Source organism: Vigna unguiculata, chromosome 2, assembly GCF_004118075.2.
Source record: "Vigna unguiculata cultivar IT97K-499-35 chromosome 2, ASM411807v1, whole genome shotgun sequence".
Taxonomy (NCBI): Eukaryota; Viridiplantae; Streptophyta; class Magnoliopsida; order Fabales; family Fabaceae; genus Vigna; species Vigna unguiculata.
Window position 1 is genome coordinate 4,454,466 of NC_040280.1, and position 72,089 is coordinate 4,526,554.

The following is a 72,089-nucleotide window of genomic DNA, read 5'->3' on the forward strand; positions in this document are numbered from 1 at the left end:
TTTAAAACTATAAACTTTGTCCGTTCAGGAAAAAAATTTGGTTTGTAATATAAATATAGAGATTAATTTTTCTTATTTAGGAGTAAATGAAGAAAAATGTTACTTTTTTTTTATAAGAATAATCCTATTGCAAATCATGAAATTATAAATGTATTAGATTTGAACTGGTGTTTTGTAAAAATTATTAAATGAGAAATTAAAAATGTGTGCATGACTACTGGTAACAGTTACTTTCTTCTTTTTTATGCTACTAACAGTTACAATTATATATTGATTGGTTGTTAATTACGAATAATGAAATTTTAAATTGACAAAAATAAATATTGAAAAGTTTTTTTTATATATATATTTTTATAGTTTAGGCACATTTCATGTCTACCTAAACATGTTTCTTTTACTTGTATACTTCATATTTTTTAATACTTTTTTTCAGTTGTTATTATTTATAGATAGTTTAGTGTTAAAATTAAAACAAATTTTGTAATTAAAATATCCTCAATAGAGTATTTATATTACTTTTTATTCTAAATTTAATCACTAATTATTTAATTTGTACCAATCTATTTATAACTATATATATGTAAAGAGATACATCTTTTTATTTTTCAATTTTACACTATTAATTAATATACTTTAAATTTAAATAATTATTTATAATAAAAAAATAACAATTTTTTAATTCAAATAATTACATAATAATTTAAAATATTTATAAGAAACTTATTTACTTTTTATTATTTTAGTAATTAGTTTTTTAAATTTAAATAATTACTCATAATATTATTTATAATATATTTAATTTTAATAACTAAAATTTAGTTTATCTATGTATAATTATGTATACACTTTTCTGTTTTTTTTTAACTTTACACTTCTAATTACAAATTTTAAAATTTAAACAAATTATAGATATTTAAAAAATGGGTACACTTGTGTATGTGTTTATGCTAATATATAATAAAGAAGACTTTTTGTGTCTATATTTAATTTTTAATTTAGTCTTTTCAATAAATATATTTTCTTAAATTTATATCTATAATTCTTCTTTTTGGTGTTTACATGTGACATCCCATTTAAATAGAATAATCTACTAAATAAAGCATCACATAATTAATGAAATAAAAGAGTCATCAGATGAAACAGTACACATAAGGATTTACCATTACAGTCATTCAAGAAGTACTAAAGGAAATTGAGGCATATCAATCATACATGCCTCTAACAAAACATACACCACACGGGTTCAGCAGTTATACAAAAAACAAGACTTATAGAGCTAGGAATGACAAAAGGCACTGATACCATAAAAACTGCTTCTAAGAGCCAAAGGTAACAGGGCCCTCTACACCGCACCACTGTTACCATCAGGTCCACCTTCAACGTGTTTCCCATCTGCTCCCACCAATAGGGTGATCATCGCAAAAGAGAAAAAAAAAAGAACATACACAAAATGAAAGGGTAAGCTAGTGTGAAAATATTCTTTAACAATTTGTAGGGCATGTACAAGGCAAGGCAAGTTATTAACATTTAACTAGAAAACACTCAGATCATGTGAGAACAATCAAATGCAGTTACTACGACTCGATATCCGGATCATACACTTGATATAGGATTCTAAAGGAAGTATGCACCTGTGCTGGTTTCTGAACTCTACAGAGTCTAGACGCAAGGGGTTATCACCCAACCACACACAAGGTTAATCCTCTATTGTCTTGGGCCCAAACTGCCCCAAGAATAGGACCTCCTGCCACTCTCACCACATAAACCATTTTGCTCTATGTGAGCGTGAATGCTTATTAGAGTTCAGGATACATTCCTTTATCTAGACATCTCCTATATCAAGGTATACACTAGGCATGCACATATATATACATATATATCACTAGGAGTTTCCCATGAAACTCCCTCACCAACACATTTCACATGTAACATCCCTAAGGATTATTACATTGAAAATAACTTAAACAAATAAATAAAATGAAATAAACGCGATAATATTGGAATTCCTCATTTATAAACACATGTTCCCAAAACGCGGGAAAATTAAAATGGCGAATTCAAGACATTGTAACTATTCACAATTCAAAATCATTACAACTTATAAAAGCCCAAAATGGCTAATGTTCAAAACATAAAAACATTAAAAACTCAAGTCTTAAGAAGCCCCATATGATCCCGCACTCCAGTCTCAAGGGTCGCCTGGTTCACCTGTCAAATCCTCTGCTCCCGGATAATAAATCATCTGATCATCGCCACACACACACAAATAGGGTGATCTATGCATATAAAAACAAATTAAATATGATACCCATCCCAATAAAAATTTACTGATATATGATAATTACAAATTATCCACCCCTGATATCATATTCCTTCATGAGTCATATGCATGAAACTAGGTCCTGGGACTTTTACTGTGCTTCCACGAAACTATCCCTTTCGTGGTTTGACCCTACGAGCCAATCCTGCTCATAGTCCATCACCACAGACTCCTCGCCTATAGTACAACATCCATACTAAGGACTCCTCGCCCAATAGTAGCCGACGAGAACATCACAGCTCCTTGCCCATCGTGCGCCCAACGCATGCAATCACCATACTAAGGACTCCTCGCCCAATAGTAGCCGACGGGAACACAACTAGTTACATGCCCATCATGCGTTCAACCACTCAAGCACATTCCAGACCCCTATTGGACTTAGTCCATCAAGCCCAAGCACAAAAGGAGTGAACTTAATCCTTCAAGTTCACTAATCAAAGCAAAAATCAATTATACAGCCACATAAACTGCCTATCATCGCCTAGGCGGACACTGTCAGAATATCGCTCGGCGGTCACACCCCCACCGCCAGGCGCCATTGAAGAAAACAGAACCTCACCGCTCCGTCGCCGCCTGGCGGACACCTTCTTGCCGCCAGGCGCCTAGCGCTGATAGTGGCCACTGCCACTGTTTTACTCCCTACCGCCTGGCGGTTCGCCCCACGCCGCCAGGCGCCATACCAGTAGCGCACCGTTACTGGTTTTGGCACATTTTACAGGTTTTAAGAACCCCAACTTGCAATGCATTACTCATACAGCTATCAAAGCACTTGAACATAATATGGCAACCATCACTACATATATATGGACAATTATTTCACGCCCAAGCCAAATAATTTCTTCCCTTAGCATTTCTTTACTTTACGCACCAATTTAGACAATTCACACAATATCAATGTTATATCTCATCCCATCTGCTCCCTACACAATTTTTCAGTTTTACAGTACCCTTCTCCACTTATTAACTATACCCAATTATACCACCAAACGACCTTTGGTGCACACACACGCTAAAGCGTCCACCACCCCCAATCCTACAAAGGAAACCATTGTCCACTAATCCAAATTCGCGCAGAAAATTACCCGCGGCATCCCAAGGGCACAACTCGCAGAAAACACCAAAGTTTTACTCTCTGCCCTGATGCGCCGCCTGGCAGTGTTCTTGGTGCCGCCGGGCGGTTCATACACATTTTGGGTTCTGCCACATTTCCCACATCAATAATGAATCACAAACACTGCCAATCCAATCCACACACAACTACAAGCTTTAATGTGCACACAACTTCCATATTTCCTAATCTAATCATGTAAATGTCAATTCTACGGAAAACATTGCACCAATCTCAAACGTATCTATGTTTTTCAACCTCAATCTCACATGAACCCTAAACCCCTAATTCCAGCGAGGGTTCACCCAACTTTCTACCACTTAAGCATTTTCAGATAAAAATTTTAGCATACAAATTATTCTCACATCTTAAAATTACTCCAGACATTCAAACATCACCACGGAATCCAAAAATCCGCAGAAATTGAACAAAAAAGTGTGCTGCCTGGCGGGCAGAGCCTAGCCGCCAGGCGGTGCATAAACGAACCCAGAATTTGGCTCTGGAGGCATGAGTCGCCTGGCGGGCCTTCAACACCGCCAGGCGGTTTCTGGGAATTTCCAGAAAATGCAAAAAAGACCGACAATCTCCAACTTACACATTTCAAACACATCCAGAACAGCACGAAAATATATACATGATATATAACACGCAAATTAAACTCCCCTAACCTGATATCTTTGCCCCAATTCCGAATTGAAGAGATGTCCTTCAACCAAACTCTCCTCTCCTTTGGTCCTTCAGCAAAAATGGCTTTCACTCCCAATTTTTTCTTGTAGTTCTCGCCTATATCAGTACTTCTCTGCCCAGATGTTTTCCCTAACAATTCTAGGTCCTTCTCCCTCTCAAATTCTTCTCTCCCTCACCAATTTAACTCTCTTAATTACTCCTTTAACCTACCAAAACGAAAACTAAATAAAATGGGTTAATGGTAATGTTAATTACCATTCAATTGTTGGATTTCTCTTGTCTTTTCAGCCATCCTTGACTGCTAAGTTTACTAGGGTTCCTTTAACCCTTCAAATTCAAGACAAGACTAAAAATAGCCAAAAATAGAGTTTCATTTGGGTCCTCCAAGGTTTGAACTCACCCTCATGTACATACCAAATCAATACCAAACCATCATATCATATTTCATGCTAACTTCCATGATTTACGCATTATCACATTCTACACATAATCAATATATCTTAAAAATAATACCAAATTAATAACACACAAAATGGCACACATATTTACGCATTATCACATTCTACACATAATCAATATATCTTAAAAATAATACCAAATTAATAACACACAAAATGGCACACATAGGACTCGAACCTAAGTCCTATCACACAAATCAAGTACTCTCAACAATTTGAGCTAGTACTTTTCCACAACATAACATTCTGCATTTATTACCTTAAAGGTTCTCTTTACCCACATTTATCCAATAATTATTTAATTAATTAATTTTTCCCGGGTCTTACATCACATGCCTATCCATCACCCAATTCTCATGCAATTCCACCAACAAATATATCATGTTTCTCATTTCATGCTTATCACATGCATACCAATGTTCAATCCAATGAAATCATAGCTTATTACATAACAACACTTTCATTCCAGTCCCATTCAAGCACACATACTAAGCATGGCCACATACTATGAGCAAAGAAAATAATTAACACAAGCATAGAGTCACATAAGCCAACACAACAGCCCCTGTCACGAATTCTCGCCCAAGCTAAAGGTCCTTGCCTAGGCAAAAGGGTTCCTTTCGCTCAGGCGACCCCTTCTCGCCTAGGCGAGAGCTCAATAGTGGCCATTGTAGGATTCCAGCGAGTTCCCGCTCAGGCGACAGCGTCTCGCCTAAGCGAGACTACACCTCGCTCAAAATTAAAAACCAGTCGCCTAGGCGACAACATGAGCTAGAGATCCAGGGGTGAGTCCCTGCTACTCTCGCTTAGGCGAGGGCACTCGCTTGGGCGAGATTAGCAGGTTCCGCACCTGTTAGCACATGCACTACCATTTTCAACCAAGCATACACACAAATTAATATAGATTCATACCCCCCATCGATATCAGTCAAACGCCAGACCCACAAAACAGACCATAAATGAGCAAAAATAACCTAAAAGCACAAAGTTTCTAGCTTCCCTTACATTTTTGGGATACTAACACAGAGAGCGGTAACCCAAGCAAGAGCAAAAGATTTCTAGAGCAACCTACAGAACTGAAAACGAACACTCACGAAGTTGAGAATGGGATATTAGGGAGAACCTAAGACGAAACCAGAGATTTTAACTGGAAAAGAGGGAGGATGAAGTTGAAGTTCAACTTACCTGAGAGTATTAAGCAGAGTAGCTTGCTGGAAAGAAAGGGAACTTATGCCCTAGCAGAGCTCTAACTGGAGTTCAAGGGTGTTTGAGGGAGGGAGATAGTCTTCTGAAAGGAAACCAGTGAGAGTGAGTGAGCTACAAAGGTACAGGGGTTCCCTACAAGGCTGGCTTTGGGCCTACGAAAAGGCCATGCCCAAAACTCACAAGCTGAAAGAAATGGGGCTTACATTTACATTTATTTTCTAATTTACCCTTTAAATAAATGATTTTTTTTTAAATTAAAATAAATACTTTACATTTTTACTTTTAAAGTGATTGTTTCTTTAAATTTAACAATTTTTTATTTGACCGTTTTTTAAATTTAACTATTTTTTTAATTATAAAAATACATACAAATAAATAAAAACTATTTATAATAAATTTACAAAAATTATTTTAATTTAATAATTATAATAATAATTATAATGATTTTAATATTTTTTATTATCATAAAAAGAAAACACACATGGATCGCACATATTTTATAATATGATCATTAAATATAATATTTTACAATTTATTTTTTATTTTAATATATTTTCAACTACATTGTCATGGTTATTAATTTTTTTTTATTTCTTCATTCAATATTTATTTTTATAAATAATAATTTACTTAGAAATTCATAATTTACTTTGCTTTTTTTATATTATAATAAAAAAATTAAGTGATTATAATATAACTTATATTTTTATCACAATTTTCTTTTTTAAGATATTTTAATAGTTTAAGAGATAAGAATGTTTATAAACAACTATTATTCTTTACTCATTAAGTATTAAAAGTTTTATAAAATGTCAAAGTGGCTTTGTTCTTCTCGAATTGCCGAGAACGATTACGAAGCCTTCAACCTCAAGTTGGTGGTAGTCCTACTATAGCCTATATCAACTCCCAGCAATGCATATCAAAACAAATAATTGTATACCATCAAATCTATAACCATAAGTTCCATATATAGTTAAAGATCTTGTTTGATATAAGATTTCAGACTTCTCTTTGTAGAATAGTAACATAGGTCAAGGTCAAATTGAATGTTGTGATCAAGATCGAAGACAACATGAATTTTACCAAGTTTGAGGATAAGAAAATCAACAATAATAGAGGCCTAAGAGAGTAACAACCATACCAATAAGGATAATGGTCATTCGACTACCAAATTTTGACTCCAAAATACTTCTTGATGTGGTCAGCATACGTGGATTTTTTTTTTTAATTGAACTCCATGCGTTGACAAGCTGACGTGGCAGCAAAATTCGTGAGTGCAGCTTCATTATTTTTTAAATATATCTCTCGCAGATAGTAGTTTCTGGTTGAGCATTTCCTCTGTTGCAGACAAAGTATTGAGCTATTCTCTCACCCACGAAAGGTCGTATGCTTCTTTTGTAATGCAGAGAGGGAGAAAGTGTTAGGGAGAAAGGGTTAGGGAGAAGAGGTGAATCTGTTGATGCGATTCTCTCTCGCGCAGTGTAGGAAGTGTTAGGGAGAAGAGGTTCTTCTCTCGCGTAGAGCATGTAAAAGGTGTTTGGGAGAAAAGGTGAAGCGCGCCCATTTTAGTGAACCTCTCATTGAAATTAAATCCAGGATAAGGTAAGAGAGAAGACCATGTTTCATCGTTCCCTTTTCCGAAGGTTCTATGTTGTTGTTGAACCCTTACGGAAACCCAAACCCAATTGGTTGAAGGTGTAACAGGCATGCAAAATAATGCTGAGATGGATAATGGGACAAAGTTAGTTATGCCAAAAAGCCACGTGGAAGGTGAAGGTGAAAGGAATAATGAGGGCAGCAGAAAAAGTGTTAGACAAAGAAAAAAGAATTCTATATTCAAAGATTTTGTACTGGAAGGAGGTTAGAGCGTGGTATGTGATTTCCCTCTGAAATTCTCTCTTCTGGTTTTTCCCAAACTTCTTCTACTCTGTCTTTTCTAAATCATGCTTCTGTCATTCCAGGTTATATGTTGCAGAATCAGGGATTGCGATTCTTTTCCTTAATTTCTATTTCTATTATGTGTATCAACCTATTGTTGTAAGATAGAGATTGAGTTTTAGAGCCTTTTTTGGAATGTGAGAAAGTTGACTAATAATCAAACTTTAGAAAAAATTGCCTTTTTTAAGTATATGGAGTTGCGAGTATAGAATGATTTTCATTAAGTAAATCATTAATTTACTTTTAACCATCAAACTTTTTATTTTATTTTTGAATAATAGGTACTGTAAGGCCCTATTCTTTTTTAACCTTTAATAAAAAGGGTTGCCCCAAATCTGATGTTTAATAAAAAGGGTTGCCCCAAATCTGATGGGCCAAAGAGCTGGCCCAAAGGATAAAGCTGACCCTAAGTTGCCTTAACGTTTCCACTCTCACTCTTTCACAGAACCAGCCATCATCTTCTCCTTTACTCTCATAGGACGCTCTGCTAGGGTTTGCCCCAAGCCGTCTTTGAGCTAACTCGAAACCAGCTCTTACTCCACGTAAGTGCCTCTTTCTAGCTTGTATGGTTTTCCATTGATCTTTCTTCGTATTTCACAGTTAGGGTTTCATAATAATCCGTCCCTGGCTCTGTTTACCTTCTGTTTTCAGCTCGTCAGTTCATTCTTAGAGTTGCAATGCTCGTTGTCGTGCCGTCAAGGCCTCTGTTAACCCTTTTCCAGGTACGAGAAGCTAGGGTTTCGAGTTTAAGTTGTTATTGGCCTGTTCTTGAGCTTGTTTGATGTTTGTATGGGTTAATCGTTATTTTTGATGCATGGAATACTTTGCTTGATTGCTTGGATTTGAAAATACATCTGTTGCAGTTGAGACTAGGGCGAGAACTGGTAATCTCGCCCGGGCGAGTCAGACTCGCCTAAGCGAGTCTGGCGGAGGCTCGCCCAGACCTTCTGCGCGAGTTGTCGCCCAAGCGAGTGGTCCTGGTTTTGAGCGAGAGACTGCCTCGCTCAGGCGAGGTGAGCTCACCTAAGCGAGCTGGCGCGTTTGTTTCTGCATAGTTTTATCGAGCTCTCGCCTAGGCGAATGGGAGCTCGCCTGAGCGAGAGTCCTTCTCGCCTGAGCGAGACCCCTTCAGCCTGAGCGACGAGCTGGGCGAGGGTACGCGCTGGATTGGTGTTTACTTTTCTGCTGTTTTATGTTTGGAATGAAATTGAGGGTGTTATTGTATAATGGCATGAAGGGTATAATATGTATGTGTGAGAGGGTGTATGAATTATGAATGACAAACTTGAATAAATCCTTGGCATGAAATAAGCATGAAATGGTTGGTTGTGAAAGTGGCATGGTTATGAGATGGATTTAGATTCTAATTCACGGATGGAGCATGTGCTGGTATTGGTTTGATCTAGAATATGAACGAGGTTGGTTGCGAGAGTTGACATATATGTATGTATGTATGCGCGATAATTATTAATTGGTTGCTTGATTATATTTAGTTGTAGTCAGTGCGTAATTCCTTGAAATCTCTAGGTGAGATTCCAGGATCGTGCTTCAGTGGTCGGGACGTAATTCCATGGCCCCCGTTAGTGGGTGTCTATCGTGGTGCCCCATTTGTATAACTTGGTAAGGATTCAAGCTAAGGTTGTATCCTGACACTTTAAGGAGTCAGTTAGTCTCACCTAGAGCGGACTGACTCCTATGGTGAGAGTAGTAGGAGGCCTGAAATTCATTAAGGGCTAACCTTGTGCTGAGAGAAATTGATTCATTGTAACATTTATAACACATAGCTTGGGGGTGAGCAGTTCGGGGATGAGCAGCTCAAGGGTGAGCAAAGGTATCCACCACAAGTGCAAGCATCCGCTGAATCCGACCAGGTTATATGTATCCAGATGAGTCGAGTTGTGTCTTAGTGTAATGTCTGTGAAGTCTTAACATGCTTGGCTGATACGTGTATATGGAATTGTGAAAATATATTTGATTGCATGAATGAAATCCTTTGTGCTCTAGCTTACCCTACTTTATTGTTGTGTGTTCTGATGTGTGGTACTCTCCTTTGCGATGATCATCAACTTGTTGGTGTGAGTAGATGCGAGGAACACCCGTGGGCAACAGGGAGGTGAAGGTTCCACTGCGTAGTCCGCGTGGACTGGGTTTAATTTCCTTTATGGGCTTTTCTTTAGGGTTGTGGCCCATGTATTTGTTTGTCCTTGGATTTATATACACTTTGTAAACTTTTTATCCAATTTTCTTTTGGGCATCGTGGTGTGCCTTAGGTTGTAAGGAGTTGAGTTTTAAACTCTCGAACGACGCTAGTATGTTATCTTTATGTGACACGTCCTTTAATTCCGCATATTAAATTAAATGTGGTTTTACATTTATGGTATCAGAGCGGTCATTCCTTAGGTTTGTGGACTTGGATGTCTGCTTAGCTTTCTCTATGTCTTCTGAGTGTTCTTAGTTAAATTCTGTCCTTTATCGAGCCTAACCAAGTGATTTTCTGTGTGCTAGTGAATTATGGCACCTCCTTGTAGGACTCCGCAATCATCCCAGGGTGACGTACCCGATATCGCCATGAAAATAGAGGCGATGGTAGCTGCTATGATGCAGCAAAGCACGACCATGATGCAGCAGCATGAGGCATCAATGCAGCGACAGGCGGCATCACTTGAGCTACAATAGATAGTGATGCAACAAATGGAGGTTGCATGAGTGGCTGCCGAGGATGCACATAGGTAGCATATGGAGGCCCTCCACTAGCTGAAGGATAACAGGGCAGCTGCCCCTGTGTTTGGTCTTGAGCCACGACCTGTACTCAGGGAGTGGAGCCTGAAGGACTTCCTAAAACACCACTCAGTGAAGTTTAATGGAAAGGTTAGCCTTGACGCAGCAGACCAGTGGCTGAAGGATCTGGAGAAGATCTTTGATGCAAAAACATGCCCAACGAAGAACATGTTAGCTTTCACGGTATACATGCTCACTGGAGAGGCTGAGCACTGGTGGATCAGTACAAAATCCATCATGGAGGAGAGAGGCGAGCCGGTGACGTGGGAGGCCTTTAGGGGGAAATTCCTCTCGGAATATTTCCCAGACAGCGTTTGATATGCCAAGGAGGTGGAATTCCTCCAGCTGACCCAAGGAGGGAAGATAGTGACAGACTATGCTGAGAAGTTCAAGCACCCCAGCCGCTTTTATACTTTGCCGCTCGATGAGGAGTGAAGATGCCAGAAATTTGAGAACGGCCTCAGGGGAGATATTCGCTTGATGGTAGCACCCTTGTCCATCAAGGATTTTGCTGCCTTGGTAGAGAAGGCCAGGGTAATGAAGAAGATGAAGAATGAGGTAGAGGGTCAACGGCCTCAGCAACCTTAGAGGATTGGTGGACCATCTGGGTCCAAGCCTAGACATGATGAGCGGAGGAGACCATATGACAAACCTCCCCATCAGCCCCAGGGGTCTAGGGGTCTTCCTCCCCAACAGGGTCGCGTGCAGTGCTACATATGTGGGGGCCCTCATCTGAGGAGCGCCTACCCACGCATGGAGGGTTATCGCAGATGCAACAGTTGTGGCAAGGAGGGCCACTTTGGGAAGGATTGTCCCACCCTTGCTAGGGCAGCGACATGCCCTCTAGTTCAGGCTTCTCACCAGCATCAGCGGAGAGACAGAGGCAATAGGCCTCAGGCGACAGGCCGAGTTTATGCCATGACAGGAGTAGAAGCTACAGGTTCAGGTAACCTCGTGATGGGTTTTTGTTTGATAGCTGGGATGAAATATTGTGTGTTATATGATTCTGGAGCGACACACTCCTTTGTGTTAGATGCTTGTGTGAAAAAGTTAGGTCTGTCGGTGTGTGAGCTGCAGTGTGAACTTGTGGTATCTACTCCGGCATCGGGTTTGGTCAGGACGTCGTCCTTGTGTGCTAGGTGTCTTGTGGAGGTGGAAGGACACAAATACAAGGTGAATCTGATATGTCTGCCTCTCCAAGAGTTGGAAGTGATCCTAGGAATGGATTGGCTCTCTGCCAATCTCATCCTTATAGACTGTCGGGAGAAGAGGTTGTTGTTTCCCGACTTAGAGGAGCTCGAGTTGGTGTCTCCTTAGGGAGTGGTGAGGGAGATTCAGAGTGGCGCGCAGTGCTTCACAATCTTCGGCCGTATGGAGATGGGAGAGAGAGAACACCAGTTATACTTGTGGTACGTGAGTTTGAAGACGTGTTCCCAGATGAAGTACCAGGGTTGCCTCCCAGTAGAGAGGTGGAGTTCTCTATTGATCTGGTACCAGGAACAAGCCCGGTGTCGATGACCCCATATCGCATGGCTCCGGCAGAGTTAGTGGTACTCAAGAAATAGATAGAGGAGCTGATGGAGAAGCAGTTTATCCGACCCAGCACTTCGCCTTGGGGAGCACCAGTGCTGTTAGTGAAGAAGAAGGATGGGAGTTCACGCCTGTGTGTGGACTAGAGGCAGTTAAACAAGATGACGATCAAGAATAAGTACCCTCTCCCGAGAATTGACGACTTGATGGATCAACTACATAGGTCATCTGTGTTCTCGAAGATAGATATACGGTCGGGATACCATCAGATTTTGTAAAGGCTGATGATGTACAGAAGACGACCTTCAGGTCTAGATATGGCCATTACGAGTATGTGGTTATGCCTTTTGGTGTGACCAACGCTCTGGCGGTGTTTATGGACTACATGAATAGGATCTTCCGGCCCTTCCTAGATAAGTTTGTCGTAGTCTTCATAGACTACATTCTCATCTATTCTAAGACTCGTGAGGAACATGCCGAACACCTAAGGTTTGTTCTTGGTGTTCTAAGGGAAAAGCAACTGTATGCCAAGTTATCCAAGTGTGAATTCTGGATGGGTGATGTTCAGTTTTTGGGGCATGTGATATCCACCCAGGGGATTGCAGTGGACCCAGCAAAGGTTGAGGCAGTGGTAAAGTGGGAAAGTCCTAAGTCGGCCACAAAGATCAGGAGCTTTGTGGAGTTAGTAGGCTACTATAGGAGATTCATAGAGGGATTCTCCAAGATAGTGGCACCTCTGACACTGCTTACTCGGAAGGACCAACCCTTCACTTGGACGGACAAGTGTGAGGAGAGTTTTCAGGAGCTTAAACGGAGGTTGACTAGTGCCCCCATATTGGTAATTCCGGATGTTGGGAAACCGTTTGAAGTCTACTGCGACGCATCTCATCTTGGGCTCGGTTGTGTTCTAATGCAAGAGAAGAAGGTTGTAGCGTATGCTTCGAGACAACTTAAGGTGCATAAGCGTAACTATCCCACTCATGACCTGGAGTTGGCAGCTATAGTATTTGCCTTGAAGATCTGGAGGCACTATCTCTGTGGTGCTCAGTTCCGTGTGTTCAACGATCATAAGAGCCTCAAGTATTTGTTTGACCAGAAGGATCTGAACATGAGACAGAGAAGATGGATGGAATTCCTAAAGGATTATGACTTCAAGCTCCTATATCACCCAGGGAAGGCGAATGTAGTGGCAGATCCTTTGAGTAGGAAGACAGTGCATACTCCACACCTTATGATTAAGGAGGTAGAGCTACTAGAGAAATTCTGAGATATGAAGCTATAGGTGGAGTTGGGGTCCGAGTCCATTAAGTGTAGTACCCTTACTATATCTAGTGACTTTTTGGACTCGGTCAGAGAAAGACAGTTATTGGATGTCGGTCTGAAAAGAGTCAGAGAGCAGCTTGGGTCAGATGAGACTAGAGATTTTGCCTTGGGTAATGATGGTATCTTGAGATTTCAGGGTAGGATTTGTGTACCGAATGATGCCGAGGTGAAGAAGTTAATACTTGAGGAAGGACATAAGAGTCGCCTTAGTCTACACCCCGGCATGACTAAGATGTACCAGGATCTCAAGGAAACCTTCTGGTGGTAGAGGATGAAGAAAGATGTGGCTCTATTCGTATCAGCATGTTTAACGTGTCAGAAGGTGAATGTGGAGCATCAGAGACCCGGTGGGAATCTACAGCCCTTGGAGATACCAATGTGGAAATGGGATAGCATCTCAATGGATTTTGTGACCCATTTGCCACGAACTTTTAGAGGGCATGACACCATCTGGGTGATAGTGGATCGATTGACCAAGAGTGCTCACTTCTTGGCGATGAACTTGAGGATGTCCATGGCCAAGTTGGCCCTAGTTGTACATTAAGGAGATAGTAAGGCTTCATGGGGTTCCTTCGAGCATAGTTTCCGACAGAGACCCGCGGTTCACGTATCGGTTTTGGCAGACGCTACAGAGTGCTATGGGTAGCAAACTCACCATGAGTTCAGCTTATCACCCTCAGACCGATGGCCAGTCTGAGAGGACAATTCAATCATTAGAAGATTTGTTGAGAACATGCATATTGGACCACCTAGGTGTTTGGGACAAGGTCTTGCCTTTGATAGAATTTACCTACAACAACAGTTTTCATGCGAGCATTGGCATGGCGCCACATGAGGCTCTTTATGGCAGGAGGTGTAGGACTCCTCTCTGTTGGTATCAGGATGGAGAAGTGGTGTTGGTTGGACCAAAATTGTTAGAGCAGACCAGTGAGAAAGTGAGGATGGTGAGGAATAGAATGCAGGCTTCTCAGAGTAGGCAGAAGGCCTATGTAGACCGTAGGAGGAGGCCCTTGGAGTTTGCAACTGGCGATCATGTGTTCTTGAGGGTGACCCGAACCACTGGTGTGGGAAGGGCTCTCTGCTCAAAGAAGCTTTCTCCTAAATTCCTTGGTCTATATCAGATCACGAGGAGGATTGGACCAGTGGCCTAAGAGATAGCTTTACCCTCGTAGTTGGCAAACCTTCACCCTGTGTTTCACGTCTCACAGCTGAGGAAGTATGTGTTTGACCCGACTCATGTGTTGGAAGCCGAGGATATACAGATCAGGGAAGACCTCACAATGGAAGTACCACCCATCGCTCTAGAGGATAACAAAGTTGAGGAACGCCGAGGAAAGGCGGTCAGCCTGGTTAAAGTCATCTAGGATCAGAGGACAGGTGACTGGACTTGGGAGTTAGAGGAGGATATGAGGAAATCACACCCACATCTTTTTACCTGGTAAGCTTTCATTTTTGAGGTCGAAAATTTTGTTGTTGGGGAGAATGTAAGGCCCTATTCTTTTTGTAACCTTTAACAAAAAGGGCTGCCCCAAATCTGATGGGCCAAAGAGCTGGCCCAAAGGATAAAGCTGACCCCAAGTTGCCCTAACGTTTGCACTCTCACTCTTTCACAAAACCAGCCGTCACCTTCTCCTTTACTCTCATAGGACGCTCTGCTAGGGTTTTCCCCAAGCCTTCTTCGAGCTAACTCGAAACCAGCTCCTACTCCACGTAAGTGCCTCTTTCTAGCTTGTATGGTTTTCCATTGATCTTTCTTCGTATTTCACAGTTAGGGTTTCATAATAATCCGCCCCTGATTCCGTTTACCTACTGTTTTTAGCTCGTCAGTTCATTCCTAGAGCTGCAGTGCTCGTTGTCGTGCCATCAAGGCTTCTATTAACCCTTTTCCAGGTACGAGAAGCTAGGGTTTCGAGTTTAAGTTGTTCTTGGCCTGTTCTTGAGCTTGTTTGATGTTTGTATGGGTTAATCGTTATTTTTGATGCGTGGAATACTTTGCTTGATTGCTTGGACTTAAAAATACATCTGTTACAGTTGAGACCAGGGCGAGAACTGGTAATCTCGCCCGGGCGAGTCAGACTCGCCTAAGCGAGTCTCGTGGAGGCTCGCCCAGACCTTCTGCACGAGTTGTCGCCCAGGCGAATGGTCCTGGTTTTGAGCGAGAGACTGCCTCGCTCAGGCGAGGTGAGCTCGCCTAAGCGAGTTGGCGCGTTTGTTTCTGCCTAGTTTTATCGAGCTCTCGCCTAGGCGAAGGGGAGCTTGCCTGAGCGAGAGTCCTTCTCGCCTGAGCGAGACCCCTTCGGCCTGAGCGACGAGCTAGGCGAGGGTACGCGCTGGATTGGTGTTTACTTCTCTGCTCTTTTATGTTTGGAATGAAATTGAGGGGTTATTGTATAATGGCATGAAGGGTATAATATGCATGTGTGAGAGGGTGTATGAATTATGAATGACAAACTTGAATAAATCCTTGGCATGAAATAAGCATGAAATGGTTGGTTGCGAAAGTGGCATGGTTATGAGATGGATTTAGATTCTAATTCACGAATGGAACATGATGTGCTGATATTGGTTTGATCTAGAATATGAACGAGGTTGGTTGCGAGAGTTGACATATATGTATGTATGTATGCACGATAATTATTAATTGGTTGCTTGATTATGTTTAGTTGTAGTTAGTGCGTAATTCCTTGAAATCTCTAGGTGAGATTCTAGGGTCGTGCTTTAGTGGTCGAGACGTAATTCCATCGCCCTTATTAGTGGGTGTCTATGGTGGTGCCCCATTTGTATAATTTGGTAAGGATTCAAGGTAAGGTTGCATCCTGACACTCTAAGGAGTCAATTAGTCTCACCTAGAGCGGACTGACTCCTGTGGTGAGAGTAGCAGGAGGCCTGAAATTCATTAAGGGCTAACCTTGTGGTGAGAGAAATTGATTCATTGTAACATTTATAACACATAGCTCGGGAGTGAGCAGCTTGGGGGTGAGTAGAGGTATCCACCACAAGTGCAAGCATCCGCTGAATCCGACCAGGTTATATGTATCCGGATGAGTCGAGTCGTGTCTTAGTGTAATGTCTGTGAAGTCATAACATGCTTGGCTGATACGTGTATATGGAATTGTGAAAATATATTTGATTGCATGAATGAAATCCTTTGTGCTCTAGCTTACCCTACTTTATTGTTGTGTGTTCTACTGTGTGGTACTCTCATTTGCGATGATCATCAACTTGTTGGTGTGAGTAGATGCGAGGAACACCCGTGGGCAATAGGGAGGTGAAGGTTCCGCTGCATAGTCCGCGTGGACTGGGTTTAATTTCCTTTATGGGCTTTTCTTTAGGGCTGTGGCCCATGTATTTGTTTGTCCTTGGATTTATATACACTTTGTAAACTTTTTATCCAGTTTTCTTTTGGGCATCGTGGTGTGCCTTGGAATGTAAGTTGAGTTTTAAACTCCCGGATGACGCTAATATGTTATGTGACGCATCCTTTAATTTCGCATATTAAATTAAATGAGGTGTTACATGTATTTGTTTTTACTTATATGTACAGTATAATTTAATCATAAAGTTTTGGTATGATCCTATTTTTTTCCGTTTCTTTTTTCTTTTTCTTTTTTATTTTCTTAATAGAATCTTCATACAATGACAATGACAGTAATATTAATTATATAATAAATTTTAACTAGTGTCAAATCTGAATTTATTTAATTTTTTTAAATTTTATTAAAGATTAATTAAACAAATCTTCATTTATTAGTTTAAAAAAATACCTATAATTCCTAAAATTCTAATTTTATAATTTGATTCCTTAGTGTTAATAGAGGTAACATACCGTGTAAGATGAACTCCTATTTGATGTTTTATGTCTATGAATAATATATTTAATCACTTTTAACCCATTCTAACACTTTATCTTAGCATATAAATAATATATTTATTTTACTTATATATAAAGTAATAAAATATTTCAAAATATATTTAAAAATTTCACGGTTAACTAGTTCATTATTTAATTATAATCTATATTTAACTTGATAAAAATTAACATCAAATTATTTTGTTATTTGGTATATCATTCGTAAAATATTTCTATATATAATAATATTATTTTAGTCTAAATTTTTATTACGTCTCTCTCTATATCTATATCTATATCTATATCTATATCTATCTCTCTCTCTCTCTCTATATATATATATTTACATATTTGAAAAAATTAAAATTTCACTCATAAAAAATCTAAATTAATTTGTTTAGTCTCTTAATTATAAAAAAATTCATTATAAGGGAAACCTCTATCAAAATAATTTTATACTAATTAAAACAATAATTTAAGAGACAAAAAAGAGAAAAAAATATTAACTAGAAGATGGATAAAGAAACGATGAACTTCATTCAATAAAATACTAGTTTCATATTATGACAAAAACACAACAAATAAAATTAATGAAAACAAATAAAATAAAATAATGGTGGTCTTATTATGTACCTATTTTGTATCTTTTTAACATAAAAAAACCAGCATGGAATGATTTGATCTGCTCTACTATATTTCATGAGTCTGTCACATACAAAATCCATGTGGAATGAGTAATGCACTGAGAAAGCATAGTGAGTTTTCCACAAAAAATAAATGCTTTTGTACACACTATGTTTACAAAAATATTCCCTAAGCTACCAAGCTACCAAGTGGGAAGAAAAATCCAGCAATTATGATTCTTGTTCATGCTTTTAAAATTACTCCTAGCCATGACAGTCTCATGAACAGACCTTGAACATAAGTTGGTGGCTGTTAAGGAACTCTATACAGGTTGTTCTCATGAATACTAATGACAACATTCCGCAACTCAGGAAAGATGGATATAAGTAGAAGTTCAAGTATTGCATAAGCAAGTTGCTTCACACATATAGAAGACTACAATGAAATAGGATGAAACAATTGTCAGTTCAGAAGAAACATAAATTGTGAGTAGAAAAAATGAGACTAACAGAAGAAAGAGTAAATACATCAATGGAAAAGATCTTTAACCTGAGTAAAGTAATATATATCACTGGCACAACGTTTGTACTGCTTCTGACCAATTAAGCCAACTAAAGCTGCTGGAGCTCCATCTGACAAAAAAGGAGACAGTTATATATATCAAAGTCTAGGAATGAAAATGTTTGCTTCAAATTTCACAAGGTTACAAGGACCACACTGATAGAAAATAGATGCATTGCCAATAAAAGAGTAGAGAATAGATGAAAAGATGGATATTTATATGATGGTAGAAGTCCCTCTTATAGTCAGTGAGTATACAAACAGATTAATTAGAAATCACCATTAAAATGTTTGCCAACATTCGGTTTAAAGGCTTCACTGAATTTAGCATTTAGCAGGCAGACCCAAGGGACTATGTATTTTATGAATGATTCTATCTTGAGTGCCTTGGTGATGCACTGTCAAGGATTGTTTAACCAATAAAGAGTCTTTTCTAATTTGTAAACTTTGTACTCATTCCCCATTGTCACTGTTTTCACATAGCCAGGGGTTGATCAATAAATACATATGTTGGGAATCCAAGTGAGTCTAAATCCCACATCGAGTAAAAATGAGAAAGTTGAACACCATATGTGATCATTCCCTACTGTTGTGTGTAATCCTTAGCTTGTATGCTCTTCACCATTTTCCTTCAGTTTTATTTGGAAAACCCACTTCACTCCTATGGTATTGTACCCATAGAGAAGATCACAGCTCCCAAGTATCATTTCTTTCACCATCTCATCATTCATAATTTTTCTCCATTTTTCTTCTTTAACATTGCAAGGTTGTTGGATCAAATTCTAAAAACAAAGCAAAATGAGTAATAGGATCTTCAATTCCCGTTACCTCATAATCAGACATTCATGCAGCCCTTCTTCTTGCAAGTTGAGGTCGCTCCTCTTCAAATTGGCTGTTGGAAGTCTTCATATTAATTATCCCCATCAAAATTTGCAAGAATTTTCTTGGTTGCATATGTTATTTTTCTAGAATTTATCTTCATTGAAACCAACATCACCACTACTAATAATGGTAAGATTATAAAGCTTATACACTCTTCTCTTGACTGATCACTTAACACCACAAAATATATATTTTTCACCTTTGTCATCAAACTTTGGTCTTTTTTGATCCGGCATAAGCAATACACAAAAAAAACCCAAAAATCCTGAAATGACCTACATTTGGTTTTCTTTTGCTCCATGTCTCCTCTAGTGTCATATTCTTCACAACAAATTTGAGACTTCTATTTAGAATGTGAATGCTCCAATTAACAATTTCTAAAATCTTTTTGAAACACTACTCTTAGTTAAGAACGATTCTAGATTTCTTTTCTCTAAGACACCATTTTGTTGTGGTGTATATACACTATTGTCAACTCCTTTTAGATTCCGTGTTTTTCACAAAAGATAGAAAATTCATGTGAACAATACTCTTCACCATGGTTTATTTGAATTGAAGAGACTTAATAGTCCTTTTAGATCCAGTTCCAACCCAATCGTTGAAGCTTTTAAATGAAGAGAAAGCTTCTAATTCTTCCTATAGAAAATAGACCCAAATTGGCTAGAAAAATCATTAGTGAAAGTAATTTTTTACCTTCATTAGAAGTCAAATTTATTGGACCACAAATATGTGAATGCAACAATTACGTAACACTTTTTTCTCTCCATGATTTGCCACTAGGGAATGAAGAACAATGTTGTTTGCAAGTAACACATTTTTTACAAACTTGAGAAGGAGTAGTACTTCGTGGAAGACTTGTCACCATGTCTTTTTGTTCAAGGATCTTCAATCCACTGAAGTTTAAATGGCCAAAACAATATTGCCACAACCAACATAAAAAATAACTTTGACCATCAAAACAGATTGAGTGCTTCCAATTTTCAGAAAGAATAGCCTGTTTGAACACATTTTCACAACTGCAGTGACACTTGGAATAGGCTAAAAATTTTCACAAGCACCTTTGCTAATAAAAATTTCATAACATTTTTCTGCTCATCATTTCTTCATTGGCCAACAAAGAACTTCGAAATTCATCAAGGAAGAGATCATCAATATTGCTGGATTCTTCATTTGAGCACATAACCAAACTGGTGTTAATGAGCATAGAACTTTTTCAACAATGGTTGTGTCATCCATCTTCTGACCGGCAAATCGCACATCAATACCCAAGGTCCTTGTACAATAACTGGTTAAAAATTCACCTTCCTTCATCTAAAGGACTTCAAAGTCTCTTCTCAAAGCTTGAGTTGAGCATGTTTAACTCTTGAGGAGCCTTGATACTTTTTCTTCATTGAATCCCAAATATCCTTAAAAGCATCTTTGCAAAGAATAGTTCCAAGGATAGAACATTCAATGAGTTGAAACAAATAATTCTTGGCTTTTAAGTCTTAATTTCATGGCATCATGCTGCTTTTGTTATGCATTTGTGAGAGCCACACTATCTACTGGTGTTGCCATTACATCTACACCAACCTGGCAACACTCCCTGTGTCTCAAGATATTCTCCATCAGAATGCTTCAATGGTCATAATGACCATCAAATCACGGAATTGGTTGCACAAGATTTTCGGAAGCCATCAGCAGGATGGTCCTTTCCCACTCTCAGACTACTATCTTTCACTCTCTCCTTTTAACACTTTGAATTTGCTATATTGTTATTCAAGCTTTGATTCTGATAGAAAATAGAAACAGAAACACATAAAAGTGTAGGGAATAGAAAAAGAGATATGAATGAAAAGATGAGTATTTTTATTCAAAATGGGAGTCCTTTCTATTGGCAACAAGTACACAACCAGGGTAATAAAAAATCACACAAAAAAAGAGGCATAAAAGTTATTAACTTAGAACTCTTTAAAAACAGTAACCGATAACATAAAAAGTAGGACACTCATTAACCAATAAAAACAGAATAAAACATTACAAAAACAAAAATTGTCGACACACACAAACAAGAAAATACCATAACGTTCAATCATGTTCATCAGCAACAAAGCTATCATGTTCAAAAGAAAATCTCTTAGAATTTGGACTTAGAACCTAAGTTAATTCCACAAAATCAGTTTGTAAAGAGAGAATTGTCCAGCCAACAAAGGTGACTTCACAACACCTCTCATGCAAAAAAAAAAAAATGCATAAGATAGACTCTGATCACACCAAAGATTATGGTCCTAGAGCATGGCAATACAAGTGGCCAAAGTAAGGAAATCTGAATAGATTCTAATGCAATTAGAATTTGGACTTAAGGCTAACTTAACCTTGAATATTTGACTGGTGTGATGATGACTTCCCAAACATAATAAAAGCTACATTGGTTATATCCCTAATCAATTGGGGACTAAGCACACCTCTGAAGCATAAAATTAATGCAGCCCTGAAGAATCCTCAATTATGTTATGGCATCTTTCCTACAACCTTTCCTCCAACACAGGTTCTTAAAGTGTGAATACTGCACTAGATAATGAATTTCAACTAATTTGTAATGCTCCCCCATTACATTTTTCCTCTTACATATTTGATGGTTGGAGAAACGGTACTTGTCATTCATCAATTGCAATTTCAAATGACAAAAAACTATACTAGTGGCCTGAAAACTCTTTTACTATATAAATAAAATGATATATATATATATATAAATATATATATATATATATATATATATATAATTTTCATTTATTTTGGTCATACCAAGAGGAGCTAACAAACCATAACAGAGAAAGAAAATTAACAAATAAATAAAAGATTAAATAAAACCAAAATCACCAAAAAGTAGAAAATAAAAACTAAAAGAAAGGATAAAATAATTTTTTGTTTAGAGAAGAGTTCCTAGAATGCTAATATTAGGATTCCAAGTGTGAATTGGTGTCCTTCCTTAAAGAAGACCCTCAAACTCATTATCTTAAGGTTTTTAGTTAGAAGTAATGTCTTGGTCTCTCTTATATGTAATGCTCAGGACAGAAATTTTTGTTCAAAGACACAACAAAGTTAATCTCAAATTAACGAAAATGGAATCATAATTTTTGGAAGTTGGTACCTTTTGAGTACTACATCACCAAAGCTTCTAAATTCCTTTAATAAAGATATAAAAGAGATAAACTTAAATAAAGTTCAAAATAAAGTTCAAAAGAGTAAGAAATTTCACCAATCGATTTAAATGCACTACTTTAGGATGCCACAGAAAATACAACTAACCAAAGAGAAATTTCTTCAAGTCACTTGCTCTACGAATAGCCTCAAGCTGTAGCTCAAAAGATCCTGACTGTGATTTGGTCATCTTGCTTCCACCAGATTCACTTATGCTTGGTAAAGGCTTTTGATCATATGCACTGCCACCACCAATGAACACCTGAGGGGTCTGTATTCTTAAAAAAAATGTACCACCAGGCCAGAGGATCTGCAAACATTTTGCAAACAACTAGAAACATTAGCACAACCTATTGACTACTATTTTATTATGTTCCCTTTTAGCCGGTAAACAAAATAATGGGCCTAGGATACTAAGCTAATATGCTGGAAAGATTTACAGAACTAATCCCCCCTTTTTTTTTTTGACTTTTATATCAGAAATTATTGAAATAAAACTATAAAAGGAGGATAAGATTTCACAAAAGTCAAAATTAAAAGAGCACAAAACAAAAACTGCAAAAAACAAGAACAAACAATGACTTCAATCCAAAAAAAGCTTTCCAATCTTGCATGTCTACTAGAAACCACCTATATTCGAAGTTGGAAATTCAAGTGTTTGATTAGTTTTTAGAACTTTAGTTGGAGTAAATAAAGTACAGCCAGCAGTACATATCTTAATGCCTTGCTCTGGTTTCTTTAGCCAGGTCCAAATTTCAGAATTTTAAAGGCAACTGTTGTACTTTTTCTGTATGGTACAAGATTATCTCTATGGCTTGTCGGCTGAGTTGAAGACAAATTTTGTACTGTCAACTATCTATTAACAAACAGCCACTAAAACAATCCAGTACTTTAGATGTGCAGATCGAATTGAGGATTGCTGTGGTTGGGTGTTATCTAATTATTTGGCATAGAAACACTCTAGGTAAGCATACAATGTCCCAGCAAAATGTTTAAAACTTTGGTTCAATTCTTACATCTTGGACCCACCGAATCCCTTGGGCAATGGTATCCTCTCTGCGAAGCCAATGAATCTCACTTAGGATCCAATCATCAATAGCATCTTCCATCACCACCTGTAATATCTGTTTTGAAATCCAAAAGACCTGTCTTCTGCATCAACAGAAAGGGAAACTAGCAGTAGTGACCTACCATCCTGGAAATTAATCAACAGCATCACGGCAGTTCACATATTTCTCAGTAAAATCCAATTAATCAAATTTGGAATCTAATTACTGGTTATAAGACTTGAATGGGTACATGAGAAAAATAACATGAGAGATCTTAACTTGGATCACTGTACTGATTCAGATTCATGTATATAAGGCCAGTGATTTACAACACGAGCTTAAGCTTAAGGAAAGAGAAAAAATAAAAAAGGAAAACATAAAAGATTTTATCCCTAGGATTATAGGTTAAATATAGATATAACTCAAAACCTATGAAGCATGGATACAAATTGCGGCACTACTAATCTCCAAAATGTAAGACACAATGATATATACATATATATATATATATATATATATATATATATATATATATATATATATATATATATATATATATGCATAGTGTATGTTGTATGCATGTCAGTATCAGATATGTGTCAGACACAAAGAGACGTGTTTGAACTTCATGGTTCAAAATGGCTTTAGTTGAAAAATAATATAATCTATTCAAATACTCACCTCAAGCTAGAGGATACAAATATAATTTCCTTGCATGGAACATATAAATTGAATATGTTGTCTTCTCAAGGATTCTTTAAAAATATCAACATATTGATCATTGGAGCCAAGAAACTCAAAAAATTTTCTAGCACAACAACTTTTATCTAATAAAACGACAATCAATTTCTGTGTTTGGTCTTTTGTTACGTTCAGTGATTAGAGAGCCCAAAAATAAGGGCGTTTACCTCACAAGAAAAACTTTCACACATTCCTGATATTGAAAACTTCTATATTTCCTCGAAAGAACACAAACACCAGTCTACATACAAGGGAAAAATAGTTTCTCTTCACCTAGGATATCACAAGTCCTGTTTAAGAATCCCCCTCAACAGCCAACCCAAACACTATATATAGTTGTTGGAAGTCCCATATCGACTAGAGATAAGACAATTTCATAGTATATAAGTGAGGTGCAAACCTCACCTGACAAGCCGGTTTTGTGGGGTTGAGTTAGGCTTAAAACTCACTTCTAACATGGTATCAGAGTCATTGTTTAAAAAAGCCTATCCTAGCGAGGTTTCTTAGACATTCTACTCCACCCGTTATCGGGCCGCTAAAGGACCACCCATTTCTAGACCCACGCACGAGATGCATATATCTCGGCATGAGAGGGTGTGTTGGAAGTCCCACATCGACTAGAGATAAGGCAATTTCATACTATATAAGTGGGGTGCAAACCTCACCTTACAAGCCGGTTTTGTAGGGTTGAGCTAGGCTTAAAACCCACTTCTAACAATAGTCTTTCTATCCGAAAGACTATAACCCCTAACCTCCTAACCACCTAACTAACTGTTTATTTTCTTTCTCCTAACATATACATTTAACTTCCTATCATCTTGTCATGAAACATTGGGTTGGAAGTAATGTTTCTCACAATACATCCTCGTTTGTTGAATTTCACGAAACCTCAGCCTTGGAGAAATTATTTTTGCCACAAAAAGTTCATTAATATTTAATGTCATTGCCCTATATTGAATTTCAACACTCGACATAACAACTGCATTATGCTTCTTGAATTTTCATGAAAAAAAGTATCCTTAAAAGAAAACACAATATTTAGTAGTGGAATGTTTATATATAGGAGATTTTGCCTAATCAACATCACAATACTTGGTACTTCTTTTATCTTCACATAGTAGACCTTATCTTGGGGCTTTTGTAAGTTATTTGGGAATACAAAGGATAACATTCCAATGATTAATATGAGTCTACATAAGTTGACTAACCAAACCAACTGCAAAAGATTGGTCAAGTCTAGTAATAGTGAGAAAAATAAGTTTTCCTACAATACCTAGAATGTATTTGAAATACCCAAGATTTGTTTTGAAAGTGATTGTACAAATGTTGCTTTAGATGAGCAATTATAGTGACCTCCTTCCATGTAATAACTAAATCATTGACATACAAAATTAAGTAAACACATTTTAGGATATGTATATGCCAATAATTAATTGAATGTTCTGCTTCACTATGTTTCAATACAAAGATTTAAACAAAATAACTAAACTTTCCAAACCAAGGACGTGAGAATTGCTTGAGATCATGGACAAATTCTCTCAATTCAAAAATGAACCTAGACTCCCCCTAAGCAACAAATTCAGGAGGTTAATATATGTAGATTTCTCCCCTTGATCATCATTACAAAATATTTCTAATATCTAATTGATGAAGAGCCAATGGCAATGAGCTGCTATAACAAAGAGACAACCAATATTCAATTTTCCTATAGGAGAAAAAGTATTACCACATTCAAGACCATATATTATATATCTAAGTATGTCCTTTGGCTTTTAAGGTGATTTACCTCACCATCTGACCCAACTTTCAGGGTGTACATCCATCTATAACCAATTGTTTTCAACCCATCTGCCCAAGTAGCAACTAATTCCCATGTGTCATTATATTTAAACACTCATGGTTTGTCCCTATACAGGATGATTAATAGCTTCATTCACACTTTTTGAAATAGAAATAGAAGATACAGAGGGTAAAAATGAGAAGTAGGAAAGAGATAACTAATGATACCTAAGAAAGTTATAAATAGGATGAAGATTATGAGTATGATAAATACCATTTTGAAGAGCAATAGGCCAATTGAAATCTTCATTATCAAGAGTCATGGAATTTTGTTATGGTGTTGAAGGATTTTATGAAGAGGGCTCACCATGTAAATGATTATAAGTGGTGATAATGACTCTTGTGGTCTTGAAGTAGGAGAGGAACCAAGAGGATTAGGTTAAGTTCTCATGAGCAAGGAAAAACAAAGGCTTTAACCACTGGATTTGTATGACTTGTTGGACAAAGTTACCTTCTTCAAGAGAGGAAAGGAATAAAATTGTCTCTTCACAAAAAGTGACACTTGCAGACATATAATACCTTTTTGATTTTGTAAAATAACAAAGATATTCCTTTTGGACGTCAGAATGTCCTAGAAAGACATATCATGTACAAAACATGAACAACCAAAGACACAAAGAGTAACATGGGATAAAAATTTATTTGAAAACAAAAGGGAATTGGAAATTTTATGAACAAGTATAAGAAAACAAGCTACAAGACTAACATCACCCTTGTGATGAACTGGTATATTAGCACCAAATAACAATGTGCACTATACTTTCAAATACGTGTTGAATATTTCTTTTTTTATTACTAACATTCTTAATTCTTTTGAACAAAATTCCTTTTCCTAGTGTCCATTTTAAATACTAGACAATTCTAAGAACAACTTGTAAATTTGCTTCCTTTGGTTGAAGCATAAATTGATTGACAAGACTCCATAAAAAAGCAATATCTGGTCTAGTGTGTCTCTGCAAGTCTCTAGTACATTTCTTTATCCACAACATCATCCTCTGCACTTCCCAACTTTGTATTTGGATCGACAAGTGTACTTGCTAGTTTGTAGGTTGTTTTACCTGTTTTGTGTAGTAAGTAGGCAATGTATTTTTATTGAGATATGAAGACCCCTTTTTTTGAATGGGCTACTTCAATCCAAAAAATATATTTTAACTTTCCTAAAGTATTGATTCCAAACTCTTTGGCAAGGCACGGGCTTAACCTTTATTGCTCCTTTTCATCATTCCCAGTAACAATGATATCATCAATATAGACCAATAGAACTGTTACTCAATCTAAATCAAAATGCTTCATAAATAAAAGCGTGGTCCCCTTGGCTTTGTTTGTGTTTAAGGCTCAGCATTTGGTGAATCTTCCAAACCATTCCCTAGGTGATTGTTTCAACCCATAAAATGTTTTTCCCAGCTCTCAAATTGTGTTGGCCTTAATATGCCCTGTATACTCAGGTGGTAACTTCATGTATATTTCTTCTTCAAGATCCCCATGTAGGAATGCATTTTACATATTAAATTGTTGCAAATTCCAGTCATGATTTGCTGTCAAAGACAAAATTACTTTCACCATATTCATTTTTACAACTAGTGCAAAGGTCTCCAAATAATCCACTCCATAAGTTTGATTGAACCCTTTGGCCACCAACCTAGCCTTATAACTCTCAATCAGCCCTGTATTTTAGAGTGTAAACCCACTTGCACCCAACAAGTTTTTTTCCAGGTGGTATAGTGCTAGTTTCAAAATACTGTTCTTCTCCAATGCCTCCATTTCCAAATCCATGGCTTGTTTCCACTTTTTGTCAATTAATTCCTTACATACAAAAGAAAGTATAATTGTGGTATTTAACCTTGTGAGAAAGGTTCTACGGGTAGGTGATACTTTTTCAAAGGATAGATAGTTTGTTTAAGGGTAAGGTGGTTTAGTCTAGGCTCAAGTTCATTTTCTAAAGTAATTGGGAGATAGAGATATCAAAATGGGTTGAAACCCGTGAGTCAATCCAAATCACCATGGTTTGAGCTATGTTGAGCTGAAAAAAATAGTGTTTTTTCAATGCCAATTAAACTAAATCTGACTTACTAACCCGCGACCCACGAGTTAAATGAGTTTAAGTTGGGTTGAAGGTGGGTGACCCGTAACCCAACAACAACAACTCTTTATTATTTTTTTACAATTTTTCATAAGTTTTTTATTATAATTATTTACTACTTCTATTTGTGTAGGTTGACAATCTAATTTGTCTAAAAAATAGAATATTTTTCAATAATATTTAAATATTTTGGATGTTTAATTTATTTGATTACCAAATTCCGTAGGTTGACACTTTAATTTTGAACTAGTATCTTTATAGTAATGTTTGGTGAAAAAGGTGAACATGTTAATCGTACTGATATAAAAAAAAAATCAATTGAGTCAATCCACCTTAATTGTACTATAGTAAATATATAATTTCGAAAAAGGAGTGCTCTAGTTTGTGTTAGACCTCTTATAAGTAAACATTATAAGAAGAGAAACCAGAAATATGACTCTAAAGTAAATAGGACATTTATTACTAGTTGTTGACAATTTTTTAACCATTTTAATAGTTTTAATGTTTGATTAGCAGTATTAATGTTTGTATGGATATCAACTTTGGGGACAATTGAGGCACATGTAAAACATTTTTTAGAATTATGATTGGATTTATTTGGGACTTCCATGATCGATTGAAGTTATTATGTTTCCTTTAGCTATGGAAATTTTCTTGTTGCTAGAAAATGGGGAATTGTGGAAAACTGTTCAGTGAGGTTTGTCATTTGGTCTGTGGCTCGAGAGTCTAAAATCAAACAGAAAATGGTAACTTACCATAATGTCAATGAATGCATACTTACAGTAATTTCAAGTTTACTAAGGAAGGACCTTACTTTTCTGTCTCCTCATGGTTGATTGTTGAGATCCTCCTTGACTCATGGCTAGCCTTTCATTTCCCTTTCAGGATGGTCTTAATGAGATGAGACCGTTTTATATATTTTTTTTCCATTCAGCTGATGGCTAAATGAACACTCCGTAATTCTCTTTCATTGTTCAGGTTGTCACCATTTTCCATTTCAGCTATTACAATTATGCATAGAGGTGCAACAATGAAGGATGCAATAGGGACCAAATAGGTGCGGCAAGGACGGTTCCATTTTAGGGTTTATACAACAATGAAGGCTACATTTTAGGGTTTACAAGTAATGAAGGCTGTAATTAAATCACACAATCAAAGGCTCCAAAAGATCAAGAGCTTTGATACCATCTCAATATTAGAAGAAAATAATTTCTCTCTTATTCAGTCTCATTACATACATATGATATATATGCATACATTGATTAGATAATTTAGGAAACAAGCACAACCTAATCTAGGAAACAAATCCCAGAGATTTTGGGATTGATATGCTAGTAAAAAATCAAGATACGGTCAATATACAAAATTAAAACCCATAGGAATAAAATACGAAACTTCCTAAAATTTCTGAACAGAAAAAAGTCTAAAACTTCCTAAAATATCCCAACACTTAGTAAACTTTAACTTGAGGGGAGTGTTAGAATGTATGAAGATATCCAAAATATCTTGGTCATATGTTAAATTTTTCTTTCGGATTAGTTTCCATATTTTGTTAGATCATTGTTAGTATAAATAAGGATTTGTGCTTAAGGATCATTAAAAGTCTCTCTTCTCTCCCTCAATACTTACATAATTCACAAGGTAGAAAAACATATTAAGAACAAAACCAGTCGAAGATTCTACTAATTTGCATAAAGTTAAAAAAGCTTTTAGGTAATATACAAACAATAACAGTCACCTTGGAAATATAAGAAGACCAGAAGATTACTATACCTTAACCAACCTCTTTTCTTAAGCTGAAAGACATTGTCAACCAAATTCAAAATAGGAACAGTCACGTTAGGTGGGGTCCACTGCAAAAATGGTTAATATTACGAAGGTTAATCGTGTCTTCCAAACCAAAAAACTGAAAGGTTAAATTCATCCAGTGGCTGTACTTTATGAAAATGTCCAAATGGGTCCCGAGAAGTTTGTAATTAGGTCATTATAGAATTGTATATGTTCTCAATGTATTGTATGTATAATGCGAGCACATAATATGTATTTATACTACTGAATAAAATCAATTACAATAAATGCACATAATAATATGGAATCAATCACCTTAATTTACGAGATTATGTGACGGTTAATTTCCTAGAAATTTATAACCGCTGATTATATTCTAACACTCCCCCTCAAGCTAGAGCATATATGTCATATGCACCAAGCTTGTTACAAATGTACTCAATTTGAGGGCCTCTACGGGACTTTGTGAATACGTCAGCCAGCTGATTGATAGAGTTGACAAAATAAGTAGTAATTTTTCCAGAGAGATCCTTTTCTCTAACAAAGTGACAATCAATTTCAATGTGTTTGGCTCTTTCATGGAAGACCGAGTTTGATGCAATGTGAAGTGCAGCTTGATTGTCACAAATAAGCTTTGTTTCATAGATGTTCCCTATTTTTAGTTGTAGTAGTAGTTGCCTAAGCCACGTAAGCTCACAAGTGGCTGCTGCCATAGCACGATATACCTTCTATTATAATGGTTGATGAGTCTACGATTTTAGCTCACGGTATTGGGATTGTAAAGCTTTTTCCATCTTTATCTATTGATAATGTTCTTTATGTCCTTGGGTCCCCCTTTAACTTATTATCCATTATTAGTCTAACTTGTTCTCTTGATTGTGTAATTTCTTTTAACCAAAGATTTTGTTTGTTTACAGGACCGAAGTTCAGGACAAATGATTGGCACAGGATGTGAGTCTCATGGTCTTTATCATCTTCGCCCTTCTACACATATTAGCACAATTATGGAGTCTCCATCTCTCCTTCATGCTAAGTTAGGTCATCCTAGTCTTGCTAAATTGCAGCAACTTGTTAAAGTCATGCTGAGCTAGTTTGTTATGTGAGTCATGTCAATTAGGAAAATACAGTCGTAGTTCCTTTCCCCGTAGTGTCTCACAACATGCTTCATCACCTTTTGCCTTCACTCTAATATTTAGGGGCCTAGTTATGTTAAATCTAATCTAGGTTTTCAGTATTTTGTTACCTTTATTGATGAATATTCCATATGCACTTGGTTGTTCTTAATGAAAAACCGTTCTGAGTTGTTTTCTATATTTCAATCCTTTTATAATGAAATTAAAACTTAGTTTAGGATTTCTATTTGAACTTTGCGAAGTGATAATGGTCGTGAATATCTCTCCCATTCTTTTAAACATTTTATGGCTTGTCATGGCATTCTCCATCATATTTCATGTGCATATACACCTCAACAAAATGAGATGGTTGAGTGAAAGAATAGACATCGTATTGAAACAACTATCACTCTTTTAATTCATGGTGAGGTTCCTCAACATTTTTGGGATGTTGCTATTCTTATTACATGTTATCTTATTAATTGCATGCCATCTTCGATTTTAGATAACAAAATTCCTCATTCTATTTTATTTCCTCATGCACCTAGACATACCTTACCTTTGAAAAGTCCTAGTCTTGATAAGTTATCTCCTAGATCACACCAATATGTCTTTTTAGGATTTACTTGATCATAAAAATGATACAAGTATTTTTACCCTTCTCTTAACCGCTATTTTGTTTCTGCAAATATTACCTTCAATGAATCTTTATTTTACTTTAAAGGTCATTCTTCTTCCGATGTGTCTCCATCTGTTACAGTTAATATTCCTATTGTTTGTGATTCTCCAGTTGTGCACAGTCTACAGACAGATTCTCCTCCTCCACCACCCATTCAAATTTATAGTCGAAGACATTGTCCCCAGCAACCACCAAGTGACCCACTTTAAGTGCCAACTATTCTGTCTCCTCCAGCTCCGACAACTGATTTTGACCTTCCAATTTCCCTCCGTAAAGGTATACGTTCTACTCGTAATCCCTCTCCACATTATATTGTTTTATGTTACCATAGATTATCTTCCTCCTTTTATATATGTCTTTTGTCTATTTCTTTTTTGTCCATTCCTAAATCTCTCAGTGAAGCCTTCCCCCTTCCCTATTGGAGGCAGGCCATGCTAGATGATTTAAGTGCTCTTCAGAATAGTGGAACTTGGGAGCTCGTCCCATTACCGTCTGAGAAATCTATTGTTGGTTGCAGGTGGATTTTTGCTATCAAAGTTGGTCTTTATGGTACTATTGATCGCCTCAAAGTTCGACTTGTAGCCAAAGGCTACACACAAATTTTTGGATTGGATTATGGTGATACTTTTTCTCTGGTGGTAAAGATGACTTTTGTTCATTTATTTCTAGCCATGACTGCTCTTCAACAATGGCCTCTTGATCAAATGAATGTCAAAAATGCTTTCCTCAATGGAGATTTGTAGGAAGTTATTTATATGGAGCAACCTATTGGATTTCTTGCTCAGGGCGAGCCTATTCTAGATCCTAAGCAGTATAGAAAATTGGTTGGAAAACTAAATTACCTTACCGTTACTCGTCCTGACATTTCTTTTGCGATCAGTGTGGTGAACCAATCTCTCAATTCCCCATGTGAAGATCATCGGAATACAATTATCCGTACATTAAATTTCATTAAAGGATCTCCTGGAAAATGTTTGTTACATGGTTCCAATAACCATACAAAAGTTGTTTGTTATTCTAATGCTAATTGGGCAGGATCTCCTTCTGATAGAAGATCTATCTTCAGGTGTCTCCATTGGTGGTAACTTGATAAAAGCATAATTTAGAGCTATGGTCTCAGTCACTTTTGAGCTTGTTTGGCTTAAGCAATTTCTTACAAAGTTACAATTTGGACATGTAACTCAAATGACACTTATATGTGACAACCAGACGACTCTATATATAAGTTTTAATTTTGTCTTTCATGAGAGGACCAAACATGTTGATATTGACTACTATTTCATTCAAGAGAAGAATGTATCTGGAGACATCAAGACTGAGTTCGTTAACTTAAATTATCAGTTAGCAAATATTTTCACTAAGTTTTTGAGGGACCGAGAATTGATTATATTTGTAACGAGCTTGGTACATACAATTTATATGCACCAGCTTGAGGGGAGTGTTGGATATATTACGTTTAATGTTAATTATGGAAACAACATCTATTGTTAATTAGGGAAATATAGACATTGTTTGATATTAGTAGATATTGTTGATATTGTTTGTAACAATATCTGCTATTTACTATATCTATGTTTGGTTGTCTTATATACTTGTATCATTCTTCATTATAAATATATTACCCTCTGTATATTTTAGACACTAAGAGAGATTAACACTAAACCTAGTTTTCACTATATTCAATAGGGTCAAAATGTATTGAAGCAAAGACTAGTACTTGGGAAAGAAATACAGAAGTAACCACCATTAATAGAAGCATAGAAGGGGGAACTGATTTAAAGATTAGTAGTTTTTGAGTTTGATGGTGATTCATTACAATCCTTCAAATCACAAAGTAGAAGTTAGGAAGGTTCATTAATCAAGAATCACACTCTTGTGGTGGAGAAGAAAGCAAAAACAAGGAAGCAAAATTGGCAAGGAAAACAAATATTATGATGAAAGCAAAAACATATTTTTTTCCTTCTTCCTCAATTATTGGAAGGAGGAGACATTCTCCTTCTTTTCCCTTAAAGGAAGATAAAGACCAAAACTAGTAATGTTGTACAATTTTTACTATAATCATTTATAAAGGTTATTCATAACTTAACCATGTAGGCATGGTCCCAAAGAGAATAAGCGGCTAATGCATAACTTAAACATGCCTCAATAAGTAACAACAAACCAAATATCTCAATCAACAAGTGTGATATGCAAAACAAAAAGGCAATCAATCCCAGTTGGCTACAAACCTCAGGTGGAACTCCAACTGGATCGTCCATATTATCAGAAGTTGGATTGAAAGTTGTAGTTGGAACATCCTTTCCAACCTTAGCTTCCATTGCTACATCATGTTTTCTATCCATATCCAAGTTAGTAGATTCATTACCATGGTTTGTTAAAAGTTGTGAATCTTCCTTTAAGCTAAATTCATTCTCAGAATTGCACTCATTATCTTCTGCTTCTTTATCAAGATTTTCATGACCAAAATTAGCTTCCTTTTCACCTTCCTCATTATCAGAGCTTAACGCGGACTCTGTATTAGTCTGCCTTGGAACACTTTTATCCATCTCATCCATGCTCCAATACATGTTCTGATTGGTTGACCTGGAAGAAGGGGATGATGAACCAACAACCTTTCGAATTAAACCATCTGAAACACCTTTAAACTGTCGTACAATATCATCCACAACATCATCTACATTGACTGTCAATATAAAAGAAGTTGAGCATTATGGCAGGAACTCATTTACTAATAACGAAAAAAAAATCTTGAATAAAGTTTGCAGCAATAGGTAAAATTCCTTAATTAAACTGAAACAAAAAAAAAAAGAAGATAGAAACACAAGTAGATCTTTACTGTTTAACCAACCTCCCTAAAGGGCAAAAAACCTAGAGACAATTTCCTCCTTAATTACTACTAGTTGTTCCTCACATTTACATCACTCCATAAACCAAATTTCTTCCCTCTGCTCATTTGCAATTGTAACATTAGCATTCATTTATACAACACTTGAATATGTCCCATTTTGTCCTCTTGTGTCCTTACCTACAAGTGTCAATTCTTTATTTCTCATCCTCTACCTAGTAACATAGAGGTTCAATAAATAATAGGGCACAAGAAAACAAAAAAAAAACAAACGAAAAAACTATACATGGAAAAACCTTCACAAATAACAATTAAGTTCAACAACTTATGCTTAAATGTAGGTGTTAGATATTTCTAATTTAGTTTATTATATTTCTGCTATTAAAGTTATTAGATGTAACTATTAGAAAATGAGACTTTTTTAGATGCTTTAAGATCTTTTTTCTTGTTAGGTTGAAATTAATTATGAATCTTGTTTTGTGCGAAAGTTGGTTGTTTGGATAGTGGTTAGGATAGAATGAGTGCTGGCATTTGTTTTATGCAAATTTACATCTCTTTTATGAATCAAAGAGAAACTTTTACCAAAAAGAATTAATATAAAATGTTGAAAGTCCCACATCGATTAGAGATAAGGCTAATTCACAATATATAAGTGGGTGAAATACTCACCTTATAAGCTGGTTTTGTGAGGTTGAGTTAAGCTTAAAGCTCACTTCCTAACATGGTATTAGAGCCAGGTTAGAGCCTATCCTAGAGAGATTTCTTGGACATTCTGTTCCACCCGCTATCGGCTCTCTAACGGACCACCTATTAATTTCTAGTGTACAAGAGGAATATACCTCGGCATGAGGGGGTGTGTTGGAAGTCCCACATTGACTAAAGATAAGACTAATTCACAATATATAAGTGGGTGCAATCCTCACCTTATAAGCCGGTTTTGTGGGGTTGAGTTAGGCTTAAAGTCCACTTCTAACATAAAAGAAAGAAGATTGTTATTCAATTGATTCATTTGAAACAATACGTTAGCCTCTTTCTATATATATAGAACTCTAACACAAAAATAAATAGATCTCTAAAGTCTTCTTACAACTTCTATTAGCTTCTAATAATATGTATAATATTCTACAAACTTCTAGTAATGCCTTTAATATTCTACTTGCGACACTTCTCTTCAAGCTGATGAATGAGTATCTATCATTCGTAGCTTGCATGTGAGATCATGAAGCTGCTAGTGGCAAGAACTTTTGTGAACAAATGTGCTAGCTGAAGCCCAGATGGGACGTAGGAAGTAGTGATAAGGTCACTATTCAGTTTCTCTTTAATAAAGTGTCGGTTTATCTCTATTTGTTTGGTCTTTTCATGCTGAACTGGATTGTGAGTAATTCTGATAGTTGTCTTATTATCACAATAAAGAATCATAGGTTCTTCACATGCCACTTTAAGATCATTTAGAATAATTCTTAATTCGCATACCCCTTGTGTCATAGGTCGGATCTCCAAGTCACCAAATTTCCACCCAAGAACATGCAATATCCTGTGGTAGATTTCCTATCTTTGACAGACCCTGCATAATCTACATCAGTATACACTTCCAGTTCTAACTTTTCATTTCTTTTGAACAATAATCCTCTTCCTGAACTTTATTTATTGAAGGATTTTATTTACGGCTTGTAAATGTCTCTTATTTGAGACATGCATGAACTGGCTAACGACACTTATAGCATAAGCTATGTTTGGTCTAGTGTGAGCTAAGTAAATGAGCTTTCCAACAAGCCTTTGATATTGACCTTTATTCACAGAAGAACTGCCTTCATCATTCCCAATTTTATGGTTTTGTTCTATAGGAACTCTAGTGGTCTTGCAATCCATCATACTTATTTCTTTGAGAAGATTAATAACATACTTTCTTTAGAAGATTAAGATTTCTTTCTTTGAGTAAGCTACATCTATCCCAAGGAAGTACTTCACCTTTCCTAGATCCTTCATTTCAAATTGAACCACAAGCTTTTCTTTCAAGGTTTCCTTCTCATGTTCATCATCTCTTACAACAATCATATCATTAACATAGACCAAGAGTAGTGTAAGTTTACCTCTCGGAGAATGATTGATGAACAAGTTATGGTCACCTTAACTTTGTCGATACCCCATGGAGATCATAACATGAGTGAGTCGTCCAAACCAAGCATAGGATAATTGCTTAAGTCCATACAAGGCTTTCTTCAATCTACATACTTTATTCCCTTCTTCAATAGGCCTAAAACCTGGGAAAATTTCTATATAAACTTCTTCCTCTAATTGTCCATGCAAGAAAGCATTTTTAACATCAAATAGTTACAATTCCCAACCAAAATAAGCTGCCAATGAGAAAATGATTCTAACTGCATTCGTCTTTGCCATTAGAGTAAATGTCTCCTCATAATCAACACCATAAGTCTAAGTGAATCCTTTGGCAACTAACCTTTCTATGTAACGTTTTAATGTGCCATATGATTTATAATTTACATTATAAATCCATCTACATCCTATTGCCTTTTTATCTAGTAACCTATTAACAAATTCCTATGTTTGGTTCTTTTCTAAGGTACTCATCTCTTCATTCATAGCTTGAACCCAATTCTCATCCTTCAATTCTTCTTCAATTGAAGTAGGGCTCTAATTACATCGATGGCAGAGAGGAAATTTTGGTGTTGCACAGATAGGATTTTAGTCACAAAATGACAAATAGGATACTTGGTACAAGACTTAGTTCCTTTTCTCCAGGCAATGGGCAATTCATCAAGGTCAGGCTCACAGCTCATTCAAGGAATTTTCCAAAGGTTCAAGGGTGTCACAAGAAGGAGCCCTTACCATCGGGTTATATGATTGGTGTTGTTCTTGGATCAAGTTAGGTAGCTTTTGTATTCTCTAATATTTCATACGGATGAAATTCTCTAGACGACTAATTTCTAGAGTTGACCTGGACTCAAGAACAGAGTTGCCCTTGTTAGGAGCAACTTCAGAATTGTGGCTAATTTCTGGAGCTAACCTTGATTTGTGAACAAAGATGCTCTTGTTAGGAGCAACTTCAGAGACATCCATACAAGATGTGCAAGGAGTACAAAGAGAAGTATGAGATGGTTCTTGTATGAAAGGATTAAAAGATGAATCAAAAATTCAGAAGACTCAGCTTCAAAAGAACTCTCCTGAGGCTAAGGACGTTTGTTTTCATCAAAAGTGACATCCATGAAGGTAAAAAACCTTCGACTCGTAGGATGATAGCAACGATATCCCTTTTTATTAGATGCATAGCCAACAAATATACATTTAATAGCTCTATGATATAACTTTCCACGGAATTGACTATGAATATGGACAAAGACAACACATCCAAACACTAGACTATGAAGACTAGAGAGAAAATGAACAGATGGAAAAAAGGAATATATGAACTCAATAAGACTCCGACTATCTAGAACTCGAGAGGGTAATTGATTAATAAGATGGACCATAGTGAAGACAGCCTCTCCCCAATAAGATTTAGGGACATTCATTTGGAAAAGAAGTGTCCGTGTAACCTCAAGAAGATGCCTATTTTTTCTTTTAGCTGTATTCACACAAGTAACCTCATGAACGATAACATTTTCGGAAAGGAATTTAGACATGTCATGATTTACATATTCATTGCCATTATCAAAACTTAAACGTTTGATTGACTTCCGAAATTATGTTTTTCCCATATGGAAGAATTTGACAAGTAACAACTTCTGTGAGGGTCTGGTGATAGCTCCAGCGAATGTCCGGTGAAGGTCCGACGACATCTCCGACAACGGTCCGACAAAAACTCCGGCAAGGTTTGATAGCAACTCCGGTAGATAGCAAGGTGCAAGAACAGAAAAAACCACAAGTTGGGTGCACTTCAGGCAATCCAAATATTTAAAGGAAATGGGTGCACTTCAGGCAACCCTAAAAGGAACCTTAAGTAAAACAGAGAAGAAATGCGGAAGGAGGGCTCCCAAGATCGAGAGCGCTGATACAAACTAGAAAAAATTAATATAAAAGAAAGAAGATTGTAATTCAATTGATTCATTCAAAACAATACATTAGCCTCTATATATAGAGAACTCTAACACTAAAATAAAGAGATCTGTAGAATCTTCTTACAACTTCTATTAGCTTTTAATAATACATTTAATATTCTACCAACTTGTAGTAATACATTTATTGTCCTACTTACAACACTTTTTGTAACACATAAGCTACTGCACTCAGAATAGTGAAGAAGATTTTTCCCTACTTCCATAGTATATTTTCACAAGAAAAACTCTTTTCTCTATTTTTTTTCTTTGGTTTTACATCCTTTATGTTTTTTCTGAGCTCATTAATTTTTGAGGGCCTGTGAGGGAGTGAAAACATGTGAGAAAGTCATACACAAACCAGAAAAAAATACCCACATGAAAGGACAGCATCAAGAAGCAATTCTTTACCTCCACCTCCTATTTTTGTAAGAGAAAGTTATGATTTGTGGGCTGAAAAAGTGAGAACTATTTTGAGAGCTCAAACTCTGGGAAGTGGTGGAAAATGGAAGTAATCCAGCTCCTTTACCAGACAACCCAACACTGGTTCAAATAAGATTCCATGGTGAAGAAGTGGCAAAGGAAGCCAAAGCACTTACTATTATACATGCAGTAGTACATGATGATGTTTTTATCAAGATATTGAATCTTGAGATAGCGAAAGAGGTCTAGGACAAGCTCAAGGAGGAGTTGCGACTCAGTGAAAGAACAAGGAGGATGAATTTGAGAAGAGAATTTGAAGTAAACAAAATGAAGGAATCTGAAATAGTGAAGGAGTTTTCTAACAGATTTTCCAAAGTGGTTAATCAAATCAAATTGCTATGTGAAGAGCTTAAAGATCAAAAAGTTGTGGAGAACATTTTGGTCTGTCTTCTAGAGAGGGTTGAGTAAAAAATCTCCTCACTTGAAGAAAATAAAGATTTTACCCATATTTCACTTGTTGAACTTGTCAATGCTATGCAAGCCATTGAGCAAAGAAGAGCACTGAGAATGGAAGAAAATGATGACGGTGCTTTTGTGGCTAACAACAAAAGCAAACCTCTAGGTAGAAGCAACTATGAAAAAAACCTTTTGGTGGGAAGAAAGGAAGTGGAAAAAAAGAAGATAACAACAAAATAGGAGTGTTAGAATAATTACATCTATGTATTATCATTAACCCTAAGTATAGGGTGTCGATTGTTGGAAACATCCTACATCCTTACCTAGTTCTGCACCTAGGTGTCTATTTTTTCTTTTTGCTATACCATTTTGTTGTAGTGTACGACGATAAGTGAACTCATGCAATATACCATGTGAACTCAAAACGACAGAAGAAACAGACGAGAAGTACTCTTTGGCATTGTTACTTCTTAAGGTTTTGATTACTTCACCAAATTGATTCTTGATTTCATTCAAAAAATATGTAAAGATGGATAACAATTCAGAACGATCTTTCGTAAGATAAACTCAAGTACATCTCGAATATTCATCAATGAATGTAACAAAATACCTAAAACCATAAGATGATATGCGACTAGGTCCCCGGATATCAGAATGGATGATAGAGAAACAAGAATTACACTTTGATTGAGACCTTTTAGGAAAGTTTGATCTAACATGTTTGCCTAGTTAACATGACTCACACTCTAAGGTTTGAAGACTACTAAGTTCAGCAAACATTTTTTTTTTAATTTGGATAAATGAAAATGGCCAAGTCGATCATGAAACATTTTAGACGCAGGACACTTGTGGACGAGATCCAAAATGGCATAATCCTCTAGCTTCATATCCTTCTCCAATCTGTCTCCCCGAACCATGTTGGAACGAAACTTTGAAGGTCAAAACGAAGACGGCAAGGTCCGGCGAGACTGACGACAGTGGTGCAACGAAGTTCCGGTGAGCGAAAGGTGGCGCATGGACGTCACGCGCCCAGCAACGGCAGACAAAAGTTGAGCGCATGGATGACAAGTAGACTCCACACCGACAGGGTTGGTGGTGGCTTGGAGAGGAACTCCATATCCAGGGGTCGTTGGCAAAAACCAAGGTGTTCGGTGACGGTTACTGGTGGTGGACGGTAAACGGCAACAAAAATTGTGCCAGAGATGACGGATACAGGCAGAGTGGGATCGACCCACTCTAATACCATCTTAAGAGTAAAACATGAAAAAAATATATGATTAGAGGGCTTGAAGGACCCTCTCACTTTCTTCTATTTATAATGAAAAAGTGATACAAGGATAGATAGAAGACTAAGGGACTACACTAGACACCTAGGTGCTGAACTAGGTACGGCTGTAGGATGTTTCCAACACTCTACACCCTATACTTAGGGTAATGATAATACATAAAGGTTGGAAAGAAAAGTTTCCACCTTGCTCTCACTATAAAAAGATGAACCATACAAAAAATTATAGTGGGTTTAGACCTAGAGTCAAATATAGGGCTTGCAACTTGCTTGGACATGTGGAAAAAGTTTGCAAAAACAAGGAAAACCAACAAGGAAAACAAGCTCAAGTTGTTTAGCATCAAGAACAGATTGAAGGGCACTTGTTTGTTTCTTCTTATTATTTTACAAGTAGCATGAGAGAAGTTTGGGTCTTAGACAGCGGGTGTACCAATGATATGACTCATGATGTAAGTTTTCTCATGGAACTTGATCAGGCCTACTTCTCTAAAGTCACTATTGGCAATGGAGAAAGTGTTGATGATAAAGGAAAAGGAGTGGTTGTTGTTCAAACTCCTTCAGGCACTACATACATTTCAGATGTTTTATTTATGCTTGATTTAAGTCAAAGTCTTTTAAGTGTGGGGCAAATGCTTGAAAAGAATTATGCTTTGCACTTAGAAACATATTTGATCGCTATGGATGTGAGATAATGTCTATTAAAATTAGAGAGAAAAGCTTTCCTTAGAATGGAAACAAACTTTTGTGCAAGTTTTTCCAAACTGTTGAGAAAAAAGAGAATAGGATTTGAGATTAATCTCCCTTGTGTATAAACCACACATAGGGTAATCTATTTATAATAGAGAGAGGTACAATTAAAAAGGGTAACTGAAAATAAATAGAAGATATTGTTTGATATTGTGATTAACAATATCTTAATAATATCAAACAATATCTAACACTCCCCCTCAAGCTGGAACATAAAAATTGTATGTGCCAAGCTTGTTGCAAATATAATCAATTCTAGGCCCCGTAAAGACTTAGTAACAATATCTGCTAACTGATCACTTGAGTTAACAAATTCAGTCTTAATGTCTCCAGACATGATCTTTTCTTGAATGAAATGAGAATCAATCTCAATGTGTTTGATCCTCTCATGAAAGACAAGACTAAAGCTAATATGAAGAACAGCCTGATTGTCACACACAAGTGTCATTTGAGTAACATCTCCAAATTGTAACTCTCTAAACAATTGCTTGAGCCAAACAAGTTCCAAATTCTAGGCCACAACTCTATATTTTGCTTCTACACTGGATCTTGCTACAACACTCTGTTTCTTACTTTTCCACGAGATCAAGTTATCACCAATGGAGACACAATACCCAAATGTAGATCTTTTATCAGAAGGAGATCCTGCTCAATCAGCATCTGAATAGCAAACAACTCTTGTATGGTTATTAGAACCATATAACAATTCTTTTCCAGGGAATCTTTTAATATACTTCAAGATACAAATGACTGCATTCCAATGATCTTCACATGGGGAATTAAGAAATTGGCTTACCATACTGACTACAAAGGAAATGTCATGACGAGTAACGGTAAGATAATTCAATTTCCCAACCAATCTTCTATACTGCTCAAGATCAGATATAGGCTCCCCCTGATTTGGTAGAAGTTTAGTATTGGGATTCATAGGTGTATCAACAGACTTTGAACTCACCAACCCAGTTTCCTCCAGAATATCCATGGCATATTTTCTCTAAGATATAACAATACCATCACTGGACTGTGCGACCTCAATACCCAAGAAATATCTGAGTTTGCCAAGATCTTTGGTCTGAAAATGGTGACAGAGATGCTGTTTCAACTTAGAGATGTCATGGTTGTTACTCCCTGTACGAACGATGTCATCAACATATACTATCAAGTAAACACATCCAGCACTCGAGTGTTGATAAAAGACTAAATGATCTGCTTCACACCGAGTCATACCAAATTGCTGAACAACATTGCTAAACTTTCCAAACCAGGCCCTAGGAGATTATTTTAAGCCATATAGGGATTTGCGAAGACGACATACTATCCCAGAAGACTCCCCCTGAGCAACAAACCCAGGAAGTTGCTTCATATAGATTTCTTCTTGCAAATCACCATTGAGGAAAGCATTTTTAACATCCAGTTGATAAAGAGGCCATTGTTGAAGAACAACCATGGTAATAAATAAACGAACAGAAGCCATCTTTGCCACGGGGGAAAAGGTATCTCCATAATTCAACCCAAAAACTTGAGTATAACCTTTGGCCACAAGACGAGCTTTGAGACGATCAATAGTACCATCAGGTCCAACTTTGATAGCAAACACCCACCTGCAACCAACAATAGATTTCCCAGACAGTAACGGGACCAGTTCCCAAGTTCCACAGTTATGAAGAGCACTTAGTTCATCTGTCATGGCCTGACGCCAACCAAGATGGGCTAAAGCGTCACGGACAATTTTTGGGAATGGACACAGAAGAAAGAGAGGAAAGAGATGTATAAAAAAGTAATGACAATCGATGATAACTCAAAGCAATATAATGGGGAGAGGAATTTCCATGAATTAAAAGAGTGCGAGTTGTTTCAATAAGATGTCTATTTTTATGTTCAGCTACACCATTTTGTTGAGGGGTATAAGCACAAGAAGTTTGATGTAGAATACCATGAGAAGCCATAAATTGTTTAAAAGAACAAGAAAGATATTCACGGCATTTATCACTGCGCAAAACTCTAATAGAAACAACGAACTGAGATTTAATTTCATTAAAAAAAATTGAAAGATATGAAATAATTCCGAACGATGTTTCATAAAAAATAACCAAGTACATCTGGAATAATCATCAATGAAAGTAACAAAGTATTGAAAACCTAAAGTAGACTTAATGTGGCTAGGACCCCAAATGTCAGAGTGAACCAAGGCAAAAGAGGACAAAGCATCACATGTGACACGACGAGGAAAGGAAGTACGACTATGCTTGCCTAATTGACACGACTCACACCAAACGAGATAACTTGGACAAAGCAGGGACAAGATGTTGTAACTTGGCAAGGCTTGGATGACCTAACTGAGCATGAAGAAGAGAGGGAGACTCCATAACTGCACCAACATGTGTAGAGGGACGAATATGATAAAGACCATGAGACTCTGTGCCAATCACCTGTTTCGAACTCCGGTCCTGTAAACACACGGAATTGTTGGTAAAAGAAACAACACAATCAAGGGAATGAGTTACACGACTGATGGACAACATGTTAAAAGGAGACCCAGGGACATAAAGAACATTATCAATGGTTAGAGAAGGGAAAAGTTTAACAGTGCCAACACCATGAGATGAGATTCTAGAACCATCAGTCAATGTAACAGAAGGTAAAGGGTTAGTAGAGGATAAAGAAAAGAACAAAGATTTGTTACCAGTAATAAGATCAGTGGCTCCTGAATCAAAAACCCAAGGACCAGGAGAAGAAGATCGAGTCAGACCAACAAAAGATGTACCTGTGTGAGCAACAGATGTAGTGGAACTAGAAGACTGTTGATCCTTATACCATTTGAGAAATTTGTTGAACATAGCAGGTGTATCGGATGAAACAGGAGAAGGAGGATCCCTAGTAGACGAAACTGGTGAAAGGTTGGTCTGAACAGCTGCAGCAGAGCGAGGAGGATGACCATGCAATGCATAACACTTGTCAATCTTGTGACCTGTCTTGCCACAATGTTCAAACTCATGTAATGCATAACACTTGTCAATCTTGTGACCGAGCTAGCCACACACAATGTTCACACTTAGGACGCCCTTTTCCCTGTTTGCGAGGGCGAGTCCGGTCATCACGGTGAGATGCCAACGCAGAAGAATCATCAACAGAAGCAGGTGTATCAGTGTTGGGTTGTTCTGGTACATGCAAAAGAGTAGAGTAGGTTGAAGTCAAGGTGGGGACAATCGGGGAACCCAAAATTTGATCATGAATATGTGAATATTTATCAGCAAGCCCGTGTAATGCTCCGAGCATGAAGAACTTTGAGCATTGCTCGATCCCCGTGGTAGGGTCGGGGGAAGGAGGCAATAACTCATTGAACTCATGAAAAAGAGCATGAAATTTGCCCATATAATTAGTCATAGAGTCTTGATGTTTAGAGGAAATAAGATCTGCAAATTTAGAACAGACACCATAGAGACGTTGAGTATCATTGGTGTATAATAACTTGGCATGCTCCCAGATTTGAGCACACGTTTCGTAGGAACGAAAAAGTTGCTTTAACGAAGGATCAAGAGTACCCTTGAGAACCACACATAATTGAGCATCAATGGTTTCCCAACGGTCGTCTTCAACAGGAGTGAGAGAAGGTGCTTTCGAGGCAAGATGATCAAGATACCTCTGACTCTTAAGCCATAATCGGATGTCTGATGCATGTGGCATAATTAGGGCCAGTTAACTTGTCAATGGATAAGTTTACATTAACATAGTTAGTATAGATGGACGGGTCAGACACACTAGAAGAGATTTCAAAACTAGAAGAGGCAGCGGAAGATGCCATGGCAGAACTGACACTCCAGCTCCAGTGGCGGCGGCTCCGACGGCTCTAACGGCGGTGGCGGTGGCGGTGGCGGCTCTGATGGTGGCTCCGACAGCAACTCCGGCGGCGGCGGTGGTGGTTGCAGCGACAGGGGCAACGAAAAAAAAATGCCAAAAAAGTACCTTAAGCTCTAGATACCATGTTGAGAGAAAAGAGAATAGGATTTGAGATTAATCTCCCTTATGTATAAACCACACATAGGGTAATCTATTTATAATAGAGAGAGGTACAATTAAAAAGAGTAACTAAAAATAAATAGAGTAAATAGAAGATATTGTTTGATATAGTGATTAACAATATCTAACAACATCTTAATAATATCAAATAATATCTAAACAATATCTAACACAGACAAAGTTGAAGTCTCAAGCAAAAAATAATTTGGAGTAGACAATCTTCAAGATCAATATTTAGAAATTCAAGAAGAAGATTTATAAGATGATGATGATGATGATTTTCCAGTTAAAGGCACTAAAAGTCTGGGTGATGGAGAAGATGATGATGACGATGATGATTTTCAGTATTTTGTAACTTTTATTTATGTATATTCCAGATGCACTTGGTTGTTTTTAATGAAAAAATGTTCTGAGTTGTTTTTTATATTTCAATCTTTTTATATGAAATAAAAGCTTAGTTTGGGCTTTGTATTCGAACTTTGTGAAGTGATAATGGTTGTGAATACTTTTCTTATTCTTTTAAACATTTTATGGCTTCTCATGTCATTCTTCATTACACTTCATGTGCTTGCACCCCTCCACAAAATGGGGTGGTTGGGCGCAATAATAGACATCTTGTTAAAACAACTCGCACACTTTTTAATTCATGGTGAGGTTCCTCAACATTTTTTAGGTGATGTTATTCTTACTGCATATTATCTTATTAATTGCATGACATCTTCAATTTTAAATAAAAAAAATTTTCATTTTATTTTATTTCTTCATGAATCTGTGCATTCCTTACCTCTTAAAGTTTTTAGATCTACATGTTTTGTTCATAATTTCAGTCCTCATCTTGATTGTTATCTCCTAGATCACACAAATGTGTTTTATTAGGATTTACTAAATCACAAAAAGGCTGTAAGTGTTTCTCTCATTCTCTTAACCGCTATTTTATTTCCGCAGATGTTACCTTCATTGAATCTTGTTTTTACTTTAAGGGTCATTCTTCTTTTGATGTATCTCCATCTATTATAGTTGATATTTCTGTTGTTTGTGATCATCCTCTTCTGCCCAGTCCACCGTCAGATTCTCCTCGTCCACCATCACTTTAATTTTATACTCGAAGACAGTGTACCCACAACCACCAAATGACTCACTTCTAGTGCCAAATCCTTTGTCTCCGGCTCCAACAACTGCGTTTTACCTTCTAATTGCCCTTCATAAAGGTATACATTCTATTTGTAATCTTGATCCTCATTTTACTACTTTGAGTTACCATAGATTATCTCCACCTTTTTATACCTTCATTTCGTCCATTTCTTCTGTGTTAATTCCCAATTCCCAAATTTGTAGGTGATGCCTTAGTCCATCCTGGTTGGTGTCAGGCCATGCTTAATGAACTGAGTGTTCTTCAGAACAGTAGAACTTGTGAGCTCGTCCCATTAATGTATGAGAAATCTGTTGTTAGTTGCAGATGGGTTTTTGCTATCAAAGTTGGTTCTGATGGTACTATTGATCGTCTCAAAACTCATCTTGTGGCCAAAGGTTACACAAACTTTTGGTTTGGATTATGGTGATACTTTTTCTCCAGTGGCAAAGATGGCTTATGTTCGCTTATTTATAGCCATGATTGCTCTTCAACAATGGCCTCTTTACCAACTGAATCTCAAAAATGATTTTCTTAATGGAGATTTGCAGGAAGAAATTTATATGGAGCACTCTCCAGGTTTTTTTGCTCAAGGGGAGTCTTTTGGATTGGTATGTTGTCTTCAAAAATCTTTATATTGCCTATAACAGTTTCCTAGGATCTGGTTTGGAAAATCTAGCAATGTTGTTCAACAATTTGGTATGACTCCCCGTGAGGTAGATCATTCAGTCTTTTATCGTCACTCAAATTTAGGGTGTGTCTATTTGATAGTATATGTTGATGGTATTGTTCTTATATGCAATGACCACCGTGGCATCTCCTAGATGAAACAAAATCTTTGTCACCATTTTTAGACCAAAGATCTTGGCAAAATCAGTTATTTCTTAGGTATTGAGATAGCACAATTCGGTATTGTCATATCTTAAAGGAGGTATGCATTGGATATTTTGGAGGAAACTAAGTTGATGAATAATAAACACGTGGACACACCCATGGATTCTAATACCAACTTCTACAAAACTAAGGGGAGCTTTTATCAAATCCTGAGCAGTGTAGAAGATTAGTTGGAAAATTGAATTATCTTACTGTTACTCATCCTGAAATTTCCCTTGCAGTTAGTGAGGTGAGCCAATTCCTCAATTCCCCTTGTTAAGATCATTGGAATGTAGTCATTTGTATATTAAAATACATTAAAGGATCTCCTAGTAAAGGTTTACTAAATGGTTCCAATAACCATTCAAAAGTTGTTTGTTATTCAGATGTTGATTGGGCGGGATCTTCTTCTGATATACGATCTACTTCCGGATATTTTGTTTCCATTGCAAAAATAATTTGTTCAAAGAATAATGAAGTCAAAACAATTGCCAACCATTTCCAAAGCATCTAAGGACCAGAAACAAGCTACAAATGACGATTATTGAGTTTAGAAATTTGATATAAAAAGAAGCAAGCTACAAATGATCACGGCTGAGTTTAGGGATTTTGAGATAAAAGAATACATTGTTTATAGATGCAACTCTATTTTTTATAAAGTTTGTTTAATTGTGATCCAACTGTGCCTAAGTGACTATAGATTATTAGGTTACATTTACTGAAAAGAAAAAGGATACAATGAGGCCAGGTGTATCTTGAGTTTTAATAAACCCAAAAGTATACTCTAATACTCCCCCACATTATCAACTATGGTAAGTCGTAGAGTGTATGTGAGAGGAGACCATGCTAATCTATCATTACTTCTACAGCTAAAAGAGGTAAAATTAACAATTCTGATTCTTTATTGATAACAGTAGAAGGATGCAATAGATTTATAACAAATGCATACCTTCAAACAGATTCCTAACAAACTTTATTCTAGTATCTACCAAAATGCGATATTACCTATTGAAAGACAAAAGAAAAGGATATTAATTCTCTCTATTGGGCCACAAATAGTAGATAAGGTGTTACACATTTCAAGGAGAAGAATATAGGGAAAGACGAAATAAACTTTTCCAAAAACTAAAAATAACTTATGCATACTTAAAAATGATCTCTCAGAAAAGTTAAATCGAAGTAACTTCCACAAATTAGCTTATGTAGTGTCAGATCTCATCATAAAACTAATTGACACTAAGCAAGGTTGCCCAGTCCAACAAATGAGGTAGCCGATGTGAGATTTCCCAACATACTGAAGATAATTTTAGCCCATAGAGAAACTTATTTCATTTTTCCTTTTTATTTCTCTCCTAGAAGTGTTTATGAAGACCTATTCTAGACAGATATTAGCATATTAGGAAAAAGCAGTAGCATGAAATAATATACCTAGCACTTAAACAAATATGTGAAAAGTCCTAAATGTTTTATTGATATATATACCTGCCAGGGTCCTCATCATTGAAGAAGATTTCCCAAAGGAGTAGTTCTTCAAGTGAAAAAAGGAAAGAAAAAGGTGCTTAGATTGTCATTTTCCACATCGTTATGGACCATAAGAAAATGATATGATGGTCCCTTATCTAATGTTATGATAAGAAATACCAAGCATATACAAACCTTTGAGGAAACACTTAAAAAGTCCCACACCTCATGTTGTTCAGCAATATTAGCTATTGATAGGAGATCCTGAAGTAAGACAGTATATTTGATGTAAAGATATAGATGTTAAAAAACACATCAGATAATATTGAGGATTGTAGAAAGTGACTCAAAATACCTGGAGATATTTATCAAACTGAATGCAACGCTGATAGACAAATGCATCCTCTGTGCTTGAGGAAAATATCCTTTTAGGAGGCAAATGTAGCAAATAATTGGGAATATCTTTTAGATGTCGATGCAATCGCTCAAAATTCCTGTATCTGAAAATCACCTAAAGAATGTTCAGTGATGTTGAAGCAAAATATAAACAAGGAACAGAGCAATTTTGGAACTCTATCTTATGTATTCCCTAGTATAAAAGATCGGTTTAAACTTCAAAATAGGGAAAAGAGATGGTTTAACAAAAAATCATTGAGTGTTCCTAATATATTACTGTATGGTTAAAACCCAAAATTTACAACCAATATAAACCCAAATAAACCTGTCTGACATTATCCAAATTCAAACAGACATAACTTGTGCACTCCGACTATTATAGAAATGAATGAAAGTAAAACCTCTACCTTCTTCTAACAAACCAAGTTTTCTCTAGACCATCAGTCACTGCAATTGAATATACAGCAAAAGAAGTGGATCCTAGTTTCTCAAAATATGCTCCCATAACCTGTAGTGTGCAAGTAGACAACAAACAACAATCAATTAAATAAAAGCATCCACAGAAAAATATCCCATCTACCACGGCCTGAATCCCTTCCGATTTGTAAGAGCGAACGTTATATAGGTTCCACGTTATCAGACAAATGTGCAACAATATCATAGTATAAAAGTTGCAACAATATCAGACAAATGTGCATACCCGGCACCGAAGCTTTGGAACAGAATGTCCGTCTCTTCTCACAACCATTTCAGAACCACTCTTTCCCCGATATCCCTCACCATGTTTCTCAGATTCAGGGTTGTGCACCTCTGACCTTGGGGAGCATACCTTAAGAAGAGGTTGGTTTCCCAGGAGACAAGCACTGTTGGATCTCTTTAGATCTTTAAATTTTTTAGAAGGGATATCCCTGATATCCTTCACCTCATCAACATGATGGTCTACTTCAGAACAGAGTTCCTTGTCAGGATCCGGTGAAGACTCTGACCTATTTGTGCCTACAACATTTAGGTGTGGATCTGAACCCACATAATGCATAGCACCCATTCCTTCTTGAATTGCATCAATAGCAGGACATTTCAGTGAAGGGTCCTGATAGCCGGTTTTGGTATTTTTATGCTGTTTCCGTCTATAATTCCTTCCTCTAGCCCACATGTTCTCCAGATTCTCAGGCATAAGAACTTCGGTTCTTCTCTGACTTGCAGCCTCCAGCATTTGTGCCCAATCAGCAGAGGCTGTATGATTATCATGTCCACCCCCAGCATCAGAATGGCCATGATTATGAGTTGTATTGGTTGAATGTTCAAGGGCCGCCATCCAATTTATACCATCATCATTAAGGACAAGTAGAAGGGATTCAATCAGCTCGTTGATATACCTGATCATTAAGAGAAATACATTTTTAATGGAAATTGGAATAAATTAGTTAAATGTCAATGAAATTTCAGTTTTAGATAACCAGTGAAAGGTTTTTCCTTTAATCAAAAGAAATAGTGCTATTGCATCACTATACAGGTTGCAATCTGAGCCAAGTTAGCAGTACAACCTGTACCAATCATATGCAGTATTCTTAATACAATTAAAAGAAGTAAAAAAGTGAGGAGACAAAACCAAAACCCACTAAGACAATCTGTAATGTGGGAAACCTCATCTATCTTTACAAAAATCAGAGACAATACAAAGAGGCACTGTACAATATTTGTGCATTAAAATGTTTTCAATTGATTACACTAGATAACACCTAATACCTTTCTTCTTGGATTAATAGACAATATAACTTAGGCTATTAATTAGATATTAAACTAGCCAATTTGAGAGTTTAACATAGGTAACATTTGCTTTCATCGACTCTCAGCCTCCCAAACAAACAAAACCACATTTGAAAGGGGGGCATATTTTATTCATCAAAGAGGGCCCTCCAAAATAGTAAATATTAGTTAAAATTTATGTTGTACACAATGGTACTCTTAAACATATAATTTTTCCATACATATGATCTTCACATGTTAGCATACTGTAGTTGATAGTTTATCATAGTTCACTTGTTTTAAGTCAGTTTTTTGTATTCTGTACAGCAGTGTATGCTTTATACTATAGTTTTCTTTCTTTTATATATATACATACAGCTGTAAGTTTCTGTTAGTATTAACAGAAACCTCACTTTTATAAATAGCTATCATATACATATTTCAAACTGTTCAGAAATCAATACAGTTTCTTTCATTGTTCATATTCTCTCTTTTCTCTCAGTTCAAGTTATCTAAGATCACATCAGTTTTAATTATGCTATTGGATACTTGCTGTGCTGGTCACTTGTTAAGTTATATACATGTAAATCCTTTTCTCAACATATCTACATTTGTTGAGTTATTCACATTAATTTAGACATTTCTCTTTGATACAACAGTAGTGTAAGATGACTGATAGGACACCCAAATCTATTATTTCAAAAAGGACTCACAATTAGTAAATGGGATCATGGGCACAACACATTGTATTCTTCTTCTTATGCATACTTAAAGAACCATTTTTCAACCCAACTCTTAATATCCTAGAGTCCATAATATTTCCTCTTGGCCATAGATTTTCAAATCTGTTGACTAGCTACTACAAGGACGTACCAATAATACATACTTCGATCTACTCTTTCATATTTCAACCTTGAAACTTATCAACCAACAGCCAGAACAAAACCATGGTGGTAGGAACTATGAAGGTTTTTTATGTCCCATATATATAAAGTCTGATCAGGAACCTCACCCCTAAAAACAGACAAACTTTAAGAATTTCAGATTAAATATTGGCAAAGGAAACCCTTCAACAGGTTATGAATTGTTAAGGTCCACCTCCCTGACAAGAAAGACTTAAAGGAAGTGAAATTTAAGACAGAATTCAACTTACGCAGGGCTTGCCAAGTTCATGATAGGTTGCAAGATCAAACAAGTTAAAATTTCCCGAGCTATACAGCGAATGACAGGACATTGAGCTTCTCGTTTTCTCAGTACAGTAGCTAATATTCCACTCATTAGCCTCTGGAGAACCTAAAGAAAGAGAAATCTCGTGAGATGACGTATGAGATGTAATTTACGAAAACAAAAATTAGACAACATCTAGACACTCCACTCACACCTTGTACTCACTCTCTGGAGATATTAAAGCTGGATGAAGCTCCTTAGAATTCAATAGATGAAACTTCAATCTTTCATCCCTCTCCTCAGAAGATAAGGTTAACATGACATCAACACCTATAGCATCTTGATTTCTTCTGAAAAGGTCTATATGATCCCCTATTAAATCAACTATGTCCCTACAATTATAAATGACAAATAACACAACCAGTGATTTTGTTTATTTCAAGAACTTGGCAAATTCCTTTCTTCTGGGAGCAAATAATAAAAGAGGGGTAAATGATGTACCTCGTGAGCAAGTCAACAAGGTTTATCTCTTTAACCCTCACAGACACTTCAGAAATAGCGTCCATGATTAAGTCTCGTATCAGCTCAGGAAACTCCATATCTGGAGTAAGGTCTGAATACCACATATTTATCACGAAATCCTTCAAAATCTGATCAATGAAATCATTCAAAGCAGCCTCCACAACAGGAGAGTCAATCTTCTTCCATTTGGGAGGGGGAGGGGGAGGTGAAGAAGAGAGTCGTTCATCATTCAGAGGCAGCTGATTTTTCTCCAAATGAGATAAATAAGTTTGTAATCTTGGTGGCTGAACCTTCCAACGGAATTCCACCTTGTTCAAAAGAATGCGCAGAGCAGCAACAAACAGAATGGACATGGGAAGATTCATCCACATAGATTTACTTGTATCTGTGGTGAACAAACAATAACAACAACAAATAAATAAAAACTGGCAGTCTTAAGAGCATAACCCCGATAATGAAATAACAAACATAGATAAAACAAGTACCGGAAAAGAAAATGACAGGTATCAATCAAAGACTCTAAGTCTGCAGTTTTGAGGTAAAACTTCACTGGAAAAATGACAAAACTTATATGCAATTCCTTAAGTATTTTTAGTGTTGTTCTGTTATCAGAATAGAAGTTTTGCTTAAATAATCTGCATAATAAAAACTGTCCATTGAAGATCAGCATAACTTACCAAGTTCAAACTCAAATTCTGATTGGACTATCACACCAAAAGCACGTAATGGTATGCATGCATCTAAGTTTTGTTCCTAGAAAAATGACAAGTCTGAATCACCGTCTCTACATTTGCAATCTGAAGGCAAAACCCACATGGGAAAATGGCAAGTTTCAACGGAAGACTCAAAATTTGGGGTCTTGAAGCAAAACCCAGATAGAAAAGCAGCAAATGCAACATCGAGGAATCATTGTTAATGCAAATAAAAGAACATGATGGAAATAGGAATAACTTACGAGTGAAGAAATAGGAAATGGCGAATATACAAAGAGCCCACCAGAGAAGACGGAGCTTGGCCTCTTCAATGAGATCATTGATGATGTCCATGGTGGGTGTGGGCGTTATAGGACCCATCTTGTTCCCTCTGTAACTAAAAGCGAACACCTTGCCACTTTCAAATATGGCATGGTAATTTCACAGCGACAACCTCGCTATCTTTGTTCGGTTTCAGTTTGTTGCCTATTTCTATATCAGCTTATACTAACAAGCTTGCCATAAGAAATTATGGCTTTTTTATTAATTTTAATTTAAATTAAAAATTTGGAATTTAACTAAAGTATAATGAAATTCAAGGGCTTTCTCATTGTTGTTTTCTACCCTCTACAAAAATCTATATCACTCATTTTCATTCCGAAAGTATTATAAGATTGAAGAAATGTCCTTTGAAAAAAAAAATTGTAATAGTTGTTAGTGTAGAAAGAAATTTTAGGGTATACGTATACAAAAAGCAACCAATCTATTATTATTTGCCATAAAAAAACTTTCTTATTAATTTTTAATTTAAATCAGAAGTTTAGAATTTAACTAAAGTATAATGATATCGAATGCCTTTCTCATTGTTGTTTTCTACATTCTATAAAAATCTATCATCACTCCTTCTCATTATGAATATTACGAGGGTAAGAAATGTTCTTTCAAAAAGAATAGAATATTTGATACTCGTCAAAAATTATTGTGATATTTGTTAGACTAGAAAGAATTTTTTTAGCATAAATCTAAAATAAAAAACAATGGTTGTTTATTTTTTTAATATTCGTTTTCAAAAGATAAAAATAACTTTTTTTATCGACAAATAAAAATATGTTTTTATCAACATTTATCTAACACCTATTAAAGTATTGTTTTATTCCTCACATAAGTTTCTGGCTTATTTACTTAGATTATACCCATTTTTTTTTTGAAAATTTCAAAATGGTACCCACTTTGAACTTTGTCTCAATTTAGTACCCAATTTTAATTGTTGCATCAATGTAGTACCATCCGTTAAGTCTTCACAAACAGCGTTAACTACTTTGTCATGTGTCAGCCTCTGGATTTTTTATTTTTTTTTAATCTTTTTTTAATTTTTATTTTTTTTAAAAATTGCCATGTGTCAAATCCTTGATGTGACACGTGGCAAAATATTGCCACGTGCCAAGGTACCTGACAAGTGTCATTGTCTTCATTTCAACTTAGTCCCTACATGTGTCTATTTGTTTCAATTTAGTACCCATATATGTTTATTGGTTTCAATTTAGTACCCAATTTATTTGTTTCAATTTTGTCTGAATATATTTTTACAAAATAGAGAAATATTGTGTCTCCCTTAAGACCAAATTTATTATTTATATAAATGCTATATTTATATTTGTTATTAAAAATGACTTATAAATATATTATTCATGACTTTTACCATTAACTTTAATTTAAATTTCAATACTTAATTTTATAACTCATTTTTAGTAACAAATATCAATATAACATTTATATAAATAATAAATTTTGTCTTAAAAGAGATACAATATTTCTCCATTTAAAAAAAATATTTGAATAAAATTCAAACAAATAAATTGGGTACTAAATTGAAACAAATAGATATATATATGGGGACTAAGTTGAAATGAAGACAATGACACTTGGCAAGTACCTTGCCATGTGGCGATACCTTGCCACGTGTCACTGACAATGACACATGTCACATCAAAGATTTGACACGTGGCAATTTTTATTTTTTTTAAATAAAAAAAAATTAAAAATTAAAAAAAAAATTAAAAAATCCAGAGCCTAACACGTGGCAAGGTAGTTAACGGTGTTTGTGAAGACTTAACGGAGGGTACTACATTGATGCAATAATCAAAATTTGGTACTAAATTGAGACAAAGTTCAAAGTGGGTACCATTTTGAAATTTTCGAACCAAAATGGGTATGATCCAATTAATTAAGCCCAAGTTTCTCAAAGCAATTTAACTCCCTTTTCAGTACTAGCTTTTAGAACAAATTTGTACACCTTCGCAGTGGGTATAAAATAATTTCCTTAGTGATAACTTCAAGACATCTACACAAAAAAGTTGATACAAGCACACACATATTTTTGTATATTATATACATTTCCCTCTCTTCCTATTATAAGTTAGTATATCTCTCCCTTGTTAAGATGCCTATATGTTTATGGTATACCATTCTATGTTGCCCATGAGACAAGTCTAATCATAATAGCCATTCTACGTATGAGAAACTTATAGTAGGAGTTTTGTTTTCATCCATGTCCACACTCTCAATTGTGCTATGGTAAAAATTTTCTCTGCATCAACTTTTCCTTGTCTAAAAATAACTCTACTCCTATGACTCCAAATGTTCCATATGACAAAAATTTGTAATCCCTTCCATAGATTGTTCCCCTTGTTGTTAAAATGCAACATGCAAAAATTTTAAAATTTTGGAAATGAACATACAGTTGATTATGGTATCTAATGCTTATACCTGCCAATCTATTGTCCATATTCCATACCTTGTTGGCAATGTTATAGGTAAAAAATAAATGGATTATAGTTTCCTCCACTAACCCACACAATGCGCAAAAAGTGTCTTGTAATGTTGTTTCTTTCCTCCTAAGGTTTTCCTTTGTTGTCACCCTATTTAAAATTACCCTCCATGCAAAATAATGTGCAATGGGAGGACCCTTATACTCCAAAATAACTTGAACATATCATAATATTCCCCATTAAATGTGTTATGCAATTTTGTATAGGTTGATTTTATCGTATACTACTTCTCCCCCTCCACATCTTTCTAAACCCATGTATCCTCACCTTCTCTATGTAAGAGTTATGTGATAATAATATATGCATGAATTCTATTAGTTGAGATTTTTCTCATTCAAACAATTCTTTCCTCCCATACAGATTCTAGACCCAAATGTTACTAATCCAACTCCCTAACTCAATTAGTGTTTGTTCCCTATTATTAGAATTAGCATATAGCCTAGGGAATATAACATTTGATGGGGTATCTCCTAAACATGTGTCCTCCCAAAACTTGATCTTAGTCCCCGATCTAACTTTCCACTTAATATTTTTATCAAACCATCTTCCTTCTTGACCTTCACCACTTACTTCACTTAAATATTTCCACCACAAAGACACATATTGTTTTTTGAAATTTCCATTTAAATTTCTCCAAAATCCATATTTTGATTCTAATATATCTTTTCATAATCCTTGTTCATCCACACTTAATCTCCATTCCCACTTAGCTAATAGGGCTTTGTTGAACAACCTAATATCTGTTATTCCTATCCCTCCCTCTTCTTTAGGCTTGTGTAACTTATCCCTTTTTACCCAGGCTGTCCTTGTGCCCTTTAAATCCTATTCCCAGAGAAAATTTCTTTGCATTTTTATGATTGTTTTGCATACACAAACCGGTGCTTTATAGAAGGAGAAATAATATAGATGTAAGGTGGTAAGGATAGATTTTATGAGACAAATTTGTCTTGCAAATGATAAGAACTTTCCTTTCCATCTTAATAACTATTGTTTTTAATTAATTTTACTAACAATAGAATGTCAAAAGGATTGATTTATAGGATTCACCTCCACAGGCAAGCCTAGATACTTAAATGGCACTTCAATAATATTGCAATTTAAGACCTTGAAGTACCTTTGTATAACATTTCTATCTACACCTAAGACTCTGATCTTACTTTTATGAAAGTTTACCTTAAAGCCTGAACCCATTTCAAAGCATCTAAGTATACTCTTTATAGTCAGAATATTTTGGAGGTTAGCTTCATGTAACATTCCAAGCGGATATTACTTAATTAAATAATTTATAATTTAATATAAGTTCAACTAATGAGAAAGTCTCCAAAAGCGCAGGAAATTCATAACTTTATTAAACACGCTTAACTCAAAAATCCATAACTCAACTTAACTATTACAAGTTCTAAAGTCTAAAACCATAATTAAAACAAATACATGATAAAGAAATATTTTTCTTTAAATCAATCGCCACAGCTAGTCCTCACTCTTAACTAAATACTTTCTCTTAAAACATTTCTCACCATGCATTAGGACACACGGTCTCCTACCTTATCCATCTAGATTTCACACAACTTGACCATGGCCTTAAGGATATCACATGCTTCCACAAACCTACCCACTCGTGGTCCAACTCTATGAACCTCTCCGCTCGTAGTCCAACTCTACGAACCTCCCCACTCATAGTCCAACTCTACGAACCTCCTCGCTCATAGTCAACACGCGTGAATATCTACCATGAACCTCCCTGCTCATAACAGCCTCAAGTGTGAGCACGAAACATACGAATCTACCAATTTATATCCCCACACAAGAGTACATCCAATACGAACCTCCTCATCCATATTAATCACGCGTTCTATCACCAACCACGAACCTACCCACTCATGATAATGTCAAGCATATCCTGGCCCAAGGTCGTCATCTCTAAGCATGCAAAACACTTAAAATCATCAACTTGACCTATATGAGATCAGCACATACTCAACCATGGTCATGGGGATTTCATATGCTTCTACGAACCTCTGGCTCGTGGTCTAACTCCATGAACCTCCCGCTCGTAGTCCAACACGTATGGAACCATCTCGTAATAATCAAGTGGAGCTAGCCCATACGAAACTCCCGCTAGTATTCTCAAACAAGATTTTTGACATCACGTGTTCAAACTCCATTACGAACCTCCCGCTTGTAATTCATCCAAGCATATCCTAGACCAAGACTCTTGCAGAAAGCCATGCAAAACACCCACGAACGCACCATGCCAATGCACTATCGCCTAGTGGAGCGGAAAACATCGCTTGACGACAAACACTACAGACTGCCTAGCGAATCAAACAATGTCGCTAGGCGCTAGCTCTTTGACTTGCCTATCGCCTGACGACTCAAACCTTCCGTCCGGCATCACCCTCTTCTAGGGCTTCTTAGTTTACTCCTATCGTCTGACAGTCTTCCCCATGTCGCTAGGTGCCATACCAGTGGCGAGAAAACACTAGTTTTCCAACTTTAAATAAGTTCTAATGAATCTAACACCCCAAGCACACCATTATAGTACATCAAGATACATATTCAATCATCTCAATATGACCCAAATACAAGGTTACACCTCCTACACATTAATCATATTCATACATTCACATATATTCACCCATTAGGGCATACAATACTTAAATAATACCATATTAATCATGCCTTATTAGTAACACAAACCAAGAATCAAATTATGCGATTCAACTCATACAAGGTCTTAAGAGTATCTTAACAACACAAGGATTATTACCTTTAACCCAATCTTTCATACCAAACCAAGTTTAAACATCAACACAACACATTAGTCTTAATTTAGTGAAACCTTATATGCACTATTTTCATTATTACAATACCTCCCACCAAAATCACTTTTAACATTCTTCAAATATAAATGCACTCACCAAATAAGCTATATTACACATGTGAATAAAACAAGGAAATGTTCATGTTCATGAAGAGCCTACAACATAACCCACCTGTAACTCATGCCAACTTTGTCTTACTTTAAACATAATTATGCAACAATCACTATTTATTCATATGCACCATCCTAAATCAAGCTTTAATCTCACTACATGATCATACCATCCTACATAAGCTCACATTAATAGTATACTATCCATTTTATATCCTTAATACATGCATCCACATATAATCCTTCGCCTAAGCACCCCACCTACACCAGAAAACAACAACCGTCTTTTTTACTGTGTTTTCTGGGTGTCGCCTGGTGGTGCATAATTGCCGCCAAGCGGTGCATCAGAGTTCTTGGGCAAAACTCTGATCTCAGCACCTACGAGAAGCCCCAAATTTCCCAAATTCAATCCAATCATCCAATTTCACGAGGAATGCATTACAATCATGTTTCCAAAATTCTTACATATTCAATGATCCCATAGAAACCTAAGATCATTATAACTTTGCGCATCCAGTCAAATTTCCAATTCATTCTCAAACCCTAATTGAACCCTCATGATTGTGCAATCATAAAATCATCCAAGTAACATCAAACAGGGGAAAATATCAATAATTTATACCTTCATTCAATTAAACAGGAATTAGGAAATGTATGGAGAGTCCATAGAATCACATAATCCAGCCAAAATGCAAAAACATATTAATAGGCCTTGCGTCGCCTGGCAGGCCTTGTGTGCCACCAGGCGATTTCTGGCAAAACACAGAAATTTAGCCTACGTTGTATGAGTCGCTTGGCGGACCATGAACATTGCTAGGCGGTTTCTTGGCAGAAACCTAGAAACATGATGTTCAACGTGAAAACAAAGGGAAAAGGGTTTCCATGCATTCAACAAACCACAAAAACATGCAATTAAGAAATTAAACACATAAAACAGCTCCCTTTACTTGGAATTCTTGTTCCAAAAGATTTTCTATAGTTCTTCATGCACAAAAAATTGGCCTAGCTTCAATACCCCTCCTAGCCCTTTCAGAATTCTCCCTTTTGGTGCTCTAAACTTAGTCCTCTCAAGCCACAATACAATCCCTCGGTTAACTCACTAAAACCACCATCTTATGTTCATTTTTTTAGCCTAATAAAACCTATTAAAATAAAAAACGAAAATTAATAAAATAAGTAATGGCCATTCAAGTGCATTTATCATGATGGTTTCTCTGCCCCTCTGGCTTCTCTCTAAGACGGCTAGGGTTTTTTTGGCATCTCCTAGGTGGCCAAAATAGTCCAAACTTAAAAAGAAACATTTCACGTTTGCCAAGGTTCAAACTCTCATCCACACAATTATCAACCATGTGCACAAACCAACAAGCTATTACATGTTTTTTGGCATTTCATGCACACATAGCTTTATAATTTCGTATCGCACAACCAAGTATGCATCCAAAACAATTAAATAATTAAAACATCACACTAATGGCATACACAAGACTTAAACCCAAGTCCTCTCAACACCACTCCACATGCTCAACCACTTGAGCTATCATTACTCCTTGTCATAATTCTCCGCATTAATTAATAAAGAGATCCATTTACTCTCTTTTCTATTAAATCAATATATATTTATTTAATTTTTCCAGGTCTTACACTTCATACACAAAGAGTGCGTCATCAACAAACTATAATAAATTAACCCCAACATTGTTTTTTTCCTACTTTCAATCCTTTGTATACATGTTTCCTTATAGTATTTCTAACCATTCCGGCTAAACCTTTTGCCACCATAAGAAATAAGAATGGTGCAAAGGGGTCACCTTGTCTTAGTCCTCTTATGGGTTTATGTTCTTAAGTTGGGCTTCCATTTACCAACACTAAAATAGTATATGACTCAACGCAACCCTTCATCCACATAATCCACTTATTACAGAAACCTAATCTACTCATCATGTAGTAGAGGAACTCCTAACTTATAGAATCATAAGCCTTTTCGAAACCCACATTTACTATTACCACACTTCTCTTTTTTTCATTTTATCTCTTGCACTACTTAATTAGTCACCAAGACCTCAAGTAGTCCTCTTCCAGTGATGAATGCAGATTATGAAGCCTCAATTATGTTATGCAACACCTTTTTCACTCTATTAGATGGGATTTTGGATTATCTTATACACGCATCCTATTAAAGATATAGGTCTATATTCATTTAGTCCTATAGGATTATGAGATTTAGGCATTAAAGTGATGAACAATGCATTACAACCGCTTGACATATTTTCGTTTATCTAGAAATAGTTTACTGCATTTAATACTTCCTTCTTTATTATGTCCTAGTGTTTCTTAATAAAGCTAAAAGTAAAACCATCAAGACACGGGCTCTTTGAACTCCCACATTGCCACATTGCACCCTTAATTTCTAATTCCTCAATACATCTAGTTAAAATGTTATTATCTCCCATAATTAACTCTGTAACACAATATTGTCCAACTTAAGTTGTAATCTATTTATTGTAGACAATTTATTTTCATATAATTCTTTAACAACTTCTTTAACAGTTATTGGATCTTCTTTCCATACCCCTTAGATTTCCACTCCTTTAATCTCATTCTTCCTTCCTTTCCATTCGATCATTGAGTAGAAATACTTATAATTAGAATCCCCTTGTTCTAACCATTTGATTCTAGAATTTTGTTGCATAACCGATTCATGTTTAAGATTTATCAACTTAAGTTGGCTAAGAAGCTCCATTCATTCAGTTTTTCTTACCTCGTCTAAATTACTGTCATCATTCTTTCTGTCCAGCTCTCCTATTTTCCTAATTATGTCATTCTTTTTTGTCTCTCTAAAACTGAAATCTTTTTCTATTCCAAGTCTTTATGTTATGTTTCAACCTTTTAAATTTTTCTTTTACAGTCACCATGACATTCCCTCCCCAATGTAATTACTCCACTTCTCTTTCACCAACTCACTAAATCCTTTTTCACTATTCCAGACCTTTAAAGATTGAAAAGGTTTTGGCCCCAGTGTACCTGTGATGTTCTTAGTACAATGGCACAATGAGTCCAAACCTGTCTATATAGAATGTGATGTTTGCATCCTGGACACTATTCAAGCCATTCATTGGAAGCTAAAATTCTATCTAGTCTAGTTTTAGCACTTCCACTTGGTATGTACCACGTATATTTTCGACTGACACATGGTATATAAAACATCTCCATTTTTTCAATAAAATTGTTAAATGCTTAAATCTCCCTTTTACTGCCACCATCAATGTTTACTCCTCTTCTTTCCTCCATTTTTCTAATTGCATTAGAGTCCTTCAGTATACACCATGTCTTGCAGACCTCGTAATGTCTAATTGTGACTATTTCATCCCACATTCTAATTTTTCCTTTAAGTGACCCGATGAGTAAACATTTACTATTATAATTGGAACATTCTTTTCCTTATTTTGACTTATAATAGCCGCAAACCTTTTATTGATGATGTGTCTCTCATATACAACTATATTTATGTGCCACATAGTCATAATACCCCTAGCCCCACCTTCAACTTCCTTGTGTATCCGATCTATGTTATTGTCTTCTCATAATCTAAGCACTTCTTATTACTTCAACTTTATTTCTTGTATACAGATCATTCTAGTATCCTCCTTGACTATTAGATCCTTAATGTATTTCCAATTAATTGTGTTCCCTAACCCCCTTATGTTTATGCTTGTAATTTTCATTTATTATTGATCGTTACCCTTGCCTCATTGTCTTTCTTCAATTCTTTATCTCTGGCTTCTAATTTATCTAATTTCCTCAAAATGGTTTCATCTTCCCCATCAAATGTAACCCCTATTTCCTTCCTTAGTTCCCACAACCTGATAGTTTCTCGGCTACAATTTTTCAACCAAAATAGTCTATCACGATTATTAGTTTCATTGTCAGATTCAGAATTGCTTATGGAGTGGATAGATGACCTAATTTTTCGACTCTGTTTAGCTTTGCTTAGCCTAGTGTGGTTCATTGTTGCTCTTCGGTTAGCCATCTTGCTTGATCTTAAAACCTTGGATTCAGTAGTTGTGATAATGCCTCACTCTTTTTATTTCTTGTTTGTTGGATAAAATATTATATTTTTGAATAACCTCTTGGGAAAGGAACACTAATCTTCCAAACATTTTACTCCTTTTTAGTTTGAGTTTCTGGTTTTTATACTATTTTTTTTTCTTTTTTACTTATGTTTTCATTTGGATTTAACATTTTATCATTAGGGTCAATGTACAAACTTTTTTTATTCTTGTTGGTGAAGGTTACCTTGTTAAGAAGACCATTATGCATGGATGTCTTGTCATATTTTAATAGGCTTCCTAATAATTGTGCCAAGCTTTTGTAGGCACTATATTACAAAGCACTTTATCTTCATAACTTCCAATGAAAAACTTGCCTTTCACCTATTGATTCACTATCACGTCCATATATTTATTAAGTCAATGAAGTTAATAAGGTTTTGGATTGGACAAAATAATAAGAATCAATTTCTCAACCAACCTAGTGTTGTAACAATTGCAACATGAACTATTGTCTACTATGAGAGAACATGTGTTATTTGCAAATTTTATATTTTGCACAAAAGATGTTCTCTCTTTTTAACAAATGTTGTGGACTTGGTTGATTATTAAGGAGTCTTCTTATCAGTAGGTCTCCTTCATAAGGAGTATCCATTCTAATTAACATGTTCAAGCTCACTAGCTTCCTTATTCTCATTAGTGGATGATGACTCATCTTGGCACTAGTAAATGTACATAACCCTTAAGATTATGGTCTTTTTGGTGGGGCATTGGGAGACAATGTGATCTCGACCTACATACTTAAAACATTTAATTTCACTAGTGCGAGTGTATGGTGAATGTTTCTCTTTCTCTTGCTCTTTTTCCTCACTAGGTTCTTGGAGCATTTCTTTTTTGAGTTTTTCCTTGGAATAACTCCCCTCCCTCTTGTAGTCTTTCTAGGATTAAGAGATATAGTGGGACATATTTGTTTTTGTAATAAAATTTTTCTCAAATGTCATTGTTCTACCTTAATGCAAAAATTCAACATAATTCAAATCATGATAAGGTAGAAGTCTTACTTTATTGTTTATCTCAACCTTCCTTATCTCATGTATGTTAGGAATCCAAGTGTGAGTCTAAGTCCCACATTGAATAAAAATGAGAAAGTTGAGCATCATATAAGGATCAAGGCCCATAAACCCATTGTCTTAAGGTTTCGGGTTAAGAGTGGTGTCAATCCCTTATGTATGGGTTGGGCTCATGTCTCATTGGTGTTAAATCTCCCTAGTGATCCTCTCTTGAAAGACCCAACAGTGGTATCAGAGCTTGGGTTCATGTGGTGACTGGCTTAGACGAGACCTTGTATCGAAAGTCTTCCTGATAGTAGGTTAGGTAAGCGAGTCCCGTTAAGAAGAACTATGGTACGGAAAAAGGGTACTCGATATGTGAAGGGACTCACACTTGAGGGGGAGATTGTTGGGAACTCAAGTATGAGTCTAAGTCTCACATTGAGAAAAAATGAGAAAGTTGAGCATCATATAAGGATCAAGGCCCATAAACCCATTGTCTTAAGGTTTCGGGTTAAGAGTGGTGTCAATCCCTTATGTATGGGTTGGGCTCATGTCTCATTGGTGTTAAATCTCCCTAGTGATCCTCTCTTGAAAGACCCAACAGTGGTATCAAAGCTTGGGTTCATGTGGTGACTGGCTTAGACGAGACCTTGTATTGAAAGTCTTCCTGATAGTAGGTTAGGTAAGCGAGTCCCGTTAAGAAGAACGATGGTACGGAAAAAGGGTACTCGATATGTGAAGGGACTCACACTTGAGGGGGAGATTGTTGGGAATTCAAGTATGAGTCTATGTCTCACATTGAGTAAAAATGAGAAAGTTGAGCATCATATAAGGATCAAGGCCCATAACCCATTGCCTTAAGGTTTTGGGTTAAGAGTGGTGTCAATCCCTTATGTGTGGATTGAACTCATGTCTCATTTGTGTTAAATCTCCTCGGTGATTCTCTCTTGAAAGACCCAACAATGTATAACTCCATCTTTTACATGTACTCTTTTGCACTCATCCTCTTTTGATGAAATCTTTGAAACTTTTCCATAAGATCCCATTATAGTAGGAAGGGACATGTCTTCTTATTGTTAAAGTATTTTTTAAAACATAAAGTATTTACATTTTTTTATAAACTAATCTTTTTTATAATAAAAATATACTATTTTTATAGAAAAAGTTAAACATGCAACATTTATAATTCTTCTTACGAAACAAATCTAATTATTATCGAACATGTTGTTAGGGGTACACAACTTCAGTTTCTATTAGGGGTGGCAAAATGGGCCAACCCGGCCTGTTTTAGCCCGGCCCAATTTTGGCCCGTATAAAACGGGTGGGACCGGACTGGCCCGTCAGGTGAAAACGGGTTGGAATTAAAAACCCGACCCACGGGCTGGCGGGCTGACGGGCTAGTGGGCCAACCCGCTAGTTTTTTTTTTTTTCTGATTTCATATAAAATAATTTGAAATTCTTTAAATAAAACAATGACATTCACATGCAACTAAATAAATTGAGCTTGACGAACAGTAGGACTTTCTCAATTGGATAGAACATGCACATGATTAAAACAATGGCTTTATATAACAAAATAACCACTTTGGTATCTTTCAATCCAAAACAACAATAGAAATTAAAATAATCTTTAACTTAAAAAAACCAGCAGAAATTTACAGTTTATCCAAGAAGTTCAATGCCAATCATTTTCCAGTAGACAAACAATTATTTTCAATTCCAATTATTCATCACAACCTCTTTCAAAGGGTGGTCCAATTTTCTTTATTTATTTATACAACTTGAATTACAGTAACAAGAAAGAAAATGACATAAATTATCTTTGAATTAACTTCATGGTTACCAGGAAATCTTTACTTAAAACCACTACTGTAAGACCCGTGAAAATTAAATAATTAAATAATTAAATAATTAATAAATACGGGAAATTGAAGTCTTTAAGGCATTAATTATTGATTTACATGACGTGGAAAAGTACTAGCTCAAATGGTTGAGAGTACTTAATTGTGTGAAAGGATTTAGGTTTAAGTCCTATGTATGCCAATTTTATGTTATTTAATTTATTATTATTTTTAATAATATGCTTGATCATGTTGAGTGATAATATAATCATAGAATTATATTAAATATCATAAAACATGAATTGGTTGAGTGGTTGTGCATTGAATTGGCATTGGCATTTTTATGGGTTCAAACCTTGGTAATTCTAAATTAAACTTCTTTTTTGCTAAAATTAGTTTTAGCATGAAGGTGAAAGGGTAGAGAAAACCCTAGATGAATGAGCAGCCAAGAGAGGCTGGGAAAACAGCCCATAAGTGACTTTGAATGATAATTAAAATCAGTTTTAATGTCATTTTCGTTTTTCCTTCATTATTGTTAATTAAGACACCATTAAAAGACAAATTGTGAGAGAATAGAGGGGTTTGGAGGCTGGATTTTTTGAGGGCATTGTAAGGTGCACGAAATTAAGGGAAAATAGTGAATTAGAGGAGCTAAATTGAGGTGGTGCTAAGGAGACCATTGGTGATCAAAGTGGAAGCTATAGCAATTGCGTTTTAAGCAAGGAAACCAGGTTAGGGGAGTTAATTGTATGTTTAATTCTAATTGTCATGCTAAATAGAGTAACCTTACGTGTTACCTTTATTTTAAATTCGATTGGCATGCTAAATAAAGTAATTTCATGCGTTGATTATTTTAAGTCTGATTGACATGCTAAGTATGGTATGATTATGTATGAATTGTTGTATTTTAATTAAAGTTGTGGTTCTAGAAATTTCCAAAAATTGTCTGATCGGCGATGAACTACCGCCAAACGATTCTTTCCTCTTTTAGGCAATTTAGGGTTCCTATAGAGGAACCACCTACCAGATATAATGTAAACAGATATAGTGTAAAATAGCATGTTGGACCATGGTTGACCAAATCTTTGCCCAGAGTTAACTGGTTGACCAGTGTTGACTCATTGACTGTCCAACGAGAGGCTGCCATGTGTTAGAGCAGTCTCTCTCCCAAATCAGAATTCCTTTCCGCAATTAGGGTTTGGTTGCCGTGAAGGTTGTCGCAAGGTGCATTTCGCAGATCCGAGGGTGGCCACTGTTTTCCGATGAAGGACGTGTTCGGAGGCGCGTTTCGCCGCTGTTGCGGTACGGACGGCACGAGGCATGCATCCTAGTTGTAGTGGTGGTGCTTATGGTCGCAGATCAGAGGTCCGCAAATGGCGGAGGCTTTGTGTTGCATCACAGAATCATGGTTTCCCTCACGGTGAAAAAGATCAACGAAGGTTTGGTGGTGGTTCCGTGAGTGGTCGTGGCTGCTGTAGGTCTCGCGACAATAGGCTGAACGGAGGAGATGGTGGTGCGACGACAACGCGACGGAGCTCTGCGTTGGCCGCTGCAGGTCTCGCGAGCATTCTCGGTGCAAAAATGGTGGGTCTCGACGTGGTGCGACGCCAATGCAGTCATGGTGGTTCTGATGTGAGCGCGACGATGGCGCAGGTGTAGGCGCGATTGTAATGGTTTCGCGTGGTGGACGACGTCGAGTTTGACGGCTCACGCGAGAGGATGGAGAAGTGTTGGTACGGGTGCTGTCGGAGATGCTAGATTGTTCCAACGAGCTCGAATGGTGCGACCATGGAGGTTTCGGCAGCGGGACGAGTGGAGAAAAAGGAGGCACGACGGAGGCGCGATGAAGGAGACGCGATGGCTAGTTCACGGTGGCGCGGGAGATGCAGGTTCGAGCTGCTGGCCACGCGATGGTGGTTGTGGTTTCCGGCGACGGTGCGACGGGGGCTGCGTCCGGCAAGCTGCAGCGGCAATCGGACGTGGGCGGGCGGCCATGGAAGACGACGGCTGCGGAGTGTGGCGACTGCGGAGTGTGACGGCTACGGAGTGGGTTGGTGCGGAAGAGAGATTGAGAGATTAGGGTTAGGGTTTGTGTTGGGAAAGAGATGATGACGTGGCAAACATTGATTGATGATTTGAGTTAGTGAAGGATTGATGATATGGCAATCTATCATTGGTTAACTTAGTAAGTAGAGGATTGCCACGTGGCGAAATCTGGTGGATTAAAATTTAAGTGACATTAGGGGTGCAGTTTAGTAAAAAGGAGGGGTGCAAAACAAAAAGTGAAAGTTAAATTCAGAAGGGTGTGTAAACTTGAAAATAGGGGGTGCAATTAGCTCCAGAAATGTTTATTTAGAAATAGATATTCCAATTGGAAAAATGGGGTGTGAACATGAGAATTGGGGGTGAATTCAGTACCTGAACTATTTCTCTCCAACATTCTTATTTTGGGACTTAATTTATGAATTAAAATATTCATTATTTACACTCTTAAGGACCTAAATTAAATTACAGGTGCATTATTAAACTTAAGAATATCCCATAATATAGTATGCAACTAAATACAAATTTTAAGCGCAAAAATAATGTGAAATTCCCAAAATTTAATTATTGAATGGGAGCCAAGGTTTGACTCATCATACCTTCCAGGCAGTTTGGAAGTGGGCAACGCCTGGTTGTACGTGTCCCCCACCAGGCGATTTTACTACAACAGTATTGGTGTTGTTGATTCTGCAGGCGCGATCTACAAAGCTTTAGTGATGCCTTAAAGGTCGGCTTGCTGATGTTCCTTCAGTTGAGCTCGGAACGTATCCCTTGAGTTGAGCTCGGGATAGGGGTTAAGCATGTGGCATTCCTCGAGTTAAGCTCGGAATGACCTCCCTCGAGTTGAGCTCGGGATGGCGGATGAACACGAGGAACCCTTGAGTTGAGCTTGGGTTGGCGAGTGTTGTCGGTGTGAGTGTGCTGGTTGTAGCCAGTACGGATAGGTCCAGATAGATTGCCATCCTCAGTAGTTTAGCTGACGAGTTTGGTAGTCTTGGGATGTTACGAACTATGTTCGTATCTAGGAACTCCACCTGGCATTACGGTGTATGATCTGTAGCAATGGTTTCCTGCACGTGTTCTATCGGTTGTGGCCGATAGGTATGACAGCAAGACACCTTGGGGTATTCATTAGAAGACGTAGAACATGATTGACATGGTTGTGGCCATGTGGTGTGGAATCAAGGGAAGGGATTCCTTTGGTGTGTTTGTGTGATATATATATATATATATATATATATATATATATATATATATATATATATATATATATATGTGTGTGTGTGTGTGTGTTTATATTTATATGTTTATTCTGTTAGCTCACCCTATCTGATTGTGTTTGGCGATGATTGTATACGCGGTATATGTGAGCATATGGTGTTGCAGGTGGATCTAGTGAGGCATAGAGCCGGAGCGGGGCTAGTCTTGGGGCAATTTTCTCAGAGTTTTTACATTGTCTTTATGATTTCAAATCAGTTGTAATTTTTAATATTACTGGACTATTTGTTAATGGTAAAAGTAATTATATTCAAGAATTTTGGAATTATTATTGGAGTAAATAAAGTTTTAAAATTTCCCACGTTTTTGGGAAATGGATTTATAATTAATGAGTTTTTATTTCATTATTTTATTTTATTATTTATTTCTTTATTTTATTATTTAAATCTGTAACATTCGGTCAGGATGTTACAACTGCCACTTCTGTCTACCATAGGCCTATTCAGGGACTCCCCAAATCAACAATAATACCAATCCCTTTGTTAGGGTTTTCAATTTTTGGAAACAATTAGGGCATAATCAGATTAGGGCCTTTAATCATGGGGTTTTCAATTTTGGGGAACAAATCAGAACCTATTCGTGTGGTTGCCACTGCTTCGTCAGAACCTCATCCTCGCGTTGGAACCTCCTTGCATTTCGGTGCTGGTCATTTCTCCCTCGTGGTGGTGGTGTGGTGGCTGCGTCGAGTCTCGTGGTGGTGTGGTCGTTGTGTCGTGTGGTCGTTGCGTTGCGTGCTAGTGTGATGGTTGGCTTTGTTGATCGAGAGAAGTGAGATGAGAAAGTGAGTCTGATAGAGGAGACGAGTTCGATGTTGAAGACGAAAGAGTAAGGAGTGGTGGAGAAGATGAGAGTTTGCAAAAGTTTGAGATTTTTGCAAATGTTTATCAGTGGTTAAACAGGTTGCGGGCTAGCCTGTTTTGGCCCGTGGGTTGGCCCGACAGGTTAGCGGGCTTGGCGGGTCGGGTTGTCTCAGTTTTGGCCCGTGTTTTTTTGGTCGGACTAACGAGCCGGCCCGTCGGGCCCGACCCATTTTGACATCCCTAGTTTTTATACTATTCTTATCCCATTTTCACTGAGTATGCAATCACTTCTTATAATGTTTCTTTTTGTAGTAGAATAGGTTGCTTTTGCTTTTTAAATCACCAAGGTAGCATACAATAGGTAATATTTACCTACATAGCACAATTTTGCCGTAGGATGGAATTCGGTCCCCTAGGGCACGTATCTGGCGGAGCTGACCTCGACCCAAATTTGACCGCATTGGGCTGAGTCGGCCCTAGACGAAATCTGATCGTATTTAGCGAAGTTGCTCTGCTGAAAATTTGGTTGTATTCAATTTAGCTGGCCCTGGTCGAGATTTGGTTGAGTCGACCCTTGCCCAAATTTAGTCGTATTCGGTTGAGACGGCCTAGGACATCGAAATTTGGTGTATTCAGCCGTGTCGGACACAATCAAAATTTGACTGAATTTAGTCGAGTTGGCCCCGAGTGAAATTCGGTCGAGTTCAGTCGAGTAAGCCTCGACCGAAATTTGGCTGAGTCGGCCTTGGTCCAAATTTGGCCATATTCAGTCAAGTCGGCCTTGGACGAAATTTTTTCCGTTTCAACAAAGTTGGTCGTGACTGAAATTTAACAATATTCAGTCGAGTCGACTTTGATTGAAAATCGGTCGAATTCAGTCAAGTCGGCCTCGACTAAAATTTGGCCAAGACGGTCCTGACCCAAATTGGTTCATATTCGATCGAGTCAGCCTCGGACGAAATTTGGCCATTTCAATTGAGTCGGTTATAACCGAAATTTGGAAAGTATTCAGTTGAGTTGGCCTCGACCTAAATTTGGTCAAATTCAGTCGAGTTGGGCATGACCAAAATTTGGTCAAGTCAACCCTAGCCCAACTTTACCGTATTCGATCGAGTCAACCCTAGACAAAATTTGGCCATATTCAGTTGAGTCGGTTATGATCGAATTTTGGCCATAGTCGACCGACGAATTCAGTGGAGTCAACCCGACCAAATGTGTCATATTTGGCCAAGTTGGCTCTGGAAAAAATTTGGCCGTATTAGGCAAAAATTTGGCCGTATTACTATAGGTCTAGACACAAATACCTCAACCTCTACCTCAAGCAACGACAATGAAGGTCGAAAAGTTTGTATTTATTTCTTTATGTTTGGCATAAGAAGTTTGTGTCCTTTCAAGTTTCCCTTAATAAGTACCATATAATTTTTTTCAATGTTGTCGTTTGTAAAACTTAAGTTCATGCCTACAATGGACTTATTATGTATTAAGAAGCTGACTCTTAATTAAGGTTCTTGGAGGTGTTTTTGAGTAACTTTTATAACACCTAACATACTTTATTTATGCCTTTTGAAGTCATTCCATTATGTTAAGTTGAAAAAAATACTAAAGAAAACAATGTTTATCATATGTTTATAACATTCACTACACCCTAATTAAGGATGCAAAGGTCATGGTTTGGTCATTATTTTCATGTTAATTAAGATTGTTGGGGTGTTTTTAAGTAAC

The 72,089-nt window shown here is 36.6% G+C and overlaps 1 protein-coding gene across 3 annotated transcripts; it reads right to left on the reverse strand.

Moving 5' to 3' along the window:
* Positions 1–17,868: 17,868 nt before the first annotated feature.
* On the reverse strand, positions 17,869–54,022 carry LOC114168915. Of its 3 annotated transcripts, none has more exons than XM_028053892.1 (15): positions 53,808–54,022; positions 52,832–53,237; positions 52,545–52,722; positions 52,317–52,456; positions 50,118–50,793; positions 49,825–49,925; positions 49,377–49,521; positions 49,217–49,285; positions 49,043–49,088; positions 33,962–34,416; positions 29,928–30,007; positions 23,462–23,597; positions 22,554–22,755; positions 18,372–18,454; positions 17,869–18,257 (listed from the first exon to the last, which is right to left on the reverse strand). In XM_028053892.1, exons 1-15 carry the CDS (start codon positions 53,923–53,925, stop codon positions 18,135–18,137), a joined length of 2,958 nt encoding a protein of 985 aa, XP_027909693.1. In that variant the 5' UTR covers positions 53,926–54,022; the 3' UTR covers positions 17,869–18,134. The 3 variants fall into 3 exon arrangements, 1 of the variants encoding a protein (XP_027909693.1); XR_003600786.1 differs by lacking the exon at positions 17,869–18,257 and adding an exon at positions 19,212–21,036 and having other exon boundaries at positions 18,376–18,454; XR_003600789.1 differs by lacking the exons at positions 17,869–18,257; positions 18,372–18,454; positions 29,928–30,007 and having other exon boundaries at positions 22,593–22,755.
* Between the last annotated feature and the right edge of the window lie 18,067 nt (positions 54,023–72,089).

What these genes read in the sequence shown, in the direction of transcription:
- LOC114168915 (XM_028053892.1), bottom strand. Translation starts at nt 53,925, where the DNA reads ATGGGTCCTATAACGCCCACACCCACCATGGACATCATCAATGATCTC. An exon ending in CTTGTTGACTTGCTCACGAG is followed by an intron (nt 52,723 to 52,831) that starts GTACATCATTTA and finishes TTATAATTGTAG; the next exon opens with GGACATAGTTGATTTAATAG. An exon ending in GGATTCGGTGGGTCCAAGAT is followed by an intron (nt 22,756 to 23,461) that starts GTAAGAATTGAA and finishes AAATGTTTGCAG; the next exon opens with ATCCTCTGGCCTGGTGGTAC.